Source organism: Papaver somniferum, chromosome 4, assembly GCF_003573695.1.
Source record: "Papaver somniferum cultivar HN1 chromosome 4, ASM357369v1, whole genome shotgun sequence".
NCBI classification, from domain to species: domain Eukaryota; kingdom Viridiplantae; phylum Streptophyta; class Magnoliopsida; order Ranunculales; family Papaveraceae; genus Papaver; species Papaver somniferum.
Genome location: NC_039361.1, coordinates 74,496,510 through 74,568,598, shown reverse-complemented (window position 1 = coordinate 74,568,598; position 72,089 = coordinate 74,496,510). Strand labels below are relative to the sequence as shown.

Genomic DNA, 72,089 nt, shown 5'->3' with positions numbered 1-72,089 from the left:
TGCCTTGGTACGGAGATGTGGCTGGCACGGCATGCCATTGGAACATGTGGTGTAGTTGGAATGGTTGGCATGCCTTGGTGCGGAGATGTGGATGGCACGGCATGCCACTGGCATATGTGATGCGGTTGGTATGGTTGGAATGCCTTGGCGCGGAGATGTGGTTGGCACGGCATGCCATTGGCACATGTGCTGCGGCTGGCATGGTTGGCATGCCTTGGTGCTTAGATGTGGCTGGAACGGCATGCCATTGGCACATGTGGTGCGGTTGGCATGCCTTGGCGCGGAGATGTGGCTGGCACGACATGCCATTGGCACATGTGGTGCGGCTGGCATGGTTGGCATGACTTGGCGAGGAGATGCGTCTGGCATGGTTGGCATGCCTTGGCACGGAGATGTGGCTAGCATGGTATGCCATTGGCACATGTGGTACGGCTGGCATGGTTGGCATGACTTGGCGCGGAGATGTGGCTGGCATGGTATGCCATTGGCACATGTAGTGTGGAAATTAGGGTTTGGCCTATCGAAACCCTAATTAGCAGGAAAAAAAATGGTGCCCTGGTAATTTTCTCGCGGACATATTAAAGGGTTCAATAAATGCGCTTGGTGGAGACATTATTATTCAAGTTCTGTGACGTCACTGTCTGACTAGGGCTTTACGATTTTAACCCTAAGCTAAAAACCACCATCAACATTAAGTCCCCTGCTTAGCTCGGAACAGGGGCATTGTTACGAGATAAGCATGAGATGGTGAAATACAAGGACAGAAGCGAAACGTAAATTGTGCAAGATGGTCAGGAAAATCCGTCTAACCTTTTTCGAAAAGTAAGAAGAATTCGTGATCCTCGTATTTGGCGGCTTTGCGTAAATTCTGTTCGTGATACTGCAGGTTAGGCTGGGAAGGAGCCGGTAATGTAGATCTGGTGTGAAGGGAAAGTCCTTGGTGTTGGATCGGCTTAGGATTAGCCGTCAGCATTGATCAGCTTGGACTTGGAGCCGTTAGCACTGGATCGGCTTGGAATGGGATCCGCAGGTGCTGTATTGGATCGGACATGGCTTAGACTTGGATGTTGGCTTGGGCTCGGCGTAGCAGGGACTTGACGAGGCGTGGGCTGCTTGGAACGGTGCTGGCATGGCATGGCGTGAACTGCTTGGTACAACGTCGGCTTGGCGTGGCGCGGATTATTGGCACCATGCAGCTTGCTATTGTGGGACCGGTTGCCTCTTTTCTTGTGTAGGTCAAATAGGTAATCTTTCCCTTATTCAAATTCCGAAAGTGTTATGCCCATAAAAGGGGCGTTACTCATTCTCCTCATGTTACGTTGCCGGTTTTACTTTCAAGTCTCGGTGCTGGCGATAGAGAAGCAACAACGCGGGAAAGTGTGTCTCAGACACGTACTTCCACGTTTTCCCACCAACCCCTAATTATAATAGGGTTTAATTAAAAACCTGATGTCACGCCTTAATTCACGGCTAGTAGAAGGCTTTCCTCTTCGGGACTTCATCGCTCTGCTGGATATAAGATATGATCTTGAATCCTTCATTCGCACAGGTCGTCCTGAAATTGTGCCCATCCTCTTTACAGGTATCGTCTCGTGTTTCTCCTGGTTTCCCATTTTGTCTTCTTTCTTATGTAGGTTGCTGGTGTAGACAGGGTGAAAACTTACCCCCCTCTCTGGTTTTGTAACGCATAATGGGACCTTCCAGTGACAACCATATCTCTAACTCTTCGGAGAGAAGCTTTGGAATCGACGAAAACCAGTTTTCTTCTCATGAGGAGGCATTAAATAGAATTGAATCTCTGTTCCGTGAAGCCGACGAAATTATTCAGTACATACCTTCTACCTATCTAGGCGAAGTGCGGGTGCGTGTTCAGACCTTCTTGGATTCGGTGAACATGGAGGAGAAGTGAGAAGGTGACGAAGCATCCCAGTGCATTGAGAGGCTTCAGTGCAACAAAACTTCTTCGCGGCCCAGTACTAGGGCGGAACGGTTCGCTTCTCGGTTGAAACTGCGGAAGACTGAGTTTGCGAAACTTTTAGGGGAAAGCCAACGTAACTTCCCTGTCCAAGACAGTATCATAATCCTTGATTCTGATGCGGATGAATCGGGAAATCCTCCTCAAAAGGTCGCTGAGAAGACTTTCCAGGAAGATGGCGCTGCGGTTAATGAAACTGAAACAGCTTTCGGAGTAGACGGTGAAACTGTTATTGGTGACATTGGGCGATTCATGGTGGCATATGTTGGGTCGGTTGTTGAAGCAGACGTCAGGAAGGAGACAAATACTGTTGCTGCTGAGACGATTTCAGGGTGGATGTTGAGGTTGCTACTGCTGACGCGACTTGTGGATGGAACCTTTGTTTCCTAGAGATTGTTGGGGAAAGTGCTTGAAAGAGCTCTGACAGAGGCGTTGGCAACTCGTGCATCTGCTTTCAATGACCAGTTTCTCCTTTTTATTGTTTCTCTTTGTTACGTATTCGTCTTGATGCTTTGCAGACTCATTTTTATCTTCTTTGAATTCATGGCGAAGTCAGGGTTTCGCCAATTATCATCCCGCTTGCGGTTTCACATCTTTGAATAAAACTTCTTATTTGAAAGACCCAATCTTCTATTAGAATAGGTTGTTCGACTTTCCATGTATGTACATCATTCCCTGCAGAGCTTTGAATAATCGAATAAGGTATTTCTTGCACGGCTTTGGCTTTTCTGGTCGCGACTTGCGGGTTAGTGGTTTCTTGATGATTTGGGATTTATTTGGCATGTGTTTTTTTTCTTTTTCTGAGATTCGAAAACTCGTTTGGAAGGAAAGGTATTCTTTAAATAAGACGGAACCCTAATGAAGAATGCAAAACGGTGCATTCATCTCGGAGGGGATACAAATATTGAGTGGAAAGAGAAATTGCTAAGGAAAATACTAAAGGAAGAGTGATGGAAGAGAAAGTAGTACAGCGTTCTAGTTATTGAAAGGCTTGAGCCATCGCGAGTGAACTATCACGCCCTCCAGCTTGTCGGTGTTGATGAGCTTGCAATAACCACCCAGAAGGACGTTTTCCACCAGATATGGCTTGTCTTATTTTTCTTTAGGTGGATCGGTTCGAACAGCTATCTTCACTGTCATCTTTCCAACTTGAAACGAGGTCTCTTTGACCACCATATCTCCGATTTGAAACGAGTTCGGGTGTTGTGTTACCATTTGAATCTTGGTCTCGTTAGTTTCGACTGTAGCTTTCAAATTATTGGCGAAGCGCTTGAATGGCCCAGCGCACCATTCACATCTCTTGACAACATCCGTGTTGGTAATCGCACTGAGTCCCCATGACGGGATAAGAGAAGAAATGATTAGTTGTAGAGAAGATTGTTTGACCAGACTTACTTGTGTTTGGAATCTATGAGTCAGCACCCACGAGCTTTCTCCGGGTGATCTAGTTCCGTTGGTAAGTCGTTGACACGGTAGCAGGTTGGACGGATTGTTGGAGATTCTTTCAGGTGTCGACATCGACAGAGGGGATGTTCCCAGTTTTGCTTTGTTGTCGAATACCCACGAGCGCCCCAAAATCATGTCGTAACTTATTTCTTTGAAAATGTGGAACTTTCCATGCGTTATAGCGTCTCCCATCTTGATCTCGAGGTTAACGTAGCCGTACGCGTTCAGGGCTTCTCCTTCCGGGTTCTTTATTACAGGCGGGGAATGGGTAGCCTCCTGATTCAAAATTCCCGCAGCTTTCATAGTCTTGAAGGTAACGATGTTGAAGTCAGAGGCCGCGTCAATTAGTGTGTTGTCGAATTCAATGCCTCTTAAATAGGTCGTGGTCAGCATTCCCCAGTTGCGCTTTTCAGTACCGCTTCCTGAGAGAGCTTGGGCTCTTGGCACGGTTTCCGTAGTAGGAAAAAGCCGCTTTCCCGACACGACACGATTGAGAGTCGTGAAGATATCTTGACGCTGCGCCTTGGAAAGGTAGAGAATTTTGCATACATGTTGCATCATGGATTGTACAGTCTCGTGAACGGAGTCCCCAGAGACCCCGCAATTCCTCATCGGAAGTGGATCTCTATGCACTCTCTCGTTCCCCATATGAAGTTCTCATGCTTCTACTTTTTCCTTGAATATATGCTTTAGTCTGGTGCAATCACTGGTTGGGTGATGAACAAACCTGTGGTAGTGGCAGTATTTGGGGTTTGCCATCTCGGCCTCGGTCGGTGGGCGCCTGGGAGATGGTAGTCTGATAACATCATCTTGAATACATGCCTTTAAGAGTTCGATCACCTACTCGATGGTAAATGGAAAATCCAAAACACTTCCTTCAGCTTCGTGATGACGCATGGGAGCTTTAGCGGTGGCCCTTTGTGGCGGAGCTGCTCGTCGTGCTGGTGTCGCACGTTTAGGATGCTGGTCCGCAGCTGGGGCCTTCCTTTTTCCTCCCTCATCTAATACGCTCACAGAGGAGGGACCGACATTGTATTTCTTGTTGACGAGACGTATACTCCCGCGAGTTTCGTGCACGTCTTCGGCTCTGGTTGGTCTAGCTCTTTCTAATAATGTTGGTGCTGTCGTGGCTGATCGCTTGGGCGCTTCATGGAGTTCAGAGAATGTATGAAAACGTAGGTTCTCTAGTAAGGCGCGGTAAATGTGAGCCATACTGTTGATGCAGGAATTCACCAACTGTTTCTCGGTCACGTTTGGGTCATGACAGTCTAGTGCTTGAACCCTGAATCTCTTGACAAAATCATTTGGATGTTCATTGTCTCGTTAGTACATCCTTCCTAGATCCGAGAAGGTAACTTGCTCAGACACGAAGAAGTACTTCTTGTAAAATGCGGTAACCATGTCACCCCAGTTGACGATGCTGTTTGGCGTGATGCTGTTGTACCACGTGTATGCTCTTCCGGTAAGCGATTTCGAAAACTCCCTCAGACGGAGAACATGATTGTACTCGTGTTCTCCTAGGTACTCCACGAATCGAGAGGTATGCTCACGTGCATTTCCGGTGTCGTCGTTAAGAGTGAATTAAGGAGAAGAGTATCCTCTTGGAAGAGGAATTATTTGTATTTCAAGTGGGTAAGGGGGTTGATGCTGATGCATGTCTATTTCATCACTTTTGACTCGATTCCGAAGAAGTTGCTCCAAATCCTCTCGTGTGACAAAATTAGATGGATGATTTCTCTCCAATGGGGCTCTGGCACGAATCTCTTCGTCCGCGGAGATGCGCTCTGCTGAGGTACCGGCGGCAGGGTGTTGGAGATGTAGATGGTGGATTTTCAACAAAGGTCAAAACCGTAAATCATGATACTGCATGTTTCTGACACGGCTTCAGAGATCCATGTGACGATTCGTGTTTTACGAAGTATGATGCATATGTCGCTCGAAAGGCCTCTCTGGAGCGTTCGACACCGGGCATTTCATCATAGCCTCTATGTAGAATAACGTAATTGGGCGGTTCTCCGTAAGATTGAGAGCTTAACGCCTTCAGGATACCGGTGACACTCACTGTTCCCTGACTACATAGAGGAATTTTCCTCTACATAGAAGAACAATTGGGCGATTCTCCGTAAGATTGAGAGCAATAACGTCTTCAGGACGGTAATACTCACTATTCCTGACTATGTAGAGAGACCCGTGTATAGACTCTGGCGGTCCTCCATACATGAAATGTTGAGAGGGCAAAACTTCTTCGGGACATTAGAAACACTCGCTGATTTACTGACTATACGCAAGAGATTAAATTCTAGGTCATATTCACCACTGAATTCCTAGAAGATAATCTATCTTATCTCATTACTCCTATTTCATGATCGAAATGGTAATATATAAATGTATTACTCCGATTTCATGATCGAATCCACGATTGATCTGATGAAATGGTAATAGATGTTACTCCGATTTCATGGTCGAACCCACGGCTGATCTCATGAAATGGTAATATCACCACTTATTTTATTACTCCGATTCCATGGTCAAATCTGCGATTCCATGAGATGGTGGTGAAATTATCATTTTATTATTCTGAATACATAGTCCAATCCGCTGCTGATTTTATGGATTGATAATAAAATAACTACTCATCTCATTACTCAGTTTCATGAATTATTCTCCACTGAATTTCATAAATACCCAACAACCGGGCATCTGGACCATCACTGAGTAAGCCCCACAAAAATGGTGCGAGTGTACTCGACAATGATGCACGACTGAGCACCCGGATGCGCGAACGAGTGTCCAAAAAATATGAAATAATGAGGAATCCTTCGCAAAACAAGAGAAAACAATGAATATTAATAAAATAATAAGAGGCGCCCAAGGCCGGGACCACCAGCCGGCTTGCCAGCCGTGCCCTAGCCATGGTCGGCCCGTGCCTCTCCCATTATTTTTTTATTTTTTGTTATTTCATGAACTCACGAAAACTCCTTGGTTTCAGCAACTTTCCTTGTGTTTTGCAAAACTCGTGAATTCTCCATAACTTGGTGGATTCACGAAATAATATTATTATAAAATAAGGAGAGGTGTGCGTGACCGGGCAACCTAACCGGCCGTCCATGACTAAGCCGTGGCCGGTCTCACACCTCACAATCCTTATCGTTTTATAATTATTATTCCCTAATCTCACGAAACTCCTTCGTTTCAACAAAAACTCGTGGATTCTCCATAACTTCAAGGATTCATGAAAAATAATAAAATAGGGAAAGGTGTGCGGGACCGGGCAACCTAGCCAGCCGTCCATGCCCTAGCCATGGTCGGTCCCACACCTTGCAATCCCTAATCTTGCATAATTATGATTTTCCTCAATCCATGAAACTCCTGGGTTTGAGCAAAATTCATGATTTCTCCATATTTTCTCAAATATTGCTCAAATCACGAAAAACCAAAAGCCAACATAGTCGCACGACTGGCTAGCCTCTCACGAAAATTTTAAATATTCAAACACTTTTATTTTAATATTTTCAAAATATTGATGAATTGAGCAAAAATGCTCATTCCAACAAAAATCGAGAATTCTCAGTCAAGATGAAACTCTTCTGAAAATTCACTATGTTGCTCGAACGCGCATCAGAAAATACTGAAACTCTCAGTATGGAAACACGGACACCACGGAAACACGTGCATGCATCTATGACCAACCAGAGTCATTCTTAGGGCTTGCACAAAGCCGGTCCCACATGTTTTCATAATTCTGACCTAATTTGTTCAATTGCTCATACTGGGCCCGAACTCTCTCCAACCAACTGGAGAACCCTTCAAATGACCAACAACTGGTCCCCTGACTACCAAGAGCCGGTCCCATGCTCTCTTGGTAGGTCCTTATCTCTCATACCTAGGTTTGTCACCTAACGCTGAATCCAGCAATATTTGAATAAATGATAAAACCTGCATTTAATCATCGTTCTTTCACCAATTCTCAAACTGAGAACCATGGTGCGTGCTCACTCGAGCACTGGGAATCACATGGACGCTTATCATCCCATGTGGTCGGTCCCTCTTCACTCATGACCAATTTTCAGAAATTCACCAATTGTTGAAGGATTGATCAAAAAATTAGGGTTTCGAACAAACGCTCCACGAATCACCATTCTGAGCAAATTCAAACACAACATTATGTTGATTCAGAAATCAACATCCAAATTAATAATATTCGGTACTTCACCAATATTTTTGATTAATATTTTATTGGGTCACGGCACCAGTAAATAATTCTTTGAATTGAGCAATACTTTCTCAGTTGCTCGAATATTGATCCAACCATCAATATTCGGTAATTCATCAGTAGTTTTTCGAATTGAGCAACACTTGGTCAATTTCACGTCAAATTATCAATATTCAGTGTTTTGGTGAATTGAGCAACACTTGCTCAGTTGTACACCAAAATTATCAAATTCGTCGAATTGAGCAATACTTGCTCAGTTGCTCGACAAACTCTCAATATTCGGCAATTCGTCGACTTGAGAAATACTTGCTCAGTCTCTAGTCAGTAATTCATTGACATCTCAGAGAACTACATGTTCAATCCATGAATCGCCGAGCATTCACCACTTATGCTCGATTCAACAAAATTAGACTCACAGTCTAAATCAGTCAACAACTGACCAACTAATACACGTCTGCCTTGCAGACTCCACGATTCGTGAAATTTCAATCACGTCACAAATGGGGGATATCACTCAGGGTTTTGGTCTGGCGGTCTACGGCACGTGGATTCATCCACAATGAGAAATGTGCATAAGTCGTGTAAACGGTGGAAGGAGATAGCAAAGTAGTGGGTGCACGATAAGTCAAGTCTCCGCACGACATGGAACTGCAACACACCCACAATCCTTGATCATCACTGATCCCAGATAACTCTCAGCTTCCCTCCTACATATCAACCCATATCCCTCTTTGCGACCGAATTGACTCTGGAATGGCCATTGTCTTGGTTTAGGCCGGAGTCATACAAATTGATTTCCCGAATCTAAGCACCCCTTTTGCAGCGGTGCATCTGTGTGAGGATTAACATTTTGCCCGGCTGAGGAGTCTCAACAGCACGGTCGACTCTCCACTTTCCCAAAAAAATCGGCGAATCGTTTTTCCCCATCTGCAGATTGGCGACCACAATGGGAGATTAATCTCTCGGTTGCAATTTAACATTTTCACAAAATGGTTTATCTTAGGTCAGGTTCAGTTACAATACCTAACGCAAACATCGCTAGCACTAGCAACAACGGTGGTATTCCAGAAACCATTCCTGCTTCCAACAATGGTGGTGACACTACTCCTCCTCGAACCAACGTGGAAAACCATCCTCTATTCGGCCGGTCTCCGAGGAAATCAGAGAAAATCCGCCTACCATAGGTGATCTTATGAAGGTGCAAGAGACTCTTGCCAAAAATCAGATTGACATGGCTGCAACACAAAAAGAGCTATGCAATTATCTCAAAACTCTCACTGACAAGATGTCATACAAACTCAAGAGAAAGGAAAATACAAGGAAACGTCTCCAACTGCTGATTCCGAAGTTATTCCATTCCCTGACAATGATGAAACCCCCAAAGCTGTAGAACCTGAACCTGCCAGTTTCATCACCCGTGAAGACCAGGAACGTTTTATGGAGAATCGAGGAAAAGGCCATGCACCGTCACCAACCTCCATATCCCGCTGCTACACAAAAAATTCCTCTCCCAAAAGGTTACACTTCTCCAACGTTCACACTCTACAATGGAACGGGTAATGCCCGAGAACACGTCTCTCGATTCTTGGAAGCATTAGGAGAGCATGAACACAACCATGTTGTCCGCTTGAAAGAGTTTTAAAAATCCCTGACTGGTCGAGCGTATAGTTGGTACAACAACATTGCACCAGGGAGCATATCTAATTGGGGAGAAATGATCAATGCTTTCTACCGGAAGTACTTCTTTGTCTCTGAGCAAATTACTCTTTCTGACTTGGGAAGGATGGCTCAGAAGGCTGCCGAAAATCCGAATGATTATGTGAAGAGGTTCACGATTCAAGCTTTGGACTGTCACGATCCAAATGTTACTGAACAACAACTGATGGACTTGTGCATCAATGGCATGATCCCAGTTTACAGGGGTTTTCTGGAGAATATTCGCTTTAAGACCTTTTCAGAACTTCATGAAGCATCCAAGCGATCAACGACTACTGCTCCCGCCTTGCTAGAAAGAACGAAAACTGTCAAAGTAGAAGAATCGAAAGACAATCGAAGCAGCAATGCCCGACGTATGATCAAAAAACAGTACAATGTTGAAGCCTCCATGAATGTTGCTGAAAGGAGCAAGAGAAAAGCCGAGGCACAACAACATAAGAGTGCTTCTTCAACGTCTCACCTTCCGAAAGCTCCAAGGAAGGACAACCAGACTAGAAATGCACGACCACTGAATCAACAGGATGATCAGGAAGTACCTGACTTCCCTTTTCCCATTGAATAAGGGATCGAACTACTAGAAGTCTGGATCCAATATGGTGCAATCAAACTACCTCCTGTCAAGAAGGAACCAACTGCGGAACAAATGGAAAACGCACGTTACTGCCATTTCCATAGGTACGTCAGTCATCCAACAAGTGATTGTGGGAATTTGAAATGCATATTAAAATAGAAGGCCGAATCAGGAGAACTGAGGACTGAAGGAGTGCACAGAAATCCTCTCCCAATCAGAACATTCGTACCCTCCGAGCAGCCGGTCAAGGAAGCGGTTCAATCCTTAATTGAGCATGTATGCGATTTGCTGTACCTATCAAAGGCCCAGAGAGATGATATGTTTGCTGAGCTGAACCATATTGTGTCTGGAAAGTGGCTAGCAATCCAGCAAACGCTCCCTGAACCTCCAGTAACAGACAACGAGATGTACGACTGGGGACTTCTCACCATGGTGCATCTCAAGGGAAATGAATTCAAACGAGCATTAGTTGACATTGACACTGTTGTCAACATCATCCCTTTGAAAACCCTCAGAGATGTTGGCATCACTCGACAAGAAGCGACTCATGCTCCTATTTCATTCAGAGACCACGAAGGAATCTCCAGGGAGGCTTACGGTTACATCATTCTCAACATAAGAAACGATTCAACCTGGACAGAAACTAAATTCTTCATAATTAAGGAAGATCCGGGATATGACATGATTCTTGGGCGAGCATGGATTCATGATGGAAGAATTGTTGCGGTATCTTCATCCTCAGTTGCACAATTCTCCGTCGAAGAAAGTTCTGACTCGGAAGATGATCAACCTTTCGAGCATTTGGAGAAGGTCCAAACCTTAACAGGACTCACACAAAAGCTCGAGGAAAGCGCACATGAATTTATCAGGAGATTCTGCACGCAGGCAAGTTTTATTCCCCCTCATAATTCCATATTAGCAACTTTCAAATATGCTACCTTCATCCGGGGACTCAATCATACTCATGACCAAGCTATCATCAAATGCTATAAGTGGGTAGTCTCACCTCAGCAGTACTACACTAAATGGTTGGAATCTCTCCGAACTGAGGATCCCATTGGAAGGTTCATCGCTGAATATCTGGCTCGGTTCCACAAGCATTATCCAACATACTGTCCTCTACGTGAATGTCCACATGTGCTGCAAAATTGGAAAGCTCCACCGACGTGGAATCCACGAGGAATTCCAAACCAGCAGAAGATATTCAAAGCACGTACAACCAAGCCTAACAAATTTCATGAAGGAGATTTGGTTCTTAAGGAAACCAGACGCAATTTGCACTCCACACAGAGTTCTAACTGGGAAGGACCTTTTATGATTGCTAAGTCAGTTGCTGGAGGATACTTTAAATTGGCTGACATCAAAGGCAAGACAAGTATACTAGTGATTCATGAGAATTGGCTCAAGACTTTCGACGCGTGAAGCATTCAACATTGGATGTCTTATATCCAAATCAAACGCTCAAAGCATCTGGCGTTCACACCTTAGGATTTTCTTTTACTTGTATTTTTCAATTCCTCCAAAACGTGTGCATACTTGCACTCAGTATTTGAAAACTCAGCAATTTATCAAATTTCCTTATTTAAAAAAATCTCTATCAAATCCAAAATCCAAAAGAAAATCCTCAGTCACTCAAAACCTGTCGAAAAATCAAAACCCAAATAAAACCTCACATCTCTCAGAAGTTCAATGTTCATGAGATTATGGAAAGAAAATTAAAGGAATCCATCGAAGTATGATTTCTGCTTCTCAGCATTCTCCAAGACTTGTAAAGCCGCTCTCTCCAACTCCAGCTTTTTGGTCAGCTCAGCAATCTTGGTCATTTTCTCCACCACAACATTACTAGTAAAAGGGATGTTCTTCACTACTGCATCCTTGATAATGTTGATCTTCTGACGAAGCCACTTCAAGTTAAAGCCAAGTCTCTCATAATTCTCCAAGTTGTACTCCCAATCAAAGAGTACATCTCGAGTAACAGTACTTCTGGCCCTGGTTCTATGTCATTTATAACACGCAATATGTTTCCCAATTGCGCTGTCAAGAAGTAGTTACGATCAAGATCCCTGGAAACAACAATATGACCATACATTTTCCACAACTTCTCATACATGTTGGCATACCCAGTAGGAACGCTGAATCCACCAACATACACATGATACGGGAGTTGAGCACCAAATGGAGGATCACAAAAAATCCTTGTATTTGAATATTCGTGTATTACTACACGATTCTCAACTACTGGAGCATCCTCCATTGTCATTACAGCATCTTCTTCCGGGACAGTCTCTTCTGTTATTTTCTTGGTTTCAATAGCAACTGGAGTCTCAGTTTCCTCTACGGCTTCAACAATGATATTCTCATAATCTGGAGGTGGATAGTTGGTGATGTTACTTCTTTGATTCACCACATTGCTCGAATCTTCAACATTGGTTCCGTTATTCTCAACTTCGGTATTTGGTACCTAATACGAAGATTACATGAGATTAGAGCAGGAAAATCAAAGGCAACCATAAAATTCAGAATGTAAGTGAACTAACATCATCTAAGTTCCTTATTTTGCACCCAAAACATGAGAAAATGGTGTAGAATCCATGAAACGCGTTTTCAAACAAGCTCATCTGAAGAGATTCTACACTTCCCTGTATTAAACGACGAACTGGGAGCAATTGGTAAAGAATTTGAGTTTTGGTCATATACCATTCTCTTCGTATGGAGATGTGGCCAAAACATTGGACGACATGCAATCTGGAAAAGTTCCGAAAATCTCCTGGAAGTTTACGGTTTCGCCTTTTTCAGGACCTAGACATGCTCAAAAATCAAAACGCTTCTAAGAAAAAGTTTGTAAATTTCCTGGGCTTGAAGATACATATGCAGACATCGAAAATCCGACTCCAAACGAGGATTCTACGGTGTTTTTACTAAAAGCTGAAGTCTGAAATTTCCTGGTGGCGTATTTCGGCAAAATTACTCGTATACTCGCATGGACTTTCACTCATTCATTCATAAATCAGAAATATCATATATCTATGAAGAGGTCACATGAGGTATACTTACTAGGGGAGTCTCTAAACCATTTGAAGGCTCGGGGGTGTTGGAATATCCGTTATCTTCATTCGGTTCGAGATTTCGGGAACTCTCCATGACTCAAAGAAGAGTGTGCTTCATCAACATGCTGCTCATCTACAATGATTTCCTCCTGGATACATCAACAACGATCATCATAATTCATCCAAAGGCGTGTTACACTGATTAGCTTGAGGAGGGAATACTTATGTCAACTTCCTCGTCAGTGTTGTATCCCTGAATTATTCGACCAGGAGAAAAACGAAGACTATCAATAACAGATGGAGAAAAATTCTGAAACGAATTAACAATATTATTTTAAGATCCCGATCACAGGGACGAGAAAGTCGCAACAATGAAGAAAAGTATTAACAACTCACCAAAGAAGCCGCAGGAGACTGTATATCGTGGGGGATCATCCTATGAGATGTCTTGCTCCTGCCTTCTCCTCCTTGAGGACTTTCTTGAAGGTTTGGAGAGTTTACATCAACTCGAAATCTCACAGCACGGCCGTCCTACCATGGAGTCCACAATACAATTAAGAAGCGTGATTGGCGTACTTTGGCTAAAATCATGAAAAAGGTACTCACCTGTGTCGCATTTGGAGACGCCTTCCTTTTGTCTCCACTGGAAAGATATCTCAGCCTGGGTCGATCAGAGATCATGTCAGAGGAAGGGAACTCTCGAACTGGGGACTTGACGTCCATTGCAAACTCATACACACGCCCAAGTTGCTGACGCTAGAAGTCTATGTAACCCGGAGTCACGAAATTAGCACGATCAGAGTATGGGAATAAATACTCACTTCCCTCCACATGAGTGCAGTCCAGATTAATCTTCAAATACTCAATTGATGGTTTGTTCATTCGGTGACCCGGAATACACTGATCAGCACCCATCTGTCGAGCTGCTCTATCAATATTGTATTATTCTACCCAGAATTATCCATTCATTACCGATATCAAGAAACCAGGAGTACAACTCAAGACAAAATATCTCTCTCATTCACTCAGACCAGCACCAGTACTCAATGTGATGTTCTCGTCAGTAGTATTGAAAGTGATCAACTGTGAGAAAAGAGAAGGAACCGACACCCAGGGGTGAAAATTGAACTCGGACTCAATGTCCAAAACGTCAGTAATGCATATCTTGTATTGTGGTTTCTTTCTAGACCAGCGCATGATCCTGGCGTTATTCTTCTCAAGGAAGGAGTGACGAGTGTCGACCTTGGGCCCTTGCAAAATTCTGCGGGGAATTGGGGCGTAACTCTCGAGATGCTCCCACATCAAGTCTTGGAGGAACATGGTATTGGAATATTTCTCGACTTTCATGAAGTCATCAGAAATACTGGAGTCTATAACTATAGAGTCTAAATTGGCGAACAACGAACCCAAGAATAGACTGCCAATGGGAATTTTCTCACCTTTTTCCATCTTTATGGCAAAGCGAATCACAAACGGATTCAGCAAGTGTCCACAATCTTCAAAGATATCCCTGGAAAGCCACATGCATAAGAAAGCAACAATTGTTAAAGCGCCATCAACCGGTTCTTCAGGAATTCTATCTCTCGGCCACCAATGTGATAACCATTGAGCATAGCAGGATGCGGGTGACTCATTGAATTTGTGCATCTTGGCCTCTAATATGTTAGATATCTCCTTCTCCTTTGACGAAAGCTCTTCAGGGAAATTACCAGTAATTGGAAAGTGCAACAAAGCAACTACATCTTCTAAAGTAATGGTGAATTCTCCCCACCTGCATATAAACGTGTGAGTAGGAACACACCAACGGGCGAGCAAGGCTACCATACCTGGTATATCATGGTTGATGATTAAATCTCCAGCATCTTGAATGGCTCGTGTTACCTGGGCACTATCCAATATGGTCTTAGCACGGCTATGACCCAGCATGTGTTTTGCCCATACAGAGAAATGCATCAGGGGCTTTCGTGAAAGCTTGAACTCCACATGAGAAGCCGAAAAGTGTTTTCCTTGCAAAAAAAATCGGATTACTTCTTTAGGAGATACCAATTTATGCTAAGTAGTGCTCCTGGGATTTATTAACAACCGAAACGAGGAGCCTAAGGGACGCTTTTCAGGTCTATATAGATACGTAAAGAACTTATCCCCGGCAGTTGGAATGTTCTTAGTCTTGGGACTTCTCTCTTTCTCCTTGGAAATCTCAGAATCATCATTTCTGGAGGAACCATCACCTCTGGAAGAGGCGTCTGTAGAAACATCCTCTCTCGAAGAAGCATCATCTTCAGAAGCGCTACGGGACTGAGCCATTTTCGCAAAGTTGCTGTGACGTCCATACACAAATTTCATCAATATAATTGAAGCAACAAGCCAATTATATGATCATATCAACATCTACAAAAATGGTAATCCTCAACTCTTACCTATTTACGATTTCACGAACTTAGTGATAACAGCGTAAAATCCCAAAACTTGCTCGTTCTTTCAAACCTGCAAAGTCGAGCATAAAACATATTATTCAAGAGTCAACACTGACTTTTCGAGAAACTATGAATAATTCACATAACTTTCCATGTGAACATTCGTTGGTTTTTACGTGTACATACACTATAAAATCACTAAACTCACACATACACTACGAATTCATCGACTCATGAATTATTTGCTTTCAACAATTTTCATAAATCAAAACTTGATTTATATTCAATAAAACGTGAACAGGTCACGTACCTTAAAAAAAATTCGTGAGTTAATAACTCACGTAAATATATATAAAAAAAAAACCTTTTTGCTCAATCGAGCATCCGTCTATGAAACGAGAGTCTTTTCTATTTTTGCAAAAGTCTACATATTTCAAACAAAATTTCGAAAGTTCTCAAACAAATTTTCATCATGAACTCCAGGTCTTTTCGAAATTCCTTTAACCCTAAGGATCGTTATTTATTACTTTTACGAACAAACCTACGTTCCTAAAAGTATTTGCAAAGCTCATGCTTCGAAAAACAAACTTGGGTTTTCATGAAACCTAATAAAAAAAACTTTTACTACTGCAACTAGACCATGTCTATTCAAAAGTTTATGAATATCTTTCATGTTAAGGATTTTTTCTCGTTCCTTAAACTAACGAACAAACGGGCATATACATACGTTTCTAAAAATCCTTCATAAATCCTACGCATGCATGCAACCATGGGGTTTTTGGTTTCGTGAACAACTCATCAATCATAAAACCTACAACAACAAAAAAAAATCGGACTTACCTGGTCGGCGCCGGTCGGAGCTTGGCCGGACGGCAAATGGTGATGATCAGCGGCGACTAAAATCCGGCAGAAAATGTTTTCTTCCCTGCTGCAACTCGCGTGAGAATGGTGAAGAGAGTGAGGTGCTTGGTCGACCAAAATAAATAATTTTAGGGCTTCTCCCCTTTTATATCAAATTTATTTCCAAAACCTAATAAAAACATGGGTTTCTTTTTTTGGGCTTGGGCCCATATGTCCTAAACCGACCATAACTAGGCTTCTCAACACTCAAATCAGCAGTTCCTCATCTCTCCATGCTCACGGGATGACACTCTATCTTACTATCAGGGTTCTCATCTGTGCACCTGCCCGTACATGACATCATTGGGGTAAATCGAGGATTCTGAAACTTCCTTTGTAGACTGAGTTCAACCACTGATCTCGTCGACTGAAAATTACCATTTAATGCTTACTGCGGAACCTGACTGTTCCTCACTAAGCAGGGGACTTAATGTAGATGGTGGATTTTCAAGAAAGGTCAAAACCGTAAAGTCATGATACTGCATGTTTCTGACACGACTTCAGAGATCCATGTGACGATTCGTGTTTTACGAAGTATGATGCATATGTCGCTCGAAAGGCCTCTCCGGAGCGTTCGACACCGGGCATTTCATCATAGCCTCTATGTAGAATAACGTAATTGGGCAGGTCTCCGTAAGACTGAGAGCTTAACGCCTTCAGGATACCGGTGACACTCACTGTTCTCTGACTACATAGAGGAATTTGCCTCTACATAGAAGAACAATTGGGCGGTTCTCCATAAGATTGAGAGCAATAACGTCTTCAGGACGGTGATACTCACTGTTCCTGACTATGTAGAGAGACCCGTGTATAGACTCAGGCGGTCCTCCATACATGAAATGTTGAGAGGGAAAAACGTCTTCGGGACATTAGCAACACTCGCTGATTTACTGACTATACTCAAGAGATTAAATTCTAGGTCATATTCACCACTGAATTCCTAGAAGATAATCTATCTTATCTCATTACTCCTATTTCATGATCAAAATTTTAATAGATAAATGTATTACTCCGATTTCATGATCGAATCCACGGCTGATCTCATGAAATGGTAATAGATGTTACTCTGATTTCATGGTCGAATCCACGGCTGATCTCATGAAATGGTAATATCACCACTTATTTTATTACTCCGATTTCATGGTCAAATCTGCGATTCCATGAGATGGTGATGAAACTATCATTTTATTATTCTGAATCCATAGTCCAATTCGCTGCTGATTTTATGGATTGATAATAAAATAACTACTCATCTTATTACTCAGTCTCATGAATTATTCTCCACTGAATTTCATAAATCAGTAATAAATACCCAACAACCGGGCATCTGGACCATCACTGAGTAATCCCCACAAAAATGATGCGAGTGTACTCGACAATGATGCACGACTGAGCACCCGGATGCACGAACGAGTGTCCAAAAAATATGAAATAATGAGGAATCCTTCGCAAAACAAGAAAAACAATGAATATTAATAAAATAATAAGAGGCGCCCAAGGCCGGTCCCACCAGCCGGCCGTGCCCTAGCCATGGTCGACCCGTGCCTCTCCCATTATTTTCCTTATTTTTTTTTATTTCATGAACTCACGAAAACTCCTTGGTCTTAGCAACTTTCCTTGTTTTTGAAAAACTCGTGAATTCTCCATAACTTGGTGGATTCACGAAATAATATTATTATAAAATAAGGAGAGGTGTGCGGGACCGGGAAACCTAACCAGCCGGCCATGCCTAGGCCGTGGCCAGTCCCACACCTCACAATCCTTAGCCTTTTATAATTATTATTCCCTAATCTCACGAAACTCCTTCGTTTCAACAAAAACTCGTGGATTCTCCATAACTTCAAGGATTCATGAAAAATAATAAAATAGGGAAAGGTGTGCGGGACCGGTCAACCTAGCCGGACGTCCATGCCCTAGCCATGGTCGGTCCCACACCTTACAATACCTAATCTTGCATAATTATTATTTTCCTCAATTCATGAAACTCCTGGGTTTTAGCAAAATTCATGATTTCTCCATATTTTCTCAAATATTGCTCAAATCACGAAAAACCAAAAGCCAACATAGACGCACGACTGGCTAGCATCTCACGACAATTTTAAATATTAAAACACTTTTATTTTAATATTTTCAAAATATTGATGAATTGAGCAAACATGCTCATTCCAACAAAAATCGAGAATTCTCAGTCAAGATGAAACTTTTCTGAAAATTCACCATGTTGCTCGAACGTGCATCGGAAAATACTGAAACTCTCAGTATGGAAACACGGACACCACAGAAACACGTGCATGCCTCCATGACCGACCAGAGTCATTCCTAGGGCTTGCACAAAGCCGGTCCCACATGTTTTCATAATTCTGACCTAATTTGTTCAATTGCTCATACTGGGCCCGAACTCTCTCCAACCAACTGGAGAACCCTTCAAATGACCAACAACTGGACCCGTGACCACCAAGATCCGGTCCCATGCTCTCTTGGTCAGTCCTCATCTCTCATACATAGGTTTGTCACCTAACGTTGAATCCAGCAATATTTCAATAAATGATGAAACATGCATTTAATCATCGTTCTTTCACCAACTCTCAAACTGAGAACCCTGGTGCGTGCTCACTCGAGCATTGGGCATCACATGGACGCTCATCATCCCATGTGGTCGGTTCCTCTTCACTCATGACCAATTTTCAGCAATTCACCAATTGTTGAAGGATTGATCAAAAAATTAGGGTTTCGATCAAACGCTTCACGAATCACCATTCTGAGTAAATTCAAACACAACATTATGTTGATTCAGCAATCAACATCCAAATTAATAATATTCGATAATTCACCAATATTTTTGATTAATAATTTATTGGGTCACGACACCAGTAAATAATTCTTTAAATTGAGCAATACTTGCTCAGTTGATCGAATATTGATCCAACCATCAATATTCGGTAATTCATCAGTAGTTTTTCGAATTGAGCAACACTTGCTCAATTTCACGTCAAATTATCAATATTCAGTGTTTTGGTGAATTGAGCAACACTTGCTCAGTTGCACACCAAAATTATCAAATTCGTCGAATTGAGCAATACTTGCTCAGTTGCTCGAAAAACTCTCAATATTCGGCAATTCGTCGAGTTGAGCAATACTTTCTCAGTCTCTAGTCAGTAATTCATTGACATCTCAGAGAACTACATGTTCAATCCATGAATCGCCGAGAATTCACCACTTATGCTCGATTCAACAAAATTAGACTCACAATCTAAATCAATCAACAACTGACCAACTAATACACGTCTGCCTTGCAGACTCCACGATTCGTGAAATCGCAATCACGTCACAAATGGGGGATATCACTCAGGGTTTTGGTATGGCGGTCTACGGCACGTGGATTCATCCACAATGAAAAATGTGCGTAAGTCGTGTAAACGGTGGAAGGAGTTAGCAAAGTAGTGGGTGCACGATCAGTCAAGTCTCCGCACGACATGGAACTGACTTTACCACGATCTCCCACTTTCCCACTCTTTCACTCAAGAAACCGTCACACTTACAGGGATCAGTGATACATCATTCTTGCAATATGAATAAGTCTAAATCGAGGACATCAGGGAGGATCAATCAGATATCATCAATCATCGATTATCATCATTATCCGTCAATAACTCGATATAAACTTATTCACAGAACTCAACTTCAGCAGTTCAGCAATATTGCAGAAACCTTCAGCACACCCACAATCCTTGATCATGATTGATCCCACACAACTCTCATCTTTCCTCCTGCAGATCAACCCATCTTCCTCTTTGCGATCGAATTGACTCTGGAACGGCCATTGTATTGGTTTAGGACGGAGTCATACAGATTGATTTCCCGAATCTAAGCACACCCTTTGTAGCGGTGCATCTGTGTGAGGATTAACATTTTTCCCGGCTGAGGAGTCTCGACAGCACGCTCGACTCTCCGCCTTCCCAAAAAACCGGCGGCTCGTTTTTCCCCATCTACAAGATGCATTTCCCATCGGCTCTGGATGGCGTGACTCCTGCGGTAGCCGTTCTGTCAGGTCCTTGAGAAAGACGAGTACTTCTTTCTGAGTCGAGATCATGTCCGTCTGGGCTCTAACAAGAACCTCCTGTCGTTCCATCAAATCAGCGATGGTGATACAGGGTCGGCTCCCTCTGGCTCCTCCGGTTTCCATCCCGTTGGTGGGATAACTGGAGTCCTAGTTGCGGTTGGAGGCGCCATGCTTGACGAAGCATTAAGGGTGGTAGCGGCAGATCTGGCCCTGGTGACTGGCGGTGTAATGCCTGAAGGAGCGCTTTCGGTGCTGCCAGGATTAGCAGGGTGTGCAGAAACATTAGAGGCGGCAACAACTCTGGCATGGTGATTGGTGGTGTAACACTTGAAGGAGTGATTTTAGTGCTGCTGGGATCAGTAGGTGGTGTAGTGATACCGCTGGAATGAGCGTTAACACCAGGGACAGATTCCATGTTGGTGTTCTCGGAACTTCCAGCTGATCCGGATCTGAGTTCAACCATGTTGAAGTTGGAATTGAAAGGTGATACTGGAATTGGAAATTGATATTGAAACCGAGAGATTGATCTCCCACTGTGGTCGCCAATTGTATGAGGGTGAAAACAGTTTCTGCTAATTTTGGTAATTTCGGGTGTGTGGGTGAGAAACGAGTCTAAACCCTAAACAGTGTACTGCAAGGGAGTACTTTGATTCGAGAGATCAATCTATACAATCCGGCCTATACCAAGAAATGGCCGTTCCAGACTTACTTCGGTCAAAAAGTGAAGGAGAAGGGTTGGTTTTGGGGAGAGAAGCGAATAGAGTGTTGAGACCAGAATAGTTGTTTGACGACTTGTATCATAAAGTAGAGAGCTAACAGATGTGAAAGATAACAGGTTATTTCTGAGTATTGTATGTTCCTAACCAAAACTTTTCCTTTGGTGGAAATAGGTGAGACCCATTTATACAAGTCGCAATGAAACGTACCCTGGTCTCGTAAGAAGTGGAAACGGTTGAGTAAAGGGAAGAAAGCGGTAACGGGTAACACCTGGAATTGATGTTTCCATAATGAAGGAAACGTTTCACCATTACTTCTTGTATTTACTAACCGCCTCACTCTTATGAAACTTTCTTGTAACGGGCGTAATGTACGCCGCACGTTGTAAACCGCCAAACCAATACCCTGATGAGCATCCCCTAGTTTGTGACATCTTTTGATGTCTCGAGTGTTTTGTGTAGCATGTTGCTATTGTTTGGCAAGTTGAGCTTGGGAGGCTTGCCGGCTCGGTGGTGACCTTCGAAGGTCGAGATTTTGCATCTTGAGAGGAAGGTTAGCCGTTGATTGTGGTTACCTTCCGTTGGTATCCAGTGGCGTGGCCACAGTGCTGGCATGGCTTGCGCATGCTCTTGGCGTGGCTAATTAGGGTTTGGTGTCGTGACCAAAGAATTGGCATATCAAAGTGTTTGTCGTGACCAAAGAGTTGGCAGTGTAGCCAAGAGATTTCCACAAGTCGTTTGGTAGCAAGCTTGTACGGCTGAGATTTGCATCTCAGAAGGAGGGGTGGCCGTTGATTGTTGCAACCCTCCGTTTGACGGCCAGCAGCATGGAGGCATGGCCAGCACGACTCTTGCATGCTCTTGGTGCGTCCCAAATTAGGGTTCGGCACAAACCGTGGAACTTTGGCATCACAATCAAGAGGTTGCCACAAATCGTTTGGTTTGGTGGCAAGCTTGTACGGCTGAGATCCGCATCTCAGATGGAAGGCTAGCCGTTGATTGTTGCAACTCTTCGTTTGGAAGCCAGCGACATGTGGTAGGGCCGACATGGCCTTGGCATATTTTAGGCGCGTCCAAAATTTGGGTCTTAGAAAAACCATGATGTTTGGCCTTGGGCCGGAAGTTGCCATGCGTTAGGTGGCAAGCTTGGAAGGCTGATATCTGCATCTCAGATGGAAGGGTAGTCGTTGATTGTTGCAACCCTTCGTTTTGGCAGCCAGCGGCATGAAAGAATGGTCGGCATGGCTTTGGCACGGTTTAGGCGGGGCCAAACCTGGATTTTGGTATAGTTTAGGCGCGGCCAAAAACTAGGGTTTTGGCATAGTTTGTGCGTGACCAAAATTAGGGCTTGGCGTTGGGCCAAAGGTTGTCGCGCGTTAGTTGGCGACCTTGGACGGCTAAGATCTGCATCTCAGATGGAAGGGTGGTCGTTGACTGTCGCAACCCTTCGTTTGGCAGCCAGCGACATGTGGTAGGGCCGACATGGCTTTGGCACAGTGGTGCGGCTGGCATGGTTAGCATGCCTTGGGTCGGAGATGTGGCTGGCACGGCATGCCATTGGCACATGTGGCATGGTTGGAATGCCTTGGCGTAGAGGTATGGATGGCGCGGCATGCCATTGGCACATGTGGTGCGGCTGGCATGGTTGGAACGCCTTGGCGCGGAGATGTGGCTTGCACGGCATGCCGTTGGCATATGTGGCATGGTTGGCATGCCTTGGCGCGGAGGTGTGGCTGGCACGGCATGCCATTGGCACATGTGGTGCGGCTGACATGGTTGGCACGGCTTGGCGTGGAGATGTGGCTGGAACGGCATGCCATTGGCACATGTTGTGTGGCTGGCATGGTTGGCATGCTTTGGCGCAGAGATGTGGCTGGCACGGCATGCCATTGGCACATGTGGTGCGGCTGGCATGGTTGGCATGCCTTGGCGCGGAGATATGGCTGGCACGACATTCCATTGGCACATGTGGTGCGGCTGACATGGTTGGAATGCCTTGGCGCGGAGATGTGGCTGGCACGGCATGCCATTTGCACATTTGGTGCCGCTGGCATGGTTGGCATGCCTTGGCGCAGAGATGTGGCTGGCATGGTATGCCACTGACATTGTGGTGCGGCTGGCATGGTTGGCATGCCTTGGCGCGGAGATGTGGATGGCATGGTATGTCACTGGCACATGTGGTACGGATGGCATGGTTGGCATGCCTTGGCGCGGAGATGTGGCTGGCATGGTATGCCATTGGAACATGTAGTGTGGAAATTAGGGTTTGGCCTATCGAAACGCTAATTAGCAAAAAAAGGTACACTGGTAATTTTCTCGCAGACATATTAAAGGGTTCAATAAATGCGCTTGGTGGAGACATTATTACTCAAGTTCTGTGAGGTCACTGTCTGACTAGGGTTTTACGATTTTAACCCTAAGCTAAAAACCACCATCAACACTATTTCCATTATTTTCATCTTCATGTTTTTAGGTTTATTTGTTTAAATTCTAAAAATATTTGGAGGATGATGTTTTGAAGTATTTAATCTTTATGATTTCTTATATTGCAATTTGTTATGGGATATTGGTGTTTACGTCTGTGAACTATGTTTGTCCCATACTTTGTCAAAAGTAAAGTCGTTCGTGTTCGGTATTCACGTACTGGTAAAAAAATGAATGGACTTTTGACAAATGCAAAAGTTAAGCCTATATTGTCAATCTTTGATGGAAGATAGGTTGAAATATTTTGTTTTCAAGGATTATGTCTATTAATTGTCATTATGCAAATAGTGATTTAAGATAAAATTAATCCTTGCGTATTCCGCAGTATTGATCATCCCTGATCCATATTTTATGTATTACTGTGAGGCTTCGTAATGCATCTTATGTTGAGAACTATACAACCAAGGTTATTTATTAGCTTAGTTGGTGTTCCATGAGATATGTTATGTCGAGCATATTGAACTAACTTAATCATCTTGTTTAGTTATTTAGTTATTGCTCTTAAGTTTTCTTATGTCGAGCAAAACAAATGACAATTAAATTGATTACTTTTGTGATTAGTTTGGTTGTGTATTCCAATTAGATTAATTATGGGTTTTCTTGTAATTAATATAGTTGAGTTTTTTCGTGTCTCCATAAGTTCTCTTATGTTGAGCATAATCAATTGAATTGATCACCTCTTGTGTATAATTTGATTGTGTATTCCGATTAAATTAATCATGGGTTTACTTGTGATTAATTTGATTGAGTTTTTTGGATATAGAAAATCATTCTCATGGTTTTTGGTGTCCAATAAAATCCTTCTTCGTTTGAAATTAAGGTCGCTCTTGTTGTTCTTTCGGGAATGACATCAAATGGGGTGGGGGGGGGGGGGGGGGGGGGGGGGGAGGGGTTGGGGGAGAGTTCTTTTGAACTTGTGCTTAATGGTCATATCTGGAGGGGTGTGCGGCTGTGGAATTTTACAGGGGTTATCTTGTATCTTTAAACTCCTAGATGAATGCATTTAGCTTCGGCTTTATGATTGCATCTAAATTAGTTAGTATGTATATTTTTTATTTAAGTCATGAAATGTCTCTTTTGGAAATTTCATTATGATCCCGTTCTTGTACCTTTGCCAATTTTATTGACAAAAAGGGGGAGGATTAATATGTAGTTCACACTACAAATACATATGGTTTTCAGATCATTGTGTAAAGGGGAGTGGTTTCCATGTGAGATGGAGTATTGACTAAGGGGGAGTGATACATATCACCATAGCATTATTGTTGAAGTTGTGATACAATTGGACTTTGACACTCTGTAATAATACTATGACACTGTATAACAATGATCGAGACCGATGCTTCTCTGTAATAATACTATGACACTGTATAACAATGAACGAGACCGATGCTTTCTCATTGTTATAGCTACAGATCTTCAACAACGGTGATGCTAAACTTACAACCTTTGGGTTCATTGGAGTACTTGGAAATGACGAAGATTTCGAGGAATGTTGAAGATTAGACATGTGGAATAGGAGATACTATTTTTTTTATATATTTTTTGTATTCCATATGTATTGATAGTTTTGTCACTAAAATTGACAAAGGGGGAGATTGTTAGAGCATTGCTCGGTCGAACTCGCATCCATTGCTATCTCAAGCATGTTTGTCAATGTTAGTGATCAAAACTATAAGTCTTGATTTCTAGTATATTATAGCTAAGTCTCGGACTAGGATAGAAAGTGTAGTTGAGCTCAAGGACTTCATGGCGATTCATCATACAAGTAGAAGAACTATTCAAGGAACCGGTGGAATTTCTCGACAAAAGGGTATGTGAAGACTTGAACTTATCTGTCACTCAAAAGTCTATATAATCTATCTCATACTCTTTGAGACAAGAAGTCGTGTGCTATATATATAGACTTGGATTATACACATTTGATATTTTGAGCCGGGTATACCTCGCCTATCTATATCTCGAAATATGTGTTGGTAAGCTTTTCGATTCGATCAAGTTTATCTTTACCATGTGACGAAAGTCATGATATGTTTCAATCATCTTGAAAATTGCTTTGACGAGAAATGGTGTAACAACTGTATAACGTCCTCTAAGAATATTTCAATGATTGAAATGAGAGTTTAGATTACATAACCAATGGTGGACATAAGCATTGTTGTGGAAAAACATTTATGTACAAGTCCTATTCCTTGAACCAAAGCTTGCGAACTTTGTTGATCAAGAGAACCGGAAGAATGACATGAGCCAAGTCCGCAAACTCATTCCGCAAACTGTCGAAGTTCTCAAACCCGAGAATTTCTGCTGGAGTTGACAAACTACTTGCGTGAAGCTAAGTCCGCGAACTCAGTCCGGGAACCGGCGAAGTTCTCATACCCGAGAATTTCTGCTGGAGTTTGTAAACTCTGCCCGGTAACTTAAGTCCGCGAACCTAGTCTGCAAACTTGAGAAAGTTATATATCTGAAGATGATTTCTGAACTTAAACTTAAAAAGACTAAGGATTGAAGTTTGCAAACCGTGGCTATAGAAGTTCATGAGCCGATTCAAGTGAATCAAATCATCTTTGCTTCAATTGTGTCTTGTGTAGTACATGAGATTTCCTTGCAATTGAACAACTCTCTAACTAGTTCATTTTGAAGTCATTTGAACTAGTTATGGTGAAGAAGAACATGGTTGATATGAAATGCTCATATGGCTAACCTTTTGGTTAACTATTGTTGAACCAACAAGTGCATACGTTTGGGTACGGTTAACAAACCTAGAAGCGTGCATTTTCAAGTGTGTATAAAAAGCTAAGTTTTCGATCTAACGGTTGAGAAATATTAGCTTGAATCTAAATCAGGTTTTCATCTAACGGTGGATATTGATTGCTTACTAAGGTAATTGCAAACCCTGATTTGAAAGACTATATAAAGGAGACATCTAGTATTGTGCAAAACTAATCCCCACACCTCACGTGTGATACTAGTTTGCATACTAGAGTCGGTTCTCCTTTAACCTTTGGTTTTCTTCTTCTAAAACCAGGTTAACGACTTAAAGACTTCATTGGAATTGTGAAGCCAGACAGATACAACTTTTATCGTAGTTGTGTGATCTGATCTTGCATATTCTATCGTACGAGTACAAGTAGATTGATTGGCTTGGGATTGATATCTCCGATAGGCAAGATACAAAAAGTAATCACAAATATTTTCGTCTCATTGTTTGTGATTCCGCAACATATTGTTTCGCTACCATACGATTAAGATTGTCGTGAGGTGATTGATAACTCTAGGTTGTTCTTAGGGAATATAAGACCAGATTATCAATTGGTTCCTGTTCACCTTGATTATTATCAAAAGACGGAACAAAACATTTAGGCTTTATCTGTGGGAGACAGATTGATCCTTTGATAGACTTGTCTGTGGGAGACAGATTTGTTTATTGTCAAAGCCTGCAATTTTGGGTCATAACAACTCTTAGTTGTGGGTGAGATCAGCTAAGGGAATCAAGTGCGCAGTATCCTGCTGGGATCGGAGGCGTAGGAGCATAATTGTACCTTGGATCAGTGGGATACTGATTGGGGTTCAACTACAGTCCATTCCGAAGTTATCTTGGAGTAGGCTAGTGTCTGTAGTGGCTTAATACAACGTGTGTTCAATCTGGACTAGGTCCCGGGGTTTTTCTGCATTTGCGGTTTCGTCGTTAACAAAATTTCTGGTGTCTGTGTTATTTCAATTTCCGCATTATATTGTTTTATCTTTATAATTGAAATAATACAGGTTGTGTGTTAGATAATCAATTAGAGTAATCCAACCTTTGGTTGTTGATTGTCGTTGATTGATCCTTGGATATTGGTATTTGGTACCATCCAAGTTAATCCTTGTGTTTGATTAAAGACTCGCTTATTTCTATTAGCTCGAGTAAATCAAAACAAGAGAGAGATATTAACTCCCTGAGATACTTTTACCTAGATCGAGTCTGACTGTCTAGTTGATTCTCTAGAAAGTATTTCAGAGTTAGTACATACAGATTGCTAAGTGAAATATTGGGTGGTGTTGTTAGACCCCCGCTTTTTCAATGATGACAACAAAAACTTGTTGCAATTTCCTCAGTGGTCAATGATTTGTTCAGCGAGAATTTTTTCAGTCACGAATTTTACTTATACTGACGATGATAGACACCGTTCGGAAAAAAAACATAATTTGTAACCACTATTTTTTTCTCGTTAAATATATATGGGGTGACAATACCCATCGATCATTAGTAACTTTTAACGCGACGTGACAAGATTTTGTCTCCATAGTGTTTCGGCATCTAAAATACTTCGCCACGATATAAATGTTAGGCGAGAAATAAAATGTTATTTTTTTGCCACATATAAGAATAGTCCCTGGAAGTAATATTTACAGTGACCAAATTTTAGACACAACAAAAATTTCCAGTGACTAAATAATTTGTTGTTAGGATTACTTATATATTAGAGATAAAAAATCGTTGTCAGTAAAATATGGATTTACAACAACAAAATTTTAGACGTTAGAAAAAAAATATGGGCAACATATAAAATATTATTATGAATATAGTTGTCCTTTGACCTTCAAAGATTATAGACATCGCTGAACATATCTAGAATGATTTATAAATAGATTACCTTTAAACATTTTTTTTTGTTTTTTGATCTGAATATTTCTCAAATTTCAGTAAGTGTATAAAGGAATGATAGTTAATACGAGTTTCCATCACTTGATACTTGATAAGAGATTCTTGACTCCTGCTATTAAAACATTAATAGACTGGCCACATAACTTCTCCGCCCAATCAACACAATTACTCTTACTCGCAGAATTTGCCGAACCCTGCGACACATTCAAGGATTTTATCTTCTTCACATATTCAAATGCACAAGTATCCTCTGCTGCCTCCCTTAACGCTAGCTATACTACCTCCACTTCAGACTAGGGAGTAGTCTCTGACAAGAGAAGATATATTATTACAAATGTGATCTTATCGATCTTCGTTATTTTACCTCGTAGAACACTAAGTAGTTCATTTCAATCAATACCTCCTTTAGTTAACAAATCATTCTCTTTCTTCGCATATGAGTCCAGAGATATCTCATTGATATCTCTCAAGAAAACAATTTCAATGTTAGTGTGCTTAATTATCTATTACTTTTTTCTTCTCGGTCAATCCAGGCAGTGAACTCATTGTATTCATTAAAGGCTTGGTATTCCCACAAAGCCATAAATTATATACATGAAATTCCAATAAACTTGTAAACCATGTAAACTGCAAAACAAGATTATAGTAAAAATTATTTAATCAAACTAATAATAACACAAAGCCATATCCATAAATTACTTAACTGGTTCGAGAAAAAAATTAGCATATGAATGAATATCTATCAAGTTTCAAGTAAACTAGCAATGAATATTACGAATTATTATTCTAGATCTGAGTCATCTTCTTCTGGCACCATCTCCTCGGGCTTTACCACATCATTGTTATAGTTAAACAATATTTCGTCTTCTTACTACTACTCCTCATCATCATTATCATCCTCGGCTAGAACAAGATCTGCATCTAAAAAATCGAGTTCAATATCATCATCTCTAAGAAGTACAGTTGCCTCATTATCATCTTTTTGAATAGTGGTTGAAAGCAATGGACCCTCTTTGTTCTGGTGATATGCCTATTCAATAGTTGCTTCTGTTTCTGGCTTTACTTCGTTGATATCCATTTCAGGAACATCCCATATATGTCTATGATGCATTTTTTGAGCCACTTTCCAATTTGCTCCATGCTTGTAGTTATCAAGGTAGAAAACTTGTTGCGCTTGTGATGCAAGAATGAAATGTTCACTCTTGTACCACATTTTACCAGTATTTGTACATGTCTTTCGAATTCTCTTCCTTCCAGGAATTACGTCAAACCAATCACATTTAAATTACACAACTCGGTAACCATAAAAAAATTATAACTCGATAACATTCTGCAAGCTACCAAAGAATTCAACTGGCTTACTGTTGTGTTCGCCATCTACTACCAGTCTGTTATTCTGGATCGTTCGACGAAGTTCACGTTGTTTGGTATGGAATCGAACTCCATTATAAATACAAGAAGGATATGATTTTGCACGATATTCAACTCCCTATGCTAACAAATGCAACTCATCAGTAGCCTCAGGAAACTTTTCATAATGCAACTTTCCGATCTGTACATTCTCAGATAAAACCAATAAGAAAAATGAGAGTGTTTGAAAACAATAATGATATATAGTGATATATCATTGTTAAAACAATAATGAAAAAAATGAGACTATATAATAATGATATAGAATTATTATTAGTAAAAATAAATTACTTACCCGCTTCTGAAACCATTCAGGAAATAGTTTCCGATGCATCTGTAACAAGTTATGATTTGATTCCGCTTTCATCTCATTCAAATGTTCACTATATTATCAATGATAAATAAGACAACTTTTTTATGCTAAGGAAAATATTTAGTGTACAACAGAAACAACAATAATTACCAGATGATAGGATGAGGCACTTACTCCATGAATTAAAATGGATTGAAGGATTGCTGAGAACCTTAAGTCTTATGTAGCTAGATTTTTTTGTGCATAAATTAAGTTTCTTAAAATATGAAAATAAAGTATGCTATTTGGAGAAGTATTCTTAAAGGCAGTAATGTTATCTTAAATTGTTTAAAATAAAATATTGGTGGTGGTATGGGTGCCAATTTTTTTGGAGGATCCTTAGGTTTCCGATGGTCCTATTATTTATTTTGATCATAAAACTAACATTCATGTTTCTAACCTTAGAGTTTGTGATCTTATATTAAACCACAAACCAAGACCCGAGATTTAATTAATTAATTGACCCTCAACTCTCTAACCAGATTAAGGACATCCCTATTGCTGAGCAGTGTACTAAAAATAGTTGAGATTTTTCTTTTTTTGTTGGGGTTAGTCAGCTCTAATAGGAAATTGAGTATTAAAAAAAATTATCTCTACCCATAAATTCCAGTATCAAATGAGAGGTTTATTTGGAGACCGAATTGTCCATTTGAAAATAAATTATTCCAATGATAAGTGTCACAAAAAAAGAAACTTAGTAAATTTTTATACAAGAAACAAATTTCTCTTTACCCAGGTATTGGGTTATGCAGCAATAACATTGCAATTATAACTTGTTTATTTTTTAATTGAGCTATGATGTGACCTATATATTTAAAAATAAAATTTATGATTGAACAAGAATCGGTGCAATTATGCCTACCAATATTAATTTAACCGTTTATTTTTAATAACTGATTTTTAAAGTGGTAGATGGTGGTATTTTAATTATGTTTCAGATTGTGGTGATATTGGATAGATATATATAACATATTACCAAAAACTTACTTTCAAAACTTTTATCATTTCGATTTATAAAACAATTGGTGGAAAAATTGCTAGAAAATATAATAATAACCATGTGAAAGAATTTGTCCCTTGTTGGAAGATACAACAAAAATCACTTAGAGCAAGAGATGAGAACACTCATTCAAAGTGCTACTATGGGTAGAAGAGAGATTCACTCTCATCCAAACTTTTTCATAACCCATTCATATGAAGGAGTGTATCACAGTACCAGTGTAAAACTTGAGTGCAGTTGTCATGTCCCTGCTTTTGTTGATCTCTTGTAATAGGAGGATTCCCTTAGTAATTTTCTCGGGTGCCTTCAGTCCAGGTTTAGCCATTAAGAGTTAATGATGTTAGTGACTCTGTTAGTTACGCGTGGCAGTGTTCTAGCGGGTCAGGTGTTTTGCTTTTATTTGTGTTTGTGGATGTAAGAGAACCAATTAGAAAATTAATCAAACTCTTATCCTCTTTCTTCATCTCGTCTTCCTTCTCTTCTCCGGCAGAAACCGGCTTCCTGAAACCCATTTGTAGTGTAGAAAACTACAAGTGGTATCAGAGCACTCGATTCTGAGTGACCTTGATAACCATGGTAACTAGAGCATAGTTTGAAACTTTGGCTAAGCAGATAGAAACGTTAGCTAAAGAAATTCAAGATCTCAAAACTCAACAGAATACACCATCACCAGTTTTATTATCATCTATGACGGATCTGTTCAAAGTAGAAGCACAGAAGGCCTTAGATGAGCTGAGAGCTAAAGCTTCATCGTCAAATGGAGTTGAAGTTTTGGAAACCCCTAATAATTCAGGATTCGGTTACAGACCCATCGGAAGTGTAAACTCTGGTGAGAACTCTAATTTCACTCATACTCATAAATTCAAGGTTGATTTTCCGAGGTTTGATGGTACAAAACCTAGATCTTGGCTTAGGAGGTGTACCAAATACATTCAGTTACATCCCATGGATGAAGAACAAAAAGTTCACTTAGCAGCTATGTATCTAGAGGGTAAGGCGGACATCTGGTTTCAAGACTATCATATTGGCAAAGAAATTTTAGTTTGGGATGCGTTTCAAAAGGCTATATGTCTCAGATTCCAGGAATTAGACCATGATGATATAGTTGGTGAATTTAACAAGCTCTGCCAAATGGGTACAGTTTTAGAGTATCAAGAAATGTTTGAGGAATTGAAGGCCTTAATGCTAGCTAAAAATAAACATCTGACTGAAGAATACTTTATTTCTAGTTTCATCAGTGAACTTAAGGATGAGCTGAGAATAGCAGTTCAAATGTTCTCCCCAACCACCTTAGATAAGGCCATTTACTTGGCTAGAATGCAAGAGGTTTTGTTGGAGAGTACATCCAAGAGGGCTAGATCTTCTAGATTTCCACCATTTCTCATTCCACGGCCCCACAGAAGTTTGCAGTCTGCACCACAGTCTCCATCCCCAAGAATTAACACCAACCCAAAAATTCCACCCATTAAAAGACTTACATATGCTGAGATGAGAGCTAGAAGAGAAAAAGGTTTTGCTACAACTATGATGAAGTCTACTCCAAGGGTCATAAATGCATTAAACAATAGGTATTCTTCCTTGTTGGAGATGATGGTGGAGTTGCTACTTCTGGAGATGAATCACCTATCAACTCTCCCATTATACAAGAAGTGCCTGAGGAGGAAGTGGAGATTTTTGTACCTGCCTTGTCAGGTAATGTTACACATAGTACCATTAAGATTTTGGGCACTCTTAAGAATAAGAAGAAGAATTATACCATTTTGGTAGATAGTGGAAGTAAACATAGCTTCATTGATCCTGAAATTTCTAGGCAGAGTGGTTATTATATAAAGCCTACAGGTGCATTCCAAGTAGCATTAGCAGATGGAAATAAATTAGTTAGCAATGCTAAATGTCCAGGATTTCAATGGAAGATGCAGGGCCACTCATTCAAGTTTGATTTGAGAGTTTTAGCTCTGGGAGGCTGTGATATGGTTCTTGGTGTTGATTGGATGAGGGAACTCAGCCCTGTTAACTTTGATTTTAAAAACATGCCCATTTCTTTTAAGAGGAGTGGGAAGGAAGTTATTCTACAGGGGAATGTTGAATCCAATAATATCTCAGTTATGACAGGAGAATCTTGTCAAAAGTACTTGAAGAAACACAAACATGGGCTAGTTGGTCACTTATTCTCTATCACAGGTAATGATTCAACACCCACTATACCAACCATAATTCAACCCTTACTTGATTCATTTAAAGATATATTCCAAGAACCCACTACTCTACCTCCTTCTAGAACTCATGATCACCATATTCCACTTCAACCACCAACTTCCCCTCCCAACCAAAGGCCTTATAGAATTTCCTACATTCAGAAAGAGGTGGTTGAGAAGTTGGTACAGGAAATGCTTAATTCTGGAGTAATCAGACCCAGGCATAGCCCCTTTTCATCTCTTATACTCTTAGTTAAGAAAAAAGATGGAAGCTGGAGGTTTTGTGTAGACTACGGAAGGCTAAATGACATCACCATCAAAGACAATTATCCCATTCCAATCATTGATGAGCTTTTAGATGAACTCAATGGGTCTAAGGTATTCTCCAAGATTGATTTGAGAGCAGGATACCACCAGATTAGAGTACACCCCTCAGACACCCACAAAACTGCATTCAAGACTCACCAAGGGCACTATGAGTTTTTAGTCATGCCCTTTGGCCTTAAAAATGCACTAGCAAGCTTTCAGGCCTTAATGAATGACATTTTTAAACCATATCTAAGGAGATTTATTCTGGTATTCTATGATGATATCTTAATTTATAGTCCAGACATGAAGACTCACCTCCAACATTTATCCATAGCCTTCAATGTACTCAAGGAGCATTCTCTCTTTGCTAAATACATCAAGTGCTCCTTTGGGCAATCCCAAATAGAGTATCTGGGACACATTATTTCTGGTGATGAGGTGGCAGCTGATCCAAGGAAGATAGCTTGTATGGTGAAATGGAATGTACCAAACACCTTAAGGGATCTTAGGGGATTCCTAGGCCTTACAGGATATTATAGGAAGTTTGTCAAAAACTATGGCCTTATATGCAATCCATTGACAGACTTACTCAAGAAGAATAATTCTCATTGGAATGTTGCAGTACAGTTAGCTTTTGAACAACTGAAGGAAGTTGTTACTACAAATCCAATGCTAGTACTTCCAGATTTTTCAAACCAATTTGAATTGGCAACTGATGGATGCGACTTAGGAGTGGGAGCTGTCCTGATGCAAGAACAAAGACCTATAGCTTATTTCAGCAAAGGCATGGGTGCAAGGTTTTTGGCCTTGTCCACTTATGAAAAAAAGATGATGGCAGTAGTCATGTCAGTTACTAAATGGAGGACTTATTTTATGGGTAACAAATTTACAATCTATACTGATCATCAGAGTATAAGGTACTTTATGGAGCAGAGGGTACATTCAATGCTTCAACAAAAGTGGATGGCCAAGTTAATAGGGTATACTTATGAGCTGAAATACAAGAAGGGAACTGAGACTGTGGTGGCTGATGCCCTTTCAAAATAGTAGTAGAAGAGACTCCAAGTTGTCAAGCTATTTGTCAAATCCAACCAGCTTGGTTGCAAGAATCTCATAAAGTTATACTAGTGATACCTTGGCTCAAAAATTAATTCCTGAATTAATGGTGGAAGGAGCAGCCTTGAGCCATTACTCTTATCAGCAAGGTATAATCAGATATAAAGGAAGAATCTATATTGGTAGTACTGGTGATATGAGAATAAAAATACTTACTGCTATTCATTCTTCTACTATTGGAGGACATTCAGGGGGTCAGGCCAGCTATCAAAAGGCAAAATTGTACTTCTATTGGGTGGGAATGAAGAATCAAATCCTCAATTATGTCAAGGAATGTGACATATGCCAACAACATAAGGGGTTCAACACTCTGCCAACAGGACTTCTCCAACCACTACCTGTACCAGATGAAGCTTGGGAACACATAAGTATGGACTTCATAACAGGGTTGCCAAAATCAGAAGGAAGGGAAGTGATTCTAGTAGTGGTGGACAGATTTAAAAAATACAACCATTTCATTGCACTCAGCCATCCCTACACAACTTCTTCAGTGGCCAAAAGGTTCCTAGACACTATATACAAGCTACATGGCATGCCCAAGTCTATTGTGTCTGACAGACACAGTGTTCATCAGCAATTTCTGGAAAGTCTTATTTGATAAGGTTGGTACCTCTTTGCATTTGAGTACAACCTACCATCCTCAATCAGATGGGCAAACTGAGAGAGTAAATGCCTGTTTGGAGTCTTACCTTAGATGCATGACTAGTTTTAAACCTTACAAATGGGTCACTTGGCTACCCCTAGCTGAATGGTGGTTCAAAAATTCATATCATACTAGCTTAAGACTCACACCATTCCAAGCATTATATGGTTATACCCCTCCACAGTTTGGAACCGTTTCTTCACAAGCAGGAATACATGCAACAATAGATAACCATTTGCAGCAAAGACAAAAGATGGATGGTGTCTTGAAGGAAGCATTGGAAGATGCACAACACAGAATCAAGCAACAGGATGATAAGAAGAGATCAGAGAGGTCCTTTGCTGTGGGAGACTGGGTGTATCTAAGATTACAACCATACAAGAAAGCTTCTGTATAACTGAGAAGAAATCTGAAGCTGGGTGCAAAATTGCTTGGCCCTTATCAAGTGCTAGCAAAGATTGGTACTGTTTCCTATAAACTAAAGCTCCCAGCTGGATGCAGAATTCACTCCACTTTTCATGTTTCTCAACTCAAGACCAAGGTAGGAGCAGAGGTGGTGGTGCAAACTATCCTTCCCCAAACTGACTTGGGGGGACATCTACAAGTCAAGCCAATGAAGGTTCTAGATACAAGGGACATTCAAAAACACCAAAAGGTAGTGTCCCAAGTTTTGATACACTGGGAAGGCTTGTCAGAATCTGAAGCTACATGGGAGGAAAAACTGTTGATGAAGAGCAAGTTTCCAAAGTTGATCATTGAATCTCTCTAAAAACCTATAAAGAGACTCTCCCCCTTGTTGCACACTAGAACTAATTCTCTGCCTAGCAGCTGCAGTTTTATGCTTAGGGTAGAATTTCATATAGAAAGCAGCAACAAGTTCCTGCCATGTTTCAATGGACTCAGGTGGTAGGTTGTTCTGCCAGGTCTTGGCTTTATCTCTCAAGGAAAAGGGAAACATCTTAAGTTTCAAAACTTCATCAGTGAGGTCTTTTATTCTAACTGTCCCACAGATTTCCTCAAAGTCACTAATATGAAAATAAGGGTTCTCATCATCTTTTCCTAAGAACATAGGGATCATCTGAAGAATACTAGGTTTTATCTCGAAATTAGCCGTACTGGCTGGCAATTTAATGCACGAAGCTCGGTTGGTCCTAGTTGGGAACATGTAATCTTTCAAAGTTTCCATCGCTGGCACAGCTGAAGTACTAGGGGTACCTTCCTCACGAAGAGAAACATTTTCAAAACTGAAGTTTCCAAAAACGGGGCTCTCAAAAGAAGAGTCTTCGAGCTCCCCGCTTTCACAAGAAGAACTTCTAGGCTCGTCACTAATCAAACGGCCAAAAGTATTTCTTTTCCAAGCCCTTTCGGGCATACACTAAAAAAAAAAAAAAGAGAAAAGTTCTAAAAGGAAGGGAAGTTCTATGCAAACACAAACAAGGCTGACTCCACCACAGCAAACCTACTAATTTCTAGCAAACAAAAAGCATGATGGTTCCACTTAGATTGTTTCTAGACCAACTTCTAATCCTTCGAAAGGGAATTCGTTACAATTTAAGCAAACCCCTCTGGAATCAATCCAAGTCAAAGTAAGTTGAATTGAGGCGAGGGAAGCTCAGTGGAGCTTTGATACCCAAGGCCTCACCGCTATCACAAGGCGGCGCAGTCACGCATTCAACTCACATAAACCATCATGAACTTCGAAGTATGCTAAAAGAGTAACCAATATTTTTCGAACGACTTTCTTACTAAGCTCGTTACCCTATAGGTCTCGTTCTATTCCAAATTTTAAAGCTTAGGTTCGCGTTTGGTTTCGTTTTCCTAAGGAGGGCAAGAAGAGAACGGTGATGAAATCCGAACCCTTATCTTGTATGGCCATTCCTTGCCCTTTACTAGGAATTTAAAACAACCGTTTTCAGTTCCTCAGCATATATGCAAACGAAGGAATGCAGTAACTCGCTGACAGGGGATTCGCGAGTGTTTCGAAAGACTTACATCCCGTTCCAGACGGGGGTGAACCGTTGTCGTCGAATCGGGCCACAACTCCTATGTTGTGTACGAACCCGAGGGGACTAGGTGATATCGTAATCACCGTCCTTCTCTGCAAACGGTTTAATATTTAATCTACCCTTCCGTAGGGTTTAAAAAAAATTAATGTCCAAATGTCCAAAGTCCAAAAGAAAGGTCCAAAAAATAAAGTGCAAAAAGAAAAATACAAAATAAAAAGAATTCCTAATACAATCTAATAAAATAACACTCTTTTTTTTCTCTCTTTTTCTATAAAAAAAAATTCTTCTTCTTTAGCTCCTTTCGCTTTGCCTTTTACTTCAAGTCTTTAAATATTCGCCAAAAGCTTTGGCAAAAATTTCTTTCGCTCCAAATTCCCAAAATCTGAAAGGAAAAGACAAAAACCCAAAAACGTAAAGAAGAACAAAAAAAAATAAAAATAAAAACTCTATCCTAAAGACAAGTTCGCGTCGGCGGCGCCAAAAATTTGATGTGTTCTCAAAGTTGTTATAAATAGTGATAAAAGGGTTCTTTTCAGACTTGTGAAGGAAAGAATTTTTAGATTTAAATAAATATTGCAAATTTGATTCAAAAAGTGATGTCAAGATTTTGGAGAAACTGGGGCTAAGGGTTCCACTATTCTATCAATTCCAAAGTGATATTATTATTATTATTATTATTATGCAATTTCCCATTTAAGTGATTCTAATTATTGCAAAAATAGATTTTATAAAAGAGCAATTGTAAGTTGAAAGCATGGAATATCAAGAACTCAAAGTTAAGCATATACCATCAATTAAAATAACAATTGCTTAATAAAAATCATTGGAAAAACTCTTTTGTTCTAGGAAAAAAATCATAATTTAAATTGCATAAATTATTTAAAATAGAAATTACCACTTTTTCATTGTCAGAATAGCTTCCTCCGTCGCCCTAGAGGATGGGTTTAGCTCCTCATATCAATCATGGTCTCAAAAGATTGGTCTATGGCTCAAAAGATGATCAAAAGAGTGAAAAGTTATGAAACTGTGAGTTTGTAACAGTTATAATTGTTACAAAACTCGCTGTAACGGAAGAACGAAAGTGAACTGTTGCAAACTTTATTAATTGTTGGAATAATTGTTACAAAACTGTTACAAAGAGTTTGGATTTGAAAGTTTAGGCCACGGTTACTGCGACTGTTTTCAACTATCGAGTTCACTATTCACCTTCTTCCCCGACTGCAACTCGGCAGTTTCTCTGTAAATTATTTTCTTTGTTTCTGAGCTTCCCTAAACCTCCCTAAGTCTCGACAGACTCTTTCTGAGTTCCCAACACCCTATATATACTCCACAGGGCCAAAATATCTCGCCATAACTTCATATAATCTTCCATTATTCTTCACTGTCTGTTTAGGAAATAATTTAGATATTTGATCTCTCCACGAGTTCTGAAGCTGCCAAATTACTATATTTATCTCCTTCACACTCCAGATGGTTGTTAGAGTCATCCTAACATACGCAAACTCATTCCAACTCATGCAAATACCGTGACAGTCTCCATACAATGATGTGCTCCCTGTTTTGATCCACAATTTGATTCAGCCAATTCTGGCCCGAGATAACACCTGAAATAGCTTAATATGGTTATATCACATCTTTCCACAAAGTTTCAGCGATTGAATCGCACAAAATCACGTCCAAAAATCGATCGGAACATCTGCCAGTTGAAGAAGAAAATTTCCCGCCAAAATGAAAATTCAAATTTTTGAAGATGATGTCCCCCTATCCGATCCTGGGGTGCGAATAACATCTTCCTTTTTGGGGTGACCTGGGTTGCCCCTTAGTAATTGAGTGCCCTTTAACCAATGATGAGAGTCTGAATAACAAATGTCCTCCGGGATGCTCCGTGCAACTTTTCGAGCCGAATTTTCCAACAATAATTATTTTCCAAAAATACCTACAAACACACAAAACACCATAATAAGGACGAAAACAAGTACTAACAATACGAAACATTGAGGACAAATTAGACACATAAATGCGTCTATCAACTAACCATGTCGATCATCTTCAAGTGCAATTAAATTATTTCTATGACATAATTAACATTTGATTAATTCTCTAAAAACACTAGACTTATTTGATCACATGATTGTGATTCAAGATTAATGTCTTAAGTGTTCATGAAAATGAGTATTAAGCTTTTATGTTCAAATCGGCTAGTTTCGGCTAACCATGTTGAACGTAGTCTTTGTACACGGTTCGGTTGCGGTTTCACCTAACCAAAGTGTATATCTTTCTTATGTAAATCAGATTCAAAGATTCATCTAATGGTGGATATTGTTTGCTTTGTTCCAAAACTATCTTAGCTTAAACCTAAAGCAACCTATGTTTTCAATGTCTATAAAAGGAGAAATTCAAGCAACTGGGATCTTTGAATCCCGACACTACTTTTTATTATGTCCTATTTGTATCTAGAGTCATCCTCTTCCTGACACTTTTAGGGTTTAGCGACTACAAAGTCTTCATAGGGATTCGTGAAGCCAGGTCCAGTTATTTTTCCTTGATAACCCGAGTATCCTGATCTTGATTGATTGTTGAGCTTGCTCCATCGATCAAGATATATAGAAATCATCAAAGTTATATTCATCTAAAACTTTGTTAATTCTATAGGTTTTATACTTATGAGGTGAATAATAATCTAGGCTACACTTCGGGTTGCATAAGTCCGGATTTTGAGGTTAGCTAGACTTTATCTATTGCTATCGATTTCCATATCACCTTGATCAAATTTTTTTTGATTGTAAAAGGAATCATACAAATAAGATTAATATGTGGGAGGAACATTGGTTCAAAGTATTCAATTGAGTTGAAGCAAATCTTAGTTGGTGTGACGTCAGCTAAGGAAATCAATTGCGCGGAGTCCTGCCGGGATTCAAGAGGCATAATGAGCGCCATTGTACCTTAATCGGCGGGTTACCTTTTAGAGATCAATTGCATTTCATTCCGAATTTAATTGGTAGTATGATAGTGTCTGTAGCGGCTTAATACAGTTTGATGTGCAATATGGACTAGGTACCCGGGTTTTTATGCGTCTGCGGTTTCCTCGTTAACAAAATTTCTGGTGTCTGTGTTATTTCTTTTTTCGCACTATATTGTTTATCTTTATAATTGAAATATCACAGGTTGTGCGTTGATCAATCATAGTAGATACATCTGACCTAGTTTGTTGGATACGACTTGATTGATTCTTGGACATTGGTCTTTGGTACCGTCCAAGTAATCTCTTTGTGATTAGGTTCACGGATTTGGTTATGTACACGTTCTAACCGCAATAGAAAGAGATAAAACTCTAGATATAATTCCTTGATTAAGTTTAACTCTCGGAGTTGTATTGAGTTTGTCCATACATATTTCCTGAGAAAAAAGTGATGGTGTATTTTGGTACCCCCATGTTTTAAACATCTCCATCAATAGGCAATTGAAATGTTAAAGCCATTTTATCACCACTCCATTAATGCATCTACTAAAACTCAAGTCAATGAGGTTCTGGAATTTGAAGACATTTTTGTTACAGGGGAATCTCTTGAATCTGAAACAAAAGATAGTGTTTTTTATGTATCCAGCCAGCAACAATCAAACCCACAATTATTTCAGGAAAAATTGTACCATGACACTAAACCAAGATACGAAAGAACCAATCTCGTAATTGGGTATCAACCTCAGAATCGCCTTAGACCAGAAATTCTTGTCCCAAATAATGATCATATTCTAAGAAAATCATATGATGCTTCTAGTTCTCAGGGAGCTTCACCAATTCTTAACGACAACCAACTAGAAGCAACTCCAAGGAAAATAGTGCTGGATGAAGAAAAACAAATCATGCAGGAAAATAAACCCAATACTATAATTATATCAAGGAATGCAAATATCTCTAGTTTCAACAACATTGCACGAAATGAATAGATAGTGATTGAAAGTCCTCTTTGTCTTCATCCCATTGTGGTATACACCAAGAACCATGAATATGACAAGGAGGAAAAAGTGGGTGCTAAACCAATTCCAAAAGGAAACTCCGTTCACAATTAGTTGAAACCACAAGCCAGATATCAAGGGCAAAGTTTTTCACTACAGCTTGAAGATAACAACAGTTCTAAAGGTGCAAAACAAAGTCAGGATGAAGAATATGTTAAAAGGAACTATCCTCAACCGAAGCTTCAAATAAAATCCTCATCAAAATACTCTATCGAAGATGTTAAGGAAGCTAGTTCTCAAATGCTGCAAGATAAATGCTGATATTCTCTTTAAATTGTTGGGGGCTGGGGAATAACCCAACAATTCAAACACTTGAATCATTCCTCAGAGGTACCATTCCTTCAATTAGTTTTTTGTGCGAAACTAAAATATCTGAATTAGTAGCATCTCAAAGAATATCTTAATTTGGTTTTGAAAGCAATTGTATCGTATAGTCTATTGGTAGAAGTGGTGGTCTTTGGCTCTTATGGAAAGAAGATATCAACATTGAAGTTATTTCTCAATCTTTCAAACATGATTTATGCAATTGTTCATAATGATGGCCCAAGACATTCCTGGAATTTATTTTGCATTTATGGACGACCCGTTATACAGAGCTAGTTTTTGGTCTTCTTTATCTCAATATGTGCAGAACTTTCAAGGGTAAAAATGCTTTATTGGCGAGTTCAATGGTAATCAAGAAAAATTTGGAGGTTTGACAAGTGTAAATTCTAATGTTTCTTACTTCAACTATTTTATCCAACAAAATCATCTTCTAGATTTAAGTTTTCCTGGACCATCTTATACTTGAAGCAATGATAGAAATTTGAGGAGTATGATACGTCAACGACTTGATAGGGTATTGGAAAACCCTGGATGGTGCATTGCTTTTAATAATGTTGTTGTACTCCACCCGCCAAGATTGTCCAGTCATCATGCTCCAATCTTACTAAATACTTGAAAAAAACATACCTAGAGCTCCTCATAACTATAAATTTGAAGCTTATTGGATTTCACATCCGTAGTTTTTACAGAAGGTAGGTGAATGTTGGTGTCATGATGATGAAGAGGATTTTCAGTCTAAACTTCGGAAACTTGGATATTTTCTTTCAGAACTTGTAGAAAGATTGGTTGTGTGAAACACAAGATTTTATTTTAAAAAACTAAACTTTTAAGAAACCAATCCCGGAGACCACATGCTTCTTCTCTTTGTCAGGAGAAATTGATAATTACTCAACTTAATGAGTACTTGATTATGGAAGCAACATACTGAGACCCGAGGATGAATAAGGTTTGGGCTAAATATGAAGGCATAAATACTAGATTTTTTTCTGTTCAACACTAAGAAAAAGAAAACAATATTAACCATTTGAGAAAAGAGGACAATTATTGGACATTAGACCAAGGTGAAACCTCTAGGATTCTTGTTAATCATTTCTGGACTCTTTTTCAACAAGATACTTGTAACCCAACCCTTCATCGATAATGTCCCCACTTAGCCACCGCGGTTATCCGGTAGTGTGGGTTTTTCATCTGGGCACCGTTGTGGTTATCCAGCAGTAGCTTCCTGAGAGGTCACCCATCCCTGGATTATTCCTTCCCAAGCACGCTTAACTTCAAACTCTAGATCCAGTTGTGCTATATTCCAGTTGGTTAACCTTACTTTCGAGTCGGGGTATTACAATACCACTACCTTTAATAAGAGTCGTCCTCGGCTCTGGAATATATTCAATCACAGATCTCCGACGTTACCTTCCACTCATGAGACCAATAACTGACATATACTGCCCAACGTACTCTCTCACCCTCAACAGGTGATCCGTCATCGGCTCTGATACCAATTTTAATGAACCGACTCTCCATCGATACTATCCCCACTTAGCCACTGCAGTTATCCGGGAGTGGGTTTTCAACTGGGCGCCGCTGCGGTTATTCTGCAACAGCTTCTCTAGAGATCACCCATTCATGGACTACTCCTACCCGAGCACGCTTAAATTGTAGAGTTTTTTTCCAACTCTGGAGCCAATTGTGATGAAAAGGCCTCGATGTTATGAAAGGACAAACCATTACCTATATTCCATTCGGGAACCTTACCTTCTGAATCGGGGTATTACAATACTTCTTTAGGAAAGCAACCATTCTCTCTGCAAAGTACGAGTATTTCATTGCAGGTTGATAATACTGAAATTCCAGGATACTTACCCAAGAAAAAAATTTGGTCTGCACTTGTGAAAATTGTTTCTTATACTTACCCTGGTCTCGATGATTATTCTCTCATGTTTTATAAAAATTGTTGGAGTATTATATGTAATGGAATTGTTGGATTAATAAAACGAATATTTCAGTACGTTCAGTTTCGGGATCTCCTGAATCACACCAACGTTACATTAATTCCAAACATAAAAAATCCTGAAAAATGCAGCTGACTACTGACCAATATCTCTTTGTAATATTTTGTATAAGATAGTGACAAAAATACTTGCCGAAAAAATCAAGCCATTTCTAGACATATTTATTTGTTGGTCGCAGGATGTATTTGTACCGGGGAGACAAATTCTGGATGATATCATTGTGGCTGAAGAATTTCTCCATTCAATGAATAAATCCCGTGCTAAATGGACACTTTGCACTGGAGGTGGACACGACAAAGGCATACGACGGGTCAATTGAGGTTTTCTCGGTGACATGCTGCATTTAATGGGCATAAACAGTACTACACATTCAATCATCATGCAGTGGGTTATAACAACTAATTTCTCTATCAATCTGAATGGATTTCCAGAAGGTTTTTCAAAAGTTAAAGAGGGGCAAGATAGGAATGTCCAACTTTGGACATCATCTGTTCACAGAGGTTATCTATTCTCATGCATCAACATAAAGAACAATGGTTGTATCAAGGATACAAACTCAATAGATGGTCACCCAAAATTAGGCATCTAATGTTCTCAAACGACTTATTTTTCTTTGGTGAATACTCCACAATATAGTCTGAATAAAATACTATAGGTTTATGCAAGATTTTCTGGTCAGTTAATCAATAACACCAAATCTTCCATCTATATTCAACAAGGGAATAACAAACATAAGAAAACAAAGTATAATTGAGGATTTAAGTATTAGATAAATGGAAGTCGGAGACAAGTATCCAGAGATTTATCCCCTGAATCTGACAAAAAAATTGCCAGTTATGACTTTCTGGTTGCAAGTTTAATTATAAAAAGATCTGGTTGGAGATATCACTTCATTAATCATGCAGGTAAAATTGTGTTACGCAAAGCTGCGTTATCTTCAATCCCAGTTTTCTTCGTGGGTATCTAATTGCTTCCAAAAGGGGTAACTAACCAAATAGATAATATCCCGAGAGTTTTTGGTGGGCCATTCTGTGGATGAAAAAACTTCATTTTATTAACCGGCAGAAGGCGTGGCTTCAAAAAGAAAATGGTGGTTTTGGCATTCACAATATTGAGATGTTTAAAAAATCTCTAATTTTTAAGTTGGTTGGAGATTTCTTGAAGAAGAAGATACAAAGTGGTTTAAGATGCTAGAAGCAAAATACCTTAGGGACAACACATATTGGGATGCAAGTCCTAACGCTAAAAACTCTACAGTATGGAATAACATGCTTGAAGTCCATTCAATTCTGAAGAATAATTTCTTTTGGAAAGTTTCAAATGGTCTCAAGGTGAGAATGTGTGATGATCCGTGGCTACCAAACAAGATGGAAAATATTGTATCAACAGATACTTTTCTTCTCAAATTATTCACAAGGTTTCTGATCTCATTGATAGAGATACAAACTCGTGGAATTTGAATTTGTTACAAGAAATGTTTCCCCCTAATATTTTCCAGGAAATATCATCCATTTTCAACAATATTGAGGAAGAAGATATTCTCACATGGTCTTACACTACATCAGGTAAGTTTTCTACTAAATCCCGTTATCAACTATTAGCAAAAGATATTTCCAGTTTCTTATGCATATAGTCGGTTTCCTTTGATAAACTTATGGTCTTATGAAGTTTTTTGAAAAACTTCTGGTCTTATGAAAACAGTGTTCCGAAAATCCGCATTTTCATTTGGAAAATCTTAAATAATGTGTTGTTGTTAAGATGAATCTTCACTGCTGCATCTACAATTGTGAAACTTCCTGCACTTGTTGTAAAGAAAATGATGAAACCATTTCCATTTTCTATCTGCCTGTCCTATGTCTCATCTGGTTTATAATGAAGCTTTGGTGGGGTTTGAGCATAATCGATTTAATGAATGCCCAAATGAAGTTCTACATTATTGAATGAAGGAGAACTCAGGGTATAAGGTTGAATACAAGATTTGCCTTATGTGAAGTCTGTGGAAAATGAGGAATGACATCATTTTTTCTTCGAGTCTGATGTTGCAAAATACTGCTCCTGACTTTAGTCTCTGCACCAATATTCAGTCAGAGTTTGGGATGGAGACGAATAAAATTCAACCCTGCAATTGGACTCCCCTTGAAGATTCTTATGTCAAAATCAGTATAAACACGACTTTTGTTCCTAATAAGGGTGACACTGGGGCCATTGCTACAATATGGGATTATTTTCGGGTCGTGAAACAATCACTTTTGATGCTACATCACCACTCCTGGATGAATCATTTGCTTGAGGACTAGGCGTCCAAATGGCTAGAAAATTATCTTTCAGCAAAGCAATTATAGAAGGTGATACGAAAAATGTCACAATTGCAATGTTAGGGGAGTCAAGAAATATCTCTTGGGGTATTCATTCAGTGATTCTGAAGATCCGCAAAGAGACTACCTCTTTTATAGACATGAAATTTTAATATGTACCACGAAGTATAAATTATCTGGCACATCAATTATGCCAATTTGCAATGCACAATAATTTAACTTACAGGTGGAATACTACTTCTCCGCCGGGATGTGTTTCCTCGAACCTCAATTTTAGTGAGTATATCTCGAACCTCAATTTTAGTGAGTGTATAGTTTAATAAATCCGGGTTGTTAAGCCCGTCTTTCCTTAAATAACACCACGTCCACGCCCCGTCTTTAACTGTATGTAGCCGAAAATATTTTTTTTTTTTAAGGAATCAGGGGCTACTGCCCCAAAATTTTATTTCAAATATCTCATTTAATTGAGGTTAGAAGGGTTACAATGGCCAACTGGAAGCCATGAGTACATGCAATAACATCAAAGAGATACAACATACCAATTGAAATACATGAAAAAATACTAAAATACAAAAGCATCATATACATGTACTTCGTTGAGGAATTCGATTTAGAGATGGCCTGATAATTTTGAATCCACCATTTGAAAATCTCTTCAATATTCTTCTTAATTGAGAAATTATTGTCTTCAATAAGACTAGATGCTCTTAAAGAGGAGTAATTAGCACAATTGATTAAAATCGCGATCAAATCTTGTCGCCAAGGATCCACATGTAGATCTTCGTCAAGTCGATGTAGATCTCCCTTAGATATGTGTTGAAAATGATTATGAGAATCGTTGTAAACGCCTAAAAGGCTGTATGACATTGCAATATATAATAGAAAATCTAATTGTCTAAAACAAACAATCATATATAAAACTAAAATAAGATATAAAAAGAACATAATAATCACCTAAACTGAGATTACAATTTTATTGATAGTAATTATATACTAGATATATATTTGCTAAGATTCTCTAAATCTACCCGATTGAACCGAGTAAATCTAAATTAGAAAGATGGAGATGATGAAGATAAAAGTTCCTGGATAATCCTTGGGAAAATACGGTTATTTTTGGGAAGGGAGAGAGAGAAAGTTCCTCAATCTGTAGCCGAAAATAGTTGCACCCTTGCAAACGTTTCCTAGTCGAATGTAAATCTAACCAGAAAAAGAAGAAACCCCTCAATTTAGCTCCAGCACCAATTCTAGGAAATCTCAGGAGAGTGAGAACTGAGAACAAACAAAAACCTTCGCATCCTCTTTTTTCTTCTTCTCTTGTCTCTCTCGTTCAAAACCCTAACCCTAATTCTCAATCTCGATGTCAGGACAAACTCAGTTTAGGTATACGCAAACACCATCAAAAGTACTTCACCTTCGTAATTTACCATGGGAATGTATAGATGAAGAATTGGTCGAACTATGCAAACCTTTTGGCAAGATCGTCAATACTAAATGCAACGTTGGTGCTAATCGTAATCAAGCCTTTGTTGAATTTGTAAGTTTTTTTTCTTTCAATTATTAGGGTTTCAGTTTAGGGAAATCCAGAAATTCTCAATGGGAATTCGTTGGAGAATTCACAATTGTGAAGTTCTAATTCTTTATGTGTGTTTTGTAGGTGGACTTAAATCAAGCAATCTCAATGGTATCATATTATGCGTCATCGTCAGACCCGGCACAAGTTCGTGGTAAAACTGTTTATATTCAGTATTCAAATAGGCAGGAAATTGTGAACAATAAGAGTTCTGGAGATATTGCTGGAAATGTGTTGCTTGTGACAATTGAAGGTGTCGAAGCTGGTGATGTCAGCATAGATGTTATTCACTTGGTAAGCTTTAAATTTCAAGAATAATCACTTTGTGCATTTTACAATTACACATCTGTCATGGTGATGGATATTTAGATGGTAAAAATAGAAAAATGTGGATGTAGAGTTTTTTGTATAATGCCTTTGCGAAAGAGAGGTGATTTGGAACTTCTACTTGCTTCTATCAAAATCAGCAGGTCCATGTTAGCTTGGAGAATTCTTCGTTGTCAGCGTACTACCTCATGGGAGAAATATCATGTTTGTTTTGTCCATCTCCTCTGAATGTTCTTTTATGTAGCATTTTATTCCTGCATTATAATTTGTTAGCCTCGTTTTTCTGATGCATTTCCTCTCTCATTATTTACTGTTTGAGTGCCTTAATTTGCTCTTGTTGATTCTTGATTCAGGAATCAATGTTTCACAGGCTATAGAAGTAAAACCCTTATTCCGTCATATTAATTTTTTGTTGCTGTTTCTTATCTCTGGTGTTATAAATTTATTTCTCTAGGATGGGTTTCAGGCTTTCACATCATTTTAATGGTTACTAAAATTCAGGCATTTGTTTTGTTGGAGACAGTTTGAATATATGGTCTTGTGCACCGTATTCCCTTTTTAAGTCTTTTCCAAAGCTTGTTATCACAGGTGTCCCCTAGCACTTGAGATCTGTTTGTGTTCCTCTTACAATCAGTTTATTACATGATCGCTAAAGCATTACCTCTTTGGTTCAGGTCTTTTCTGCTTTTGGGTATGTGCAAAAAATTGCCACATTCGAGAAGGCTGCAGGTTTTCAGGTCATATACCTAAACTCTTTGGGTTTTAAGTTTATTCTATCTTTTGACCATTGCGATGTACGATCTTAACGTGGACTAGATATAATTGCAGGCGTTAATTCAATTCACTGATGCTGTCACTGCATCTTCAGCCAGAGATGCACTTGATGGAAGAAGTATACCCAAGTAAGAAGTTTCTTTGATCATTCTATGGAGGCGGAATACTCATGTTGTCATATCTGTGAAACTTGTTATTGATTGCCATATTGTAAATTTTATCAGGTACTTGCTTCCGGAACATGTTGATTCATGCAACTTGCGCATCTCGTATTCTGCACATACTGATTTAAATATTAAGTTCCAATCTCATCGGAGCAGGTATACCAATCTAGTCGAGTTGTCTCAGAGATCAAATAATTTTGTTTTTGACATGTTCCTTGTTAAGTTGGAAATATGGCATGATTTATCTGTGGGTAATCTTTGTTGATCTTGTAGGGACTACACAAATCCCTACCTTCCTGTGAATCCTTCTGCAATTGAGGGCACCATGCAGGTATGGTTTTCTTTTATATTTTTGTAATAATTCTACCGCATATGGTCTTTTTATGCTTTCACTAACATAAAGTTATATTCAGCCCGTGGTAGGTCCTGATGGAAAGAGAAAAGAACCTGAAAGTAACGTACTTCTCGCTTCAATTGAGAATCTGCAATATGCTGTCACTGTTGATGTTCTTCACACGGTATAACTTTCAGCATATTTTCTTTCACAAAACTCTTGATTAGATCTTAATTTACATGAAAGTAAGATTTGAATGTATATCTCAGGTATTCTCAGCGTTCGGAACGGTTCAAAAAATTGCTATATTTGATAAAAATGGTGGAATGCAAGCACTAGTCCAGTACCCAGGTAGACCCTATGCAATTTTTAACCGCTCGAAGCTTACTTTCATTACTAGTTTCTTAAAAAGAGTTTGGGATCTTATTGTAGCAAATATGCCATGTTTATCTCAACTCATTCTTTTTTTTCCAAAGTTAAGATTTTTAGCTTGTGGCTTATTCTGTTAAAACTTGTCAATTCTGACCAGATGTCACAACTGCTGCTGCTGCTAAAGAAGCTTTGGAAGGGCATTGCATCTATGATGGTGGCTACTGTAAGCTTCATCTGTCATACTCTCGTCATACTGATCTCAATGTAAAGGTATTAATAAAAGTTTTTGAGTTAAATAAAACCAACCAAAAGGAATAAAAAAACAAAAGTTATAAACGGCTTTAACAGAAACCAAAAGTTCCATTGTTGGTTGGAAGTGAAAAACAAAATTTTCTAAATCAATGTATGTTTCTTGACACTCTCTTATATTTATTATTGGCTGTATATCACTGAGGATAAATAACCCTTTCTTAAACTTGACTTGTCCTTCTCTATATTGTAGGCGCATAATGACCGAAGTCGAGACTTCACACTTCCGGAGTCAGCTTTTCTCCCGATGCAGCAAGTGTCTGCGGCTCCGACTTCCTCGACCAGTTGGCAAAATCCTCAGTCTGCTTACCCCGGCACACAACACCATGATGGACACACTTACAGCTCACCTCCAACGACATTTCCTGGTCATCCGGCCTACTCCACTGCGGGATCTTCATCATATTTGCCTCCAGGTCATCAAGGCTCTTCTGGTATGGCTTCACAGGGAATGCCTTCATACAGTCACCAGCCAAATGTCAGACCTCCTGGTAGTGCTTCATACGCTGGTCAACCACCTTATTATGGTCGGTAAGCTACACAGTGTGGCTGAGCCAGCATGTGCCAAGCTGTCCCATGGGGAAAACCTTAACTCTGTATGCATCTGTGCATGGAATTTTTTGTAGCTAAGCTTGTTCTCTTATAAACTTCTGCAACCCTTTCAAGGATTTATGCACAAAAATCGCAACCCTGTAGGCTACGTGTGTGTGTGTTGGCTCTAATAGTTGCTTATTTGTTGCCCTTCAACTCTATTTCTTACTATGTAATTCCGTTTTGAATCATTTGATGTTCAATAGTATTAAGTTCATGAAAATATCTAATGTCATGTTACAGAAACTCTGTTAATCAATATTTTCTTTCCCATTATCGTTTATTCTCAGCATATTTCTCCACCTCAACTGAAATATAAACATTCTGCTTCCGCAACTCCTGAACCAGCCATTTGTAAGACATCGATTGGATAATTAGATTCCAAGGTGGAAGATTTCTCCAGCCAAATAATCTGCCAGCATAGCACAAATATGGAGCCTACAAGATATTCTTAACCAACAGAAACAAAGACTTGGATTTGTGGATATGTCAACCAGATAAGTGAAGATAAGGGATTACAGACTCTGATTGGCCAGTTTAATCAACAATAACATCTCATCCATCCGTTTTTCACAACACCTAATCAGACCATCAGAATACAATAACAAATTCTAACCACAAGAAGGTCCCTGAAATGAAATACAAAAAGGAAACACAAACACATACAATCACAACAACAACTAGTATACTCACCACTACTACTGCAATACCCTTGGCGAAGATCCATTTCAGTTTTTGGAATCCAAATCAGGGAGATGTCTACCGTCACAACACAAGCATCACTTGCCGTCTTCCGGCCATGCGCATCAAAGTCACGGTTCCTCAGTGGCTCCTCCGGCAAACTCACAAGGGAAGTCTCTGTTAAAACCGTAACTTCAACATCGTCAAAGTCCTTCAAAATTGAAGCTAAGAAGGGTCAGTGGTTGCCTGGTTTGGCATCGCCCGGATACCTTACTGGCAGGTACATAACCATGAATTTATCAACCGTGTACTTTTGAGTTAAACGATTATGCATGAATACAGTGGTTTGGTACTGAATAATAATTTTTTTGTTATTGTAGTCTTCCCGGTGACAACGGATTCGATCCTCTTGGACTTGCTGAGGACCCCGAGAACTTGAAATGGTTCGTTCAAGCTGAGCTCGTCAATGGACGATGGGCTATGTTGGGTGTTGCAGGAATGTTGTTACCAGAGCTCTTCACAAAGATTGGGATCATTAACGTTCCAGAATGGTATGATGCCGGGAAAGCTGAGTACTTCGCTTCAAACTCGACTCTCTTTGTGATTGAATTCATCTTGTTCCACTACGTAGAAATCAGAAGGTGGCAAGATATTAAGAACCCAGGAAGCGTTAACCAAGATCCCATCTTTAAGAGCTACAGTTTGCCTAAAGGTGAGGTTGGATATCCCGGTGGTATCTTTAACCCACTCAACTTCTCAGCTACCGAAGAGGCCAAGGAGAAAGAAGTCGCCAACGGTAATAAGATTCACTACCATTTTTGAACACTAATTCAAGAAAAAAAGAACATGGACAAATTTTGATAGATTGGCTTAGGTCATACTAACAAGTGTTTTTTTTATTGTTGGTTTTGCAGGAAGATTGGCAATGTTGGCATTCTTGGGATTTGTTGTACAGCACAATGTGACTGGGAAAGGACCTTTAGATAACCTAGGGCAACACCTTGCTGACCCATGGCACAACACCATCATTCAGCTATTCAAGTGAGCACGTAATTCGTCGAAAAATGGGGATGATTTTATGTCTGCCTTTGTAACAATTATATTCAGTAGTTTGGGTTTTGTATGAAATGAGCTTCAATGTAGAAAAGTGAAAAGCAAAAGACCTCCAATCAATGTACAGGGGAACTAAGATGTTATTTTTTCTTATCTTATTAGTTCAATCTATTTTTACTATCTATTTTGCTGTTTGGTATTTGGCACTTGATCAAGATCTTGCGAGCATAATCGATCCCCAGTTATAGAATTCATGGGAAACCAAATAGATTGTTATATGCTCGCCGAGGTATATAGTAGGCCTGCACATCGGCCGATCGGCCCGGTTTTTGGCGAAAACCGTCCACCGAGCCGGCCATATGTCGGTACTGGAATTTGAAACTAGGAATTACTGGTTAATCCATTTCTAGGGAACCTGTTTACTATGTAGTCCACCTATAAAAATATTTTAACCGCTGGTCCAAATTCATGATTTTGGACTAAAAATATTATCAGGAGGTCCAATATCTTAATGATTTGATCTTGCCGCACGTGTATATTTTTTCGAAATGGCCAAATTAGCCCGCACTCAACCTTGCATCACTTTATTCAGACATGACCTGTAATATATGTAATTTTCATTTTAATCATTTATATAAAACTAGAAACCAGAAATTCTAATACACAGCTTTCAGAAAAATGAATATCAAAGTAATAAACACTGTTTCACAGATGAATGTAAGCAATAGTTTCTCAATTCCAATCTCCAGATATATATACAAGGAAACAGTAAATAACAAATTGAGACCAACCAGCAAATCTCAGTTCCAAGAAACTAATATAGAAGAAAGAAAAACACTGAATATAAAAAGGATTTCAACTGTCCATGAATGCATCCATTCAGATCGTAATAGAGCTCTTCTCAACTAGTTATTCTCAGCACCCATGTCATTTTAAGTTAGAGTGGGAGATTTCAGATTTTGCTTCAGGGTCAGCAATGGAGTAGCACCCCAGTAGCAGAACCTACTACTTTATTTGCCCCATTATCTTTTAATTTCAGTTTCTTAAGCTCCTCATCAACAGCCTCACCTAGCCAATACTACCCAGAATACCGCAAATTCCCCTTCATCTACGGTGCCTGCATATATCATTTGTGTTGATTATGATTTTGACGAGGCTATAAAAGTAATACAGAAAGAATAAAATGCTAACATTGTGTTAAAACATATGACGATAACGAGTTGCCTTCATGAAAATTCTGGCTTTGTAAAGTCATTTTTTCTTCTTCTATGAATACTCGAAGTTGGATATGTGAAGTCATTTTTTATCAGAAACCAAAGTAACAATAACACGTTGATATGCACCTAGTATCTGTGTAATTTGTATCCATCAGTACATGAAGATATGTACTGATAAATATGTACTGTCAACATTACATATGTAATCTAGTACCCAACAATACATATGATCAGTAGGATGCGTATGATTTAATTTGCAGTTGAGTTAGCGAAAACAAATACGTACTGGCAGTTGACACTATCAAAAACTATCCGGTTATTCACAGTAGAACCAAATATGTACTGCAATTTTTACCAGTACATATGGATTTTTCTCTCATATCACATGCATAATCAACAAGGGTATTTTATAAGAAAACAAAGTAACAAGAATACATCAACAAATACATGGTGATATGTACTGATGAATATGTACTTCAAAAGTATATGTTCGACAACACTACATATTGATATGTGCTAACGCTTATTCATTTCAACTCATACACTAACCATGTTCATGTTCTTTTCCACAACAAGATAACAGGTCATATTGGTATTTGATAGGCACATTTTTGTGTCTTATATAATCTCAATTGTATATATTATTAGTGCTCGATTTTATATTTATTATGGCTTTTTATGTCCCTGTAGGTATTTTTGGAGAAATAAGCTTTTGCGGCGAAATTGGCTAAAAAGTGGCTTTTGCGCTCGTGGGAGAAAATTACTATACGGACTCTCACTTTGGATAAGGGGTAACCTAATTACTAAGGGGTGACCCATTTCCAGGCATCTGCTAAAGGGAGACCGGAACTGGATAGGGGGAGGTCATCTTAAAAATTCAAAACAGAAATTGGCGGGAAAAAAGACAGCAGTTTTTGAGCAGAGATTTGAGCGACTTAGGAGGAGATTCAATGGGCATATTTGGTACCTACGGACTCTAGAAGACATTACAAGCCCAGTACAATCAATTGGACCCGGAAAATTGGGCTGGAATACCCGTGAGAAGCAAAGAAAGGGAAAACAGAGTACGTGTTCTCTGTTGGGGTTTTAGAATATTTTTGAGAGATTTCTGGAGGACTTTGACGCTGGATTAACATGTACATGGTCCTATTCAAGATTATGGAAGAGTTTGGTAGCTATTTTATAGCCAACAACACGTGAAAAAGCTCAACAGAAGCGATTATCGTTTCAACTGCATGAGAAGAAGAAAAAGAATAATCGCATATTTAGTCGAGATTTTATGGATCTTTTGGGCTATATAAGTGTTGGTTTACATCAAAGAAAAGTTTAGAAAGTTTTAGAAACCTTTAGGAGAGAGTTTAGAGTCCAGGAGAGCCGAGGAGAAGCGATTACAGAGAAGACAGTGCTGCTGCTGCTGCCATTGAAGAGCTTCAAGAACACGAAGAACAGACTCGCAGAGTCAGTCTTTCTTTAACAGTCTTAAACAACAGTATCCGTGTTCTTCATTATAGCAGTACCGAAGTGTCGTTCTTCAACAGTGCAAACAGCGAACTCGCTGTGTCGTTTTTATACAACACTTGTGTTGTATCGATTATTTTCAGCACTTACCCTTTTGTAACAGTGACGCTGTAACACTATTACAGCGTTACAAACTTCAATTATCAATTATTTTCATCAATAAAAACATTTATTTAGCCATGAATACATCTTGTGAGTGTGTTTTCGGGATGAGGAGCTAAACCCATTAGCCAAGGCGACGGAGGAAGCCATTGTTCCACATTAATTGGTATAATTCTAATTTTACTATTTATTTGCAATATTATTATTGGATTATTTGCATGGAATTGGAATTGAAATAATAGTTTTTATTGAATAGTTGTGAACTAATTTGATGAAGCATGCTGGGTTTTAAAAACTTTTGATGTTTTATACTCTTTGATTACAACTATTACTTCAAAAATATATTTGAGACAAATATTAGAATTATTTTTAAAGATAGAATTGCATGAATATTATTTAGAGTTTACTATTTATTTGGTCAATGGTGGAATCCTAGTCTTGGTATTTTTCTCTAAAGCTTTGAATTATTTATTTGCTTGTTTAATTTAAATTTGAAAATTGTTTCCTTCACAAGTCTGAAAAGACCCTTTTTACCACTACAACTACAATCACTTTTGAAATACCATCAAATTTTTGGCGCCGCCGACGCGGACCTGTGTTTAGTTAGCATTTTTTTAGATTTTTTTTTTATTTATTTGTTCTTCTTTACGTTTCTGTTTTTTTGTCTTTTTCTTTCAGATTCTTGAAGTTGGAGCGAAAGAAATTTTTGCCAAAGTTTTTGGTGGACATTTAAAGACTTGGAGTAAAAGGCAAAGCAAAAGGAGCAAAAGAAGATGAATTTTATTTATTTTTTTGATAAAAAGAGAGAAAAAAAAAGAGAGAGATTTTTATTTTTGTAATTTTTTTTTAGACTTTCTTTTCTTTTGTATTTTTTTTTTATGGACTTTGGACATTAAATTTGGGACATTAATTTTTTTTTTACCCTACGGAAGGGTACCCTTAAATATAAACTGTGTGCAGGGAAGGACGGTGATTACAATATCACCTCGGCCCCTCGGGTTCGCACACGACATAGGAGTCGTGGCCCGAGTCGACTTCAACGGTTCATCCCCCGTCTGGTACGGGAGGTAAGTCCAATAGAAACACTCGCGAATCTCCTGCAAGCGGGTTACTGTATTCCTTAAGGTGATAATTGTTTGAGGACGAACCAGACTGTTTTTATATTCCTAGTAAAGGGCAAGGCCTGGCCTAAACAAGATAAGGGTTCGGATTTCATCACCGCTCCCTTCTTGTCCGCCTTAGGAAAACGAAACCTAAAGCGAACCTAAGCCTAAAATTTGGACTAGAAAGAAACCTATAGGGTATCGAGCTTAACAGGACAATCATTCGAAAAATATTGGTTACTCTTTTAAGCACACCTCGAAGTTCTTGACGGTTTCTGCGAGTTGAATGCGTGACTGCGCCGCATTGGATCGGTGAGGTTTTGGGTATCAAAGCTCCACTGAGCTTCCCTCGCCTCGATTCAACTTGCTTTAACTCGGATTGATTCCAGAGGGGTTTGCTTAAATTGTAACGAATTCCCTTTCGAAGGATTAGAAGCTGGTCTAGAAACAATCTAAGTGGAGCCATCATGCTTGTTGTTTGCTAGAAATGTTTAGGTTTGCTGTGGTAAAGTCGAGTCAGCCTGCTGTGTGATTGCTAGAACCTTCCTGTTAGGATTTTTATTTCTTTTTGAATTCTTTTTAGTGTATGCCCGATTTTGTTAATAGGGCTTGGAAAAGAGATACTCTAGGTCGATTGATTAGCGAAAAACCTAGTAGTTCTTCTGATTTAAGCAGGGAGCTCGAAGACTCTTCTTTTGAGAGCCCTGTTTTTGGAAACTTCAGTTTTGAGAACCTATCTCTTCGTGAGGAAAGTACCCCTAGTACTTCTGTTGTGTAAGCGATGGCAACTTTGAAAGATTACATGTTCCCAACTAGGACCAACCGAGCTTCATGCATTAGATTGCCAGCCACTATGGCTAATTTTGAGATAAAACCTAGTATTCTTCAGATGATCCCTATATTCTTAGGAAAAGATGATGAGAACCCTTATTTCCATATTAAGGACTTTGAGGAAATCTGTGGGACAATTAGAATAAAAGACCTTACTGATGAAGTCTTGAAACTTAAGATGTTTCCCTTTTCCTTAAGAGATAAATCCAAGACCTGGATGAACAACCTACCATCTGAATCCATTGAAACATGGCAGGAACTTATTGCTGCTTTCTATATGAAATTCTACCCTAAGCATAAAACTGCAGCTGTTAGGCAGAAAATTAGTGCTAGTGTGCAACAAGAGGGGGAGTCTCTTTATAGGTTTTTAGAGCGATTCAATGATCTCCTATCTCAGTGTCCTCACCATGGATTTGATAATATGAAACTCGTATAGATTATTTATGATGGTTTAGACTATTCGACCAAAGCCATGGTTGAGTCTATGTGCGCTGATGAGTTCACTAGTAAAAATGATGATGATGCTTTTACCTTCTTAGGAGCTATCGCTGAAAAATCCCAACAGTGGAAATCTTGTATTGAACCCCTTAAAAGACTCTTGGTCAATAGAAGTAGCACCAATATGGTAGATACGAGTTTTGCGTCAGATGCTAAGTTTGCTGCTTTGTCCAGAAGGTTAGAAGCTTTGGAAATGGGCCAGTCTAAAAATAGGTCCCTTGTTGAACCTAATAGAGCCTCTCAAGTATCTAGTTGTGGAATAGAGCCCGATAACTCATTTTGGGAAGGTCAGGTTAGTGAAGAACAAGCCCATGCTGTCTATAACAATGCTAGGTTTGAAAACCGTCAGAAGTTTGACCCCTACTCAGACCTACAACCCTGGTTGGAGAAACCATCCTAATTTCTCTTGGTCTAAGGGCCAGAATCAAGGCCAGTCTAGTAATTCTCAGCCTCCCCCAGGTTTTGGTTATACTAAGAACTCTTCAGGTCAGACCCAGAACCCATCTGAGAATAGAATAGCTAGCTTAGAGGAAACCCTTAGTATATTAAGGAAGAGCCAGGAGATGCTATCACAAAGCCAGGAAATGTTAGTAAAAAGCCAGGGTAATTTTCAAGAGGAAACCAAACAGAATTTTAAGAATAGTGCCCAGTCTTTTGCTAAATTAGAGCTTCAAGTCGGCCAAATAGCTAAGTTTATCAATGAGAGAGAAGAAGGAAGGTTCCCTAGTCATACTGATCCTAACCCTAAGGAGAGAAATCGTACAATCATGTGAATGCTGTCACAACCCTAGGAGTGGAAAGAAAGTTGACAACAAGGTTGCCATGCCTGATAGTGAACATGCTGTAGTTCACCCTGCTGAGCCAGAAAATGAGGAGACTGATAGAGTCTCCAAAGAGACCAATGAGGGTCCTGTTGAGCCCGGCTTTGTTCCCAGAGCCCCTTCCCAGCTGCTAGTTCCGACTAAGAGGGAGTCCAACTTTAATGATATATTGGAGGTTTTTAAGCAGGTTAATATCAACCTTCCATTATTAGATGCAATTAGGCAGATTCCCTCTTATGCCAAGTTCCTTAAGGACTTGTGTACGCGAAAGCGTAAGCTCAGTGTCCAGAAGAAAGCCTTCATAGCTAGTCATGTGAGTTCTATTATTCAGAATACCACTACTCCTAAGTATAAAGACCCAGGGTCCCCTACCATTGCTTGTACAATAGGTAAGTACCGTGTTGAGAAAGCTTTGCTTGACTTAGGAGCCAGTGTGAATTTACTTCCATATCATGTGTACCTTAAGCTAGGACTTGGTGAGATGAAACCTACCAGATGACACTTCAGTTAGCTGATAGGTCCGTTAAAATTCCTCGTGGTGTGATCGAGGATGTTCTCATAGAGGTTGACAAGTTTATTTATCCAGTGGATTTTGTTATCCTAGATACCCAACCTGTCCCTGACCCAGAGAACCAAATACCAGTGATTTTAGGTCGCCCGTTTTTAGCTACATCCAATGCGATCATTAACTGTCGAAATGGTATTATGAATTTGTCTTTTGGTAATATGACTATTGAGCTGAACATTTTTAATATTAGTAAGCTACCCTCTGAACTAGATGACTCGAATATAGAAGAGGTGAACATGATAGGAACATTAGTCGAGGAGTCATTACCAAACACTTTGTTAGAAGATCCATTAGAAAATGCCTAGCTCACTTTGGGATTGATTTTGATGATAATAATGTATTAATGAGGTGAATGCTTTGTTAGATTCAACCCCTTTGTTAGATACTAGTAATGGATGGAAACCTAAGTTCGAACCACTACCAGTTTCTAAGTCTACCCTAGTTCCTTCTTTAGAAGAGCCTCCTAAGTTGGACCTAAAACCATTGCCAGATACCCTGAAGTATGTGTTTTTAGGCCCGTCTGAGACTTTACCTGTGATTGTTTCTTCCGACTTGGATAGAGATCAGGAAAGTAGGCTAGTAACCGTCCTTCAAAACAACAAGGAAGCTTTAGGGTGGACCATAGCAGACATTAAGGGTATAAGTCCTACTGTTTGTATGCATCAGATCTATTTAGAGGAAGACACCAAACCTTCTAGGGAGATGCAACGTCGACTAAACCCCAATATGAAAGAAGTAGTTCGAACTGAGGTTCTTAAGCTATTAGATGCAGGCATTATCTACCCTATTTCAGACAGTAAGTGGGTCAGCCCCGTTCAGGTTGTTCCCAAGAAATCTGGTATTACTGTAGTCCAGAATGATAACAATGAGTTAATCCCGACCCGAGTGACCACGGGTTGGCGTGTTTGTATTGACTATAGGAAATTGAACAAGGTCACTAGGAAGGACCACTTTCCCCTTCCCTTCATCGACCAGATGCTAGAGAGATTAGCTGGACATAGTCACTACTGCTTTTAGATGGCTACTCTGGATATAATCAGATCGTTATTGCCCCAGAAGACCAGGAGAAAACCACTTTTACCTGTCCCTTTGGTACCTTTGCGTATAGACGCATGCCTTTCGGGCTATGTAATGCCCCTGCGACTTTTCAGCGTTGCATGATGAGCATATTTTCTGACATGGTAGAACGGTTTTGAGGTCTTTATGGATGATTTTTCAGTGTTTGGTTCGTCTTTCGATGAGTGCTTGCATCATTTGTCATTAGTTTTGACTAGGTGTAAGGAAAAGAATTTAGTGCTTAATTGGGAGAAATGTCACTTTATGGTTCGTTCAGGAATTGTTCTAGGGCATATTGTATCTTCAAAGGGTATAGAGGTGGATAGAGCCAAAGTTGACCTTATTAAAACTTTACCGGTCCCAAAAACCGTAAGAGATATTAGGTCATTCTTAGGGCATGCTGGTTTTTATCGTCGTTTCATTAAGGATTTTAGCTTGATGTCTAGACCTCTTTGCAATTTGCTTGCAAAAGATGTTAAGTTTGTCTTTGATGATGCTTGTTTAGAGGCTTTTGAGAAGCTTAAGTCATTACTCACTACCGCCCCCATAGTCCAGGCACCCAACTGGAACCTACCCTTTGAGATCATGTGTGATGCTTCAGATTATGCTATTGGTGTTGTGCTAGGTCAGCGAGAAAATAAGTTACTTCATGTGATTTACTATGCTAGCAAAACTCTGAATGATGCCCAGTTGAACTATACCACTACCGAGAAGGAACTATTAGCCATTGTGTTTGCCTTAGACAAGTTTAGACCCTATCTCTTAGGTTCTAAGATCATCATATAACTGATCATGCTGCTTTAAAATATCTTTTGTCTAAGAAGGATACTAAACCTAGATTGATTAGGTGGATTCTGTTGTTGCAAGAGTTTTCTCCAGACATTAGAGACAAAAAGGGTGCCGAAAATGTTGTAGCAGATCACTTGTCTAGGCTAGTTGTTAGTTCCCCAGATGATTCCCTTCCTATAAGGGATAGCTTTCCTGATGAACAATTGTTCTTTGTTACCCAATTACCTTGGTATGCGAATATAGTGAACTATCTTGTTACTGGTCGAATGCCCCAACATTGGGGTAAACAAGATCGTTCTAGATTTTTAGCTGAGGTTAAGCACTTCTTTTGGGATGATCCTTATTTGTTTAAGTATTGTCCAGACCAGATTATTAGGAGATGTATACCTGAGAGTGACCAGTCCAGTATTATTTCCTTTTGTCATGATCATGCTTGTGGGGGTCACTTTAGTGCTAAGAAAACTGCTGCTAAGATATTGCAGTGTGGATTCTATTGGCCTTCGTTGTTTAAAGACTCCCACAGTTACTGCGTTACTTGTGAACGATGCCAGAAATTAGGAACCATTTCCCGTAGGAACATGATGCCCTTGAACCCTATTTTAATTGTTGAGGTCTTTGATGTGTGGGGTATTGACTTTATGGGTCCGTTTCCTAATTCTTTTGGTAACCTATACATCCTTGTCGCCGTAGACTATGTCTCTAAGTGGATTGAGGCGGTTGCGTGTAAAACCAATGACCATAGGGTTGTGATTGAGTTCTTGAAAAATAATATACTTACACGTTTTGGTACACCGCGAGCTATAATTAGTGATGGAGGGTCGCACTTTTGTAATGGGACTTTTAGGCTTCTGATGAAGAAATATGGTATTACACATAAGGTAGCTACCCCGTATCATCCACAGACTAGTGGTCAGGTAGAGGTTTCCAATAGGGAGATAAAACGTATATTAGAGAAAACAGTTAATCCTAATCGGAAAGACTGGTCGTCTAGGCTTACTGATGCCTTATGGGCTTACCGTACTGCGTTTAAGACCCCCATTGGAATGTCGCCTTATCGGCTTGTTTATGGCAAGGCATGTCACTTACCTGTTGAGTTAGAACACAGAGCTTATTGGGCTGTTAAGCAGCTAAATTTTTCACTTGACAAGGCAGGAGCCCATAGGAAACTCCAGCTCAATGAGTTGGACGAGATTCGTATAGATGCTTACGATAGTGCGAAGGAGTATAAGAACAAAATGAAACTTGTGCATGATAGAAACATATTACGGAAGTCATTTTCTCCAGGTCAAAAAGTTCTTCTGTATGACACTCGTTTGCATCTATTCCCCGGGAAACTGCGCTCTCGGTGGACCGGTCCTTTTGTGGTCCGTACTGTTTTTCCTCATGGAGCTGTTGAGATCGAGACACTGGATGGTAGTAGTTCTTCAAAGGTTAACGGTCAGCGATTGAAGCCCTTTTTAGAGCCTTTTCCTACAGGTGATGTTGAGGAGGTCCCTCTGGAGGACCCTGTTTACCCTTGATTGACCATCGAGGCGATTTGTATGTTGTATAATTTTTGTATTCAGTTTTTGGTTTCACTTCACTCAGGTACTATCTTTCCGAACTCTCTCTTTACTATTTCCTCATGTTACTTATATTTTTGGTACTGTTCTTTCATGCGAAACATTGAGGACAATGTTAGATTTAAGTTTGGGGGTGGGGAAGAAACTTTTTGTTAGCTTTTAGTTGCAATAAATAAACTCCAGAGCCTAGAAATTTATGCTATTAAGGATGCACTAACAATCTAAGTGGATGGAAGCATTTTGTTGTAGGAGTTGAGGAACCAATCTGATTAGATGGAAACATCTAAAGAGTCTATTCATAAAAGCACAGAGCTCAGGTGTTAGAAATAACATGATAGTTTCACCATATCTCGTTGAGTCCTTTTCACTTCTATTTTATTTTTTTTTAAACTATGTTTCTCTAAGTGATAGGTGGGGCCACGATTCAAGTTGTTACCAATGCTAGGGTGAATTAGAGTGATTGAGATACCATGAAAAAAAAATGAAAAAAAAAAAAAAAAAAAAAAAAAGAAAAAAAAAAAAAGAAAAAAAAAAAAAAAAAAAAAAAAAAAAAATTGAGACCAGACCATTTGACCAAAAGGAATAAATTCAATAAAGTCGACCACTGGTACCCTTGTATATGCCAGTTGTGTTGACCTAGAGTTAGGTTATCGACCACTGGTACCCTTGTATATGCCAGTGTGTTGATATTAGTCAGACTAGTATCTCAATCCATTAGGATAGGTTCATTTTGGCGGAGGCCTTCAGACAGATATGGGAAACGCCGTTCACTTAGTAAACATCAAAACCATATGTTTTTCTATATCCATCTTCTTGATCCATGTGATTAGTTTTGACTCCGAATATGATGTCCATAGTGCAACTATCTGAGTAGAGCTCTGTCACTTTATATGAATTTTAGTATGCTTGAGTGCAAACTCGTGTACCAATTGGAATTTCGCATCAGGGTACTTCTTCCTGTAGTCAATAAGTATGCCAACCAAGGAGATTCTTTAGTGCCTTCCAAGGTTCTGCGTAGATAGCTAAGGTCTGGAGTACAGGTTTTGTGGGTATATCTCTGGTAAGCCCTCCCGAGACTATAACTCGGCCACTAGGGCCACCTAGGGGTTTAAAGGCTTATTGCATACGCTAAATGCAATCGATGATGCCTGCGAAGTGAGTTAGGATTTTATTTTCTATTTGATTTGCTCGGGACTAGCAAATAATAAGTTTGGGGGTATTTGATAGGCACATTTTGTGTCTTATAATCTCAATTGTATATATTATTAGTGCTCGATTTATATTTATTATGGCTTTTTATGTCCCTGTAGGTATTTTTGGAGAAATAAGCTTTTGCGGCGAAATTGGCTAAAAAGTGGTTTTGCGCTCGTGGGAGAAAATTACTATACGGACTCTCACTTTGGATAAGGGGTAACCTAATTACTAAGGGGTGACCCATTTCCAGGCATCTGCTAAAGGGAGACCTGAACTGGATAGGGGGAGGTCATCTTCAAAATTCAAAACATAAATTGGCGGGAAAAAAAGACAGCAGTTTTTGAGCAGAGATTTGAGCGACTTAGGAGGAGATTCAATGGGCATATTTGGTACCTACGGACTCTAGAAGACATTACAAGCCCAGTACAATCAATTGGACCCGGAAAATTGGGCTGGAATACCCGTGAGAAGCAAAGAAAGGGAAAACAGAGTACGTGTTCTATGTTGGGTTTTTAGAATATTTTTGAGAGATTTCTGGAGGACTTTGACGCTGGATTAACATGTACATGGTCCTATTCAAGATTATGGAAGAGTTTGGTAGCTATTTTATAGCCAACAGCACGTGAAAAAACTCAACAGAAGCGATTATCGTTTCAACTGCATGAGAAGAAGAAAAAGAATAATCGCATATTTAGTCGAGATTTATGGATCTATTGGGATATATAAGTGTTGGTTTACATCAAAGAAAAGTTTATAAATTTTTAGAAACCTTTAGGAGAGAGTTTAGAGTCCAGGAGAACCGAGGAGAAGCGATTACAGAGAAGACAGTGCTGCTGCTGCTGCTGCCATTGAAGAGCTTCAAGAACACGAAGAACAGACTCGCAGTGTCAGTCGTTCTTTAACAGTCTTAAACAACAGTATCCGTGTTCTCCATTACAGCAGTACCGAAGTGTCGTTCTTCAACAGTGCAAACAACGAACTCGTTGTGTCGTTTTTATACAGCAATTGTGTTGTATCGATTATTTTCAGCACTTATCCTTTTGTAATAGTGACGCTGTAACACTATTACAGCGTTACAAACTTCAATTATCAATTATTTTCATCAATAAAAACACTTATTTAGCCATGAATACATCTTGTGAGTGTGTTTTCGGGATGAGGAGCTAAACCCATTAGCCAAGGCGACGGAGGAAGCCATTGTTCCACATTAATTGGTATAATTCTAATTTTACTATTTATTTGCAATATTATTATTGGATTATTTGCATGGAATTGGAATTGAAATAATAGTTTTTATTGAATAGTTGTGAATTAATTTGATGAAGCTTGCTGGGTTTTAAAAACTTTTGATGTTTTATACTCTTTGATTACAACTATTACTTCAAAAATATATTTGAGGCAAATATTATAATTATTTAGAGTTTACTATTTATTTGGTCAATGGTGGAATCCTAGTCTTGGTATTTTTCTCTAAATCTTTGAATTATTTATTTGCTTGTTTAATTTAAATTTGAAAATTGTTTCCTTCACAAGTATGAAAAGACCCTTTTTACCACTACAACTACAATCACTTTTGAAATACCATCAGTATTACCTGTTATATTGGGTTTAAACAACATGATTAGTATGTGTTTAAACAACTCATACACTAACCATGTTGCTCTTTTCCACAACAAGATAACATGCTCTTTTCAAGTTGGTATTACTGTTTTATCATAAAGTAAAATAACATGTCATATTGATATGTACTGTTTGCATCATAAAGCAAAATAACAGGTCACATTGATATGTACTGTTTGCATCAATAAGGGTTCAAACAGTACCTAACAACAGTACATACCAACATGTACTAGTTCTTATACTTCAAGAATAAATGATGTTTTACACACAAATAGATAGTTAACTATATCAATATGTACTATCAAAAACATACATAAATTAGGTTTTTTTACATGGTGCCTATTGTTATGTATCGTTGGGTTTGCCTAGTACATATTGAATCTAAGTATTGCATTAATTATTACATATCAAACACAATGAAAGGTTAAAGGAATCAGTAGTATGAAAGCACAGAGTTAAACATATCAATATGTACAGGTTCATTTGGTCAAAGACAAATTGTTAGTACCCAATCATGATAAATCAGTTTTCTCCATCAGTACATATCAATAAGCACAATCAATACATATCAATAAGCTCAAAAACAATTATATTATTTCTTTTGTAAGGTAGCATACATATTGATATGTACCTAATACATATGTACATGTTGATATGCACTGATACTTATTCAAAGCATGAATTAGGGGTTACCTAGTACATATTGACATGTACTTTTTTTAGGAAATTTTTTATGAAAGAGCGCAATACATACCAATATTTAGGAAAGCATGGAACCATTTAGTACATAAAAAAACATGAAAGCAACATGCACTACATACCTTTTTGGAGTGGGAGATTTCAGATTTTGCTTCAGGGGTCAGCAATGGAGTAGCACCCCAGTAAAAGAACCTACTACTTTATTTGCCCCATTATCTTTTAATTTCAGTTTCTTAAGCTCCTCATCAACAGCCTCACCTAGCCAATACTACCCAGAATACCGCAAATTCCCCTCCATCTAAGGTGCCTGCATATATCATTTGTGTTGATTATGATTTTAAGGAGGCTATAAAAGTAATACAGAAAGAATAAAATGCTAACATTGTGTTAAAACATATGACGATAAAGAGTTGCCTTCATGAAAATTCTGGCTTTGTAAAGTCATTTTTTCTTCTTCTATGAATACTCGAAGTTGGATATGTGAAGTCATTTTTTATCAGAAACCAAAGTAATAATAACACGTTGATATGCACCTAGTATATGTGTAATTTGTATCCATCAGTACATGAAGATATGTACTGATAAATATGTACTGTCAACATCACATATGTAATCTAGTACCCAACAATACATATGATCAGTAGGATGCGTATGATTTAATTTGCAGTTGAGTTAGCGAAAACAAATACGTACTGGCAGTTGACACTATCAAAAACTATCCGGTTATTCACAGTAGAACCAAATATGTACTGCAATTTTTACCAGTACATATGGATTTTTCTCTCATATCACATGCATAATCAACAAGGGTATTTTATAAGAAAACAAAGTAACAAGAATACATCAACAAATACATGGTGATATGTACTGATGAATATGTACTTCAAAAGTATGTGTTCGACAACACTACATATTGATATGTGCTAACGCTTATTCATTTCAACTCATACACTAACCATGTTCATGTTCTTTTCCACAACAAGATAACAGGTCATATTGGTATTACCTGTTATATTGGGTTTAAACAACATGGTTAGTATGTGTTTAAACAACTCATACACTAACCATGTTGCTCTTTTCCACAACAAGATAACATGCTCTTTTCAAGTTGGTATTACTGTTTTATCATAAAGCAAAATAACATGTCATATTGATATGTACTGTTTGCATCATAAAGCAAAATAACAGGTCATATTGATATGTACTGTTTGCATCAATAAGGGTTCAAACAGTACCTAACAACAGTACATACCAACATGTACTAGTTCTTATATTCAAGAATAAATGATGTTTTACACACAAATAGATAGTTAATTATATCAATATGTACTATCAAAAACATATATAAATTAGGTTTTTTTACATGGTGCCTATTGTTATGTATCGTTGGGTTTGCCTAGTACATATTGAATCTAAGTATTGCATTAATTATTACATATCAAATACAATGAAAGGTTAAAGGAATCAGTAGTATGAAAGCACAGAGTTAAACATATCAATATGTACAGGTTCATTTGGTCAAAGACAAATTGTTAGTACCCAATCATCATAAATCAGTTTTCTCCATCAGTACATATCAATAAGCACAATCAATACATATCAATAAGCTCAAAAACAATTATATTATTTCTTTTGCAAGGTAGCATACATATTGATATGTACCTAATACATATGTACATGTTGATATGCACTGATACTTATTCAAAGCATGAATTAGGGATTACCTAGTACATATTGACATGTACTTTTTTTAGGACATTTTTTATGAAAGAGCGCAATACATACCAATATTTAGGAAAGCATGGAACCATTTAGTACATAAAAAAACATGAAAGCAACATGCACTACATACCAATATTTTTACTGAATGAAAGCATGTAATACATAAAAAAAACACAATGTAATACATACTAATATGTATGAAATCTTTTACCTTATGTAATACATGAAAGCATAAAAGCATGTGATACATAAAAAAAAAAACATAAACTGTTGTTGGATATATTATGTATTGTTGGTGAATTAGAAGCAGGCTTTTCTTTTTGTTGTTTGAATCATCAACAATTTTTCTTCTACTTTTTGAGCGTGAAGCACTTTCTTCCACAATTACTTCCGTAATTATTTGTTTAATTTTTCGATTGGTAACCATTTTTGGTTTTGATTTTGTTTTTCGATTGGAAACTTTCAATTGAATCTCATGAAGAAGATGCCTGGTTTTGGTTTTGACGAAGATGAAACAGATCTGGTTTGTTTTTTGATTTCGTTTTTCGATTTAGGAGAAGAAGATCTTGATTTTGAATAAAGAAGATGAACTGACCTAGTTTTGATTTTTGTATTCTCTGAAGAATGAAAAACTGTAGATGAAGAAGAATGAAAACTAAAAAAGGTCGATGAAAACTAGGAGAAACTGAATAACGCGTGTTTTTTCTCTCTGCCTAATCTGTTTGTGACTCTGACACGCGTGTTATTAGGGTTAACACAGTAATTTTACTGTTTTCAAACCTTTTTGGACTAGCGATTAAATTGTTTGTTCCGCTGGACTAGGGATTAAGATGGATCGGGTTTAGTGGACTAAAGAGGAAATGCCTCAATTTGAAACCGTCACCGAGACGACCACCCCTCGGCTCGGTTTTAAACCGCTCCTAATCGGATCGGAGGGTCTCGGTTTTTCAGCCGGTTTCTGTCCAGAATAGAGAAATTTATCTCTTGATTTCATCTCCTCAATTAGTTTACTCAATTTATCTCATCAAACAAACCCAATAGAGATTCATCAATCAATTTACATCTCAATAACACACAGATTCATCTATCCAAATAGATCAATCAATTTACATCTCAATAACACACAAATTCATCAATCCAAATAGAAAACACGGTAAAATTAAATTAAAAAAAAGAACACTATTTTCTTAACAACCCTAAATCAACACAGAGAAAATCAATTTCATCTAAAGAACAGAGGTTCATCAATACAATTAGAAAAGAATGTAAGATTAAAAAATGAAGAATTTTCTAAGAACCCTAAAATTGCAGTATTCAAACAATCAATCTCTAATTTTTCCCAATCAAAAGGTAGTGGTGCTGATGATGGTGGTGTAGCAGGTGGTGGTGCACACGATGGCAGTGTAACAGGTGCTGTTGGTGTAGAAGGTGGTGGTGTAGACGCTGTTGATGTTGGGAAACATGAAGAAGAAAAAACAGTAATTGAAGAAGGAGAAGTTGGTGATTGTGGTGCTAGCCGTAATGGGGAGTGGTGGTGGATGACAGTAAAGAAGAAGAAGAAAAAAAGAGACAGTGAGTGCTGCTTAGACTAGGGTTTCTATTCTTTATATATGTATATGTGATAAAATGGAGGGCTGGGATTGAAACATACTACGAAATCACTGGCCAATATTACAGACGTTTTTTTTTGGCTCGGCTCGACCGACCTTTTGAGTGATACCGTGCGCTAAGCCGACCATCACTCGGTTTTGACTTTCAATACCGTTGCCGGCCGGAGGATATTCGGTATGTCTCGGTTCGGCACCAGTTCCGTCAGTTCCGGCACGGTTTCCCGACCCGGCTGGTTTCCTGTGCAGGCCCAATATATAGTGGTCTTGCCTGTGAGCAACAACGTACATGACACAATTAGTAACATTTGATTGCTCATTCTATTTGTACCTTCAAGATTTTGGTTATTTGAACTGTAAACCATATAAGTTCTTAGCTAATTTCCTTTCTCTCTTCAAACGGCAAGATCCAAAAATTGGATTAGGCCTATTCCTATGGGTATGGAAAAAAAATGTTGTTTGGCATACCAGGTACGAGTTGTGCCATTATGGGAAGCTACTGAGCAACATAGCTTCTAGCGGTCGATATTCTTAATATTGCCAGCGATAAAGACTTTATCGCTGGCAATATTTATAATAACGCTCGATGTTAACTCTAGCGCCAACGGCTAGTTCTTTATCGCTATAAATAGGTAATTTTCAAACTCAAAAGTTTACCCCAAAAAATTTTACACAATTTTTTTTCTCTAATTCTCTTTTTCTTAATCTAAATTTCTCTATTTCTCAATCTAATTTATTTTTTTGAAATTTTCCCAATGTCACAATTTCAAACCCAACTTGATTCGGCAACACAACTTGATTTTTCGGGAGTAGTGCTTGAAGGTGCCGTTAAGAAGATATGTGATAGTTATAAAGAAATAAGTAAGAAACAAAGAAGTCTCCTATTTTTGGATATCAACCAAGTCAAAACCGCAACTAAAAAAAGTAAAGAAAAGTTCAAGGCAAGGAAAATCAAGGCAAAACAAATTTGAAAATAAACAAAGGAAAATCCGTTCTTGAGCGCATTGATTGGAAATTTGGTGAAATGAAGAAGATTAACAAGATGAAGAACATTGTCCCAATTTTTTATTTTTAAAGTATATATTTCAAAATATTATTGTCTAGTTTTATGTTTTGTAAAAAATGACTATTTAATGATTATATCGAAGTTTAATGAATTTGAAAATTTGACGAGTAATGTTGAAAATTAAGCTTAATTCTATTCTTAATCCAATCTTACATTTTAATTAGAGATACATTTAAACAAATATTAAAACTTAATACTTAGACAATTATGAAGTTAAAACATAAGAACTTAAATTAATACTTAGACAATTTAAATACTTAAGTGGACAATCGAGAAATTAAAACATAAATATTAGACAATATTTGGGAAAATATTCTAAAATGTCGAAACAATTTTCAAATTGGAAATCTTTTTCGTAGATGCGACGATATTCCGCACGACACCTACGTCGAAGTTCCATCATAGTTGCACCGTCCGCACGACACGTTTGTTGAAATTCCATCATGGATTCACCATTCCTCAAATTTGGACCTTCTTGATGAAGTAAAGCAACAAATCTAGTAACTTCCTTATTGATTGTACTGAAGCATTGATTCAACTTTGAAACATCACGATTGTTGAGATTTATTGTTTTTCTTGAAATTTCCCAAAAATCATTTGCCATAATGTTTTGAGATGTAATGCATTTCCTAATACAATATCCTCAATAGAAGAAATATAATTCCTGCAAATACATTCATCTTCAGCAACAGTGAATTTTGGTTTCCGCCTTATTTGACTTCTCCTATTTTGATTTCTCAATCTAATTTGACTTATCCTAATTTCGTTATCCACATTGGCACGATCAACAGCTCTTCGAGTTGCGTCATCACGTTGGTTTGCTACGAACTCAGCGAACTCAGCAATGCTAATATTATCAGCCATACTCTCTGAGGAATTGGAACAGTGATGAAAAGAATTGGAGATTGAGAAATTATAAAGAGGTTTAGAAATTCTGGTGTGAGTTGAAATGAGATTGAAATTAGGTATTTATAGAGGGGAAAAATAGTAGTCGTTGGATGAAGATCTGATAAGAGATGATCAGAGATGCGAGAGGTAGCTTGAATAGCGATGTACACTCTATCTCTTGCTAGAAACTCTGTCGTGTACGCCTCTATGTTATTCCTGGGATGTAGGCATATGAGTTTGGCAGTTTGGCATACCCATAGTGGGTGCATATATGCCAAAAATCAGTGTTTGGCATATGCATAGGAATAGGCCTTAGCAATGCCACCAAATGAAATATATATTGATGGATCAGAACTTGATGAAACAACAACCATGTTTGGCTTTTGTGACTTCATCGTCTGCTCAACCTGATGCTTACAAGACAGATGATATCGTCGACTACAAAGATTGATCAATTGCGGGGAAAAAAATTAAATGCTCTTTTGCATTACTCTTTCACTTAGGCTAACTCTAATGGTATGCCAAGATTCAAGATTATCATCGGATCCACGTCACCAAAACACAATGTCTGGGCGCAATGGGGATCCGAGATTCCTAATCGATACGCCTTTTGAACCTGCGCGGCACGCCGTTTCTAATAGGGTATTGACCGGTCAACACGTGGTTTCAAAGTGCATGTCGTAGAGAACCCTAAGTCAAACAGACGCCGCACTCCTTCTTTTCTTTTCTTTCTCTCTTCTTCTTCTCTTTTCTTTCTTTCTTTCTCTCTCTTCTTTTATTTCTAAATCAAATACGCAATTTGAATCAGTGTGGAACACTGTTAGGAAATCAAAGAAACAATGATAGGATAAACAACACTTCTACAGTAATTATCTTGAATCTTGGTAATGGAGAACGAATAGGATGAAAGCAATACGGAGATTGCTGAGAAACGCAAAGAGGTTTAGAACCGAAGAAGAATGATAAACTTAAGAAAGAAGTTAAGAATTGAAAAGCAATAACTTGATAATAATATTCTTGATAATAATAATGTGTCTTTCAAAGAACAAACTAAGCCTATATATATAAGCGTGAACAAGAATCTAAAAAGAGTAAAACTCTAAAAGAAGAAGTTAACTAAAAATAGAATTACTAAGCGAAACAATGAACGCAACATAGTTGTAACAAAACTAC

General features: G+C 38.9%; 3 protein-coding genes across 5 annotated transcripts; all 3 read left to right on the top strand.

Moving 5' to 3' along the window:
- The first annotated feature begins 31,636 nt into the window (after positions 1-31,636).
- Positions 31,637-34,500, top strand: LOC113272700. Its single transcript, XM_026522501.1, has 2 exons — positions 31,637-32,459; positions 32,537-34,500. The coding sequence occupies exons 1-2, from the start codon at positions 31,637-31,639 to the stop codon at positions 34,498-34,500; spliced, it is 2,787 nt and encodes a 928-aa protein (XP_026378286.1).
- Positions 34,501-46,878: 12,378 nt separating this feature from the next.
- LOC113275919 (polypyrimidine tract-binding protein homolog 1-like) lies at positions 46,879-50,593 on the top strand. Of its 3 annotated transcripts, XM_026525501.1 has the most exons (11): positions 46,879-47,414; positions 47,535-47,744; positions 47,918-48,007; positions 48,452-48,514; positions 48,606-48,679; positions 48,776-48,871; positions 48,989-49,046; positions 49,129-49,233; positions 49,319-49,400; positions 49,579-49,691; positions 49,924-50,593. In XM_026525501.1, the coding sequence occupies exons 1-11, from the start codon at positions 47,238-47,240 to the stop codon at positions 50,263-50,265; spliced, it is 1,410 nt and encodes a 469-aa protein (XP_026381286.1). In that variant the 5' UTR covers positions 46,879-47,237; the 3' UTR covers positions 50,266-50,593. The 3 variants fall into 3 exon arrangements, with proteins under 3 accessions (XP_026381286.1, XP_026381285.1, XP_026381284.1); XM_026525500.1 differs by lacking the exon at positions 47,918-48,007 and having other exon boundaries at positions 46,882-47,414; positions 49,579-49,644; positions 49,924-50,567; XM_026525499.1 differs by lacking the exon at positions 47,918-48,007 and having other exon boundaries at positions 46,882-47,414; positions 49,924-50,567.
- A 380-nt stretch (positions 50,594-50,973) lies between these two features.
- Positions 50,974-52,239, top strand: LOC113275918 (chlorophyll a-b binding protein 4, chloroplastic). The gene is made up of 3 exons (XM_026525498.1): positions 50,974-51,282; positions 51,383-51,798; positions 51,917-52,239. Exons 1-3 carry the CDS (start codon positions 51,077-51,079, stop codon positions 52,045-52,047), a joined length of 753 nt encoding a protein of 250 aa, XP_026381283.1. The 5' UTR covers positions 50,974-51,076; the 3' UTR covers positions 52,048-52,239.
- Positions 52,240-72,089: the final 19,850 nt, after the last annotated feature.

What these genes read in the sequence shown, in the direction of transcription:
- LOC113275919 (XM_026525501.1), top strand. Translation starts at nt 47,238, where the DNA reads ATGTCAGGACAAACTCAGTTTAGGTATACGCAAACACCATCAAAAGTA. An exon ending in ATCAAGCCTTTGTTGAATTT is followed by an intron (nt 47,415 to 47,534) that starts GTAAGTTTTTTT and finishes TGTGTTTTGTAG; the next exon opens with GTGGACTTAAATCAAGCAAT. An exon ending in TTTGTCCATCTCCTCTGAAT is followed by an intron (nt 48,008 to 48,451) that starts GTTCTTTTATGT and finishes TCTTTGGTTCAG; the next exon opens with GTCTTTTCTGCTTTTGGGTA.
- LOC113272700 (XM_026522501.1), top strand. Translation starts at nt 31,637, where the DNA reads ATGACGGATCTGTTCAAAGTAGAAGCACAGAAGGCCTTAGATGAGCTG. An exon ending in GAGAGCTAGAAGAGAAAAAG is followed by an intron (nt 32,460 to 32,536) that starts GTTTTGCTACAA and finishes TCCTTGTTGGAG; the next exon opens with ATGATGGTGGAGTTGCTACT.
- LOC113275918 (XM_026525498.1), top strand. Translation starts at nt 51,077, where the DNA reads ATGTCTACCGTCACAACACAAGCATCACTTGCCGTCTTCCGGCCATGC. An exon ending in CCCGGATACCTTACTGGCAG is followed by an intron (nt 51,283 to 51,382) that starts GTACATAACCAT and finishes TTGTTATTGTAG; the next exon opens with TCTTCCCGGTGACAACGGAT. An exon ending in GGAGAAAGAAGTCGCCAACG is followed by an intron (nt 51,799 to 51,916) that starts GTAATAAGATTC and finishes TTGGTTTTGCAG; the next exon opens with GAAGATTGGCAATGTTGGCA.